The 72,089-nt window shown below is 47.3% G+C and overlaps 1 protein-coding gene across 6 annotated transcripts; it reads right to left on the bottom strand.

Annotated features, from left to right (window-relative positions):
- Window positions 1–3,020: 3,020 nt before the first annotated feature.
- BASP1 (brain abundant membrane attached signal protein 1) lies at window positions 3,021–60,084 on the bottom strand. Of its 6 annotated transcripts, none has more exons than XM_072757208.1 (2): window positions 59,451–60,084; window positions 3,021–4,703 (listed from the first exon to the last, which is right to left on the bottom strand). In XM_072757208.1, exons 1-2 carry the CDS (start codon window positions 59,759–59,761, stop codon window positions 3,995–3,997), a joined length of 1,020 nt encoding a protein of 339 aa, XP_072613309.1. In that variant the 5' UTR covers window positions 59,762–60,084; the 3' UTR covers window positions 3,021–3,994. The 6 variants fall into 6 exon arrangements, with proteins under 6 accessions (XP_072613309.1, XP_072613312.1, XP_072613313.1 ...); XM_072757211.1 differs by lacking the exon at window positions 59,451–60,084 and adding an exon at window positions 59,087–59,238; XM_072757212.1 differs by lacking the exon at window positions 59,451–60,084 and adding an exon at window positions 59,078–59,238.
- Window positions 60,085–72,089: the final 12,005 nt, after the last annotated feature.

Below are 72,089 nucleotides of genomic sequence, written 5' to 3' on the forward strand. Positions count from 1 at the left end.
GAATGAAGATTAATCTCATCAATTTTGAGGCAAGAAGCTGATCACCAAAACAGTAAGTTTTATCAACAGTAGGTTGTTCCCCATAAATGAAACTTGACTGAAATGGGCTGTGTTCTCGCTGTAAAGGAACAACCTCAGATGGGTGTCCCCAAGCCACCCCTTGATAGAGGACATTAAGTGATATGTTGTGTGCATGTTCCAATGAAGACAGCATGTGTCAATGTCCCGTGATGATTCACATAATGAGAATTAAGGATTCTGGACGCCTTGTGAAAACAGACTGTACGTAGCTGCTGGCACTTACCAGTTTGCCCAACTCAGGCAGCTGAAGAACGTCTAGATCTTGTCAGCACCAGAACTGACCACCAATTCCCTACCATACACAAGGCCTTGGGTCTTGACCCCACAGAAAGACTCTCCACGATTGGTGAATCGTGTTCCCGGATTGTGGCCAGGGGTGCCCTCCGCCTCAATGGACAGGGTAAAGATGGTCTTCTGCTAGCTTGAGGCCAGGCAGGGCCGCCCTGGTATGTGGTGCACCCTAGCTCTTGGGATTTGGGTCCATTTCCATCATGCAGAGGCAGGACCTTCAAGGTAGAAGGACCAAGCTGGCAACCTCGGACAAATTCATCTTCATTCCTGCTTCCTCCTTACAGGACACACATTAGGACCCCACCAAGCATTAGACCCTGGAGCCCTCTGTTCCTCATAGATGTTGTGCCCATGTGAGTTGGTGGGCCAGGTGGGTGGTGCGTCCCGACAGTGCTGACTTGCCTGTTAAGTACAGCCTGTGTATTGTACACTCTTCAGTTTAGATCGTCCACGAGGAGGGTACAATCTGGGTTACTCCAAAATTAACGTGGATTGCCCAGTTGTTCCCTTCCTGACTGAGTCAATTACTCCCACACATATGACCTTTTCTGCTGAATATACGATTTCAGACTACATCTCAAATTTCCTTAAGTATGGTAAAATTGAATGTCATGAATCACGGGGAGGTTAAAAGTCTGATTTAAGTATTTTGGTGACCACATTTATGTCTTTAATTACTTGAACACAATTCGAATAGAGTTAGAAAAGAGAAAGAAAATGCATACTTGGCTCAGATTTTAATTCTCCTCTATGTTACCCAACACATCTAAGTGTAAATCAACTGAGAAAAAAAGTCTCTTTTGTTTCACGTATCCCTAACCAGTGATTTAAAGTAATAAATGCTAATCCAGGAGGCTGATTTGATTTTTTTTTTTTTTAGATTGTACTTTTTAAGTAATCTCTATACCCAACGTGGGACTTGAACTCACGACCCTGAGATCAAGAGTCGCATGCTCCACTGACTGAGCCAGCCAGGCACCCTGCATTTGATTGTAGTAACCACCAAAAAACCTGCCCCAATTTTTCATTAAAATAAGAGGAAAGAAGTCTGTGAATATGTAACATACTGCTTCCACCAATCACATTTATCTGTAAGAAATGCACAGCATTTACTATTAGCAGCCATATAAATGTGCTCCACACTTCACTGCAGCTGCTCTCTCCCCACCAGCACCACCAACCGAACCCCAAGCTATTTTACCAATGGCAGGACACATGGTGAACAACCTGGACATTCCTCTGCCATTTTCTGTACCCAAAACAGCTGCTTGGTGGTTAAGGTAATAACATATTTCAGGTATGCTGGGCTTTCAAGCATGAAGGTTCAAACTCATTTCACTATAGAAACAAGAACCAAAAGTACCAGAAGGCGATGATAGACGTGAATTGAACCCAACAGGTATAATATTTGCCCAGTATTCAGTTTCACCATTTCTTCTTCCAGCGTTACCCCCTGGCAACATCTCAGGCGTGGTTTATGCTGCAGACCTCTCAGAGGTTGACTGGAGACAAGTTCTTCCACCCGTAGGAACAGGACCAGGCTCATGTGCATCTCCTGTATCACTAAGGTCTCTTTGGAAATTAATTCCAGGATACTAACCCTTCACCAGTCCTACAGAAGATTTTCCTTAGAGTGTGCAACTATACTTATTACTGATTAAATTACCTCCCAATCCCACTCCCCCACAAAAGTTGTCGTTTACCTGATTCGATCATGAGAAACCTTTTTGTGGCCAGGGTTACGTTCATTTTCAAGAGTTTTTACATTTGAGATTTAGTTTCCAGAATCCAATCGGAAAAGATCCAGAGTATTATCACCAAGAGACCCAAGAGACTAAGCGTCACTGCTTATCCCGGCTCTCCAAGCTCTCCCTCCTCCACAGAATATATGGAAATCTGAGCAAGCTCTGGGGGAGAAACCGAGGAAGAGAGTGCCAAGTGCCATCACATTTGTCGCTGCATATCTATCTATCCTACAAAACTGTCACCAGGCAGGTACACAGACTATACTAAGTATTTCCCAAGGAAAAGGGGTCTCTCCTTAGAGATCATAGAGGCTTCACCCTCTTGTAGGTAAAGCAGAGAGGCCTGGAGGTTAAGTGACTTCCAAGTCATACAAGTCATTAGTGGCAAAAGCAGGACAGGAATCCGGCCGCCATGAGTCCAGGTCCATACTTGCTCTCACATGCTGTCCTGACGGCCTCCTCATAGCCCTTGGGTCCCCTTTCCAGGCTTTGAACGAAGAGGATAAATAAATGGATAAAATAACATGATCATCACTGGTCTCACAACGTACATACATGGGACGTTTCTCCTAATTCTCTTTCCCAGCTTTCAAGGTCAGCTGCACTTACTGTCTCTTGTTTTATTCAAAATATTTGTTCCAAGTAAATCAATCCCCCCTGTTTTTGGAGGGCGCATATCTGTAGCCATTGTCAGTTTTCAATTTAGCCTCTCCAAGATAATTTATCAACACTGATCCACCAGCTAATTGTTTAAACAGATAACGTTCCCAGAAGTGTGAGCATACTGCTCTAGACACCTAACCAAATACTACCAAGAAAGTGTCTAATAGGGCGCTCTGTTGTCTCCGGAGGAGATCACCCAGGAGGAAGGAGCGGTAAAAGAAAACCAAGAGTCTTCATCACTTCTTTTTTAATTGTTTAACTTTATTACTGTTGCACCATTTATACAATTACATATAATTTCAATGCATCCATTGTACATTTTTTTTGTTTTTTTTTTATTTTTATTTTTTTCCATTTTCCAATGAGTGGTGTGTTGGTGTCTGTGACACAGAATGGAAGAGAAACCGGAACTGCAATGAACGCAGACTTTTTTTTTTTTTTTCATCTCCACTGACCAATAAACAGAACTACAGGTGCACCCAACCACGGACATGCATTAACTCGTCATGAGAAATCTAGGGAGGCTAAGTAGGATGAGAGAATGTTTGTTACTCCCAAAAATACCTGGGGAGGAAGAATGGAGTGTTGGCATCGAGATACATGTGGACAGGCTTAGTGGGCTGTCTGAAAGTTGGCATTCATCCACAACATTAAAAAAATATCAAAATAAGAAAAGCTGTAAATTAACAAGAAAACACAGAAAATACTGCTTTCATAAAGATCTGATTGCCTTGGCAGAGGCCCTGCGGGCAGAATCAAACGCATCACTCCCAAACCCCTCGCAGAAGACAAGATACTCGGATCTTAGCGGCGGAGCGCATGTGACAGCAGTTCAGGTACAAAAGATGTACTGTACTTTCAGACATTGAGCTTTAAAATCCAGGACTGATTGGTAAAGTTGACTGAAGGTATATTAGATATTTCCCCCACAAAAATACTATTTGGATTCTCCCCACCCCCTCCCTCCCTCGATGGGACAACATCCTTCTTTTTTTTTGTTGTTTTGTTTTTTTGTGTGTGTGTGTGGTGTTTTTTTTGTTTTGTTTTTTGTTTTTTTTTTTTTTGCTTTCGTGTTTTTCCTCCTTGGGCAATACATATCATTACTTCCGATGTGAAACGAGTTAGTAGAGGAGAGAGAGACAGAGGGGAGAGACACAGGGGGGGACACAGGCGGCGGCCCGGCCGGCCGTCGAGTCAGTCGGCCGGCCGTCGAGTCAGTCGGCCAGCGCGACGGCTTGCTCGGCGTGGCCGGCAGGGGGCGCGTCGTCCGCAGGGGCGCCGGGGGCGGCGGCCGAGCTCTGGGCCTGGGCCGCGGCCGAGCTCTGGGCCTGGGCCGCCGTGGCCGCCGGGCTCTCCTTGCTGGACGGGGCCGCCTCGGCGCTGCTGCTGCCGCCGCTGCTGGGTTTTGAGTCTGAAGCCGGGGCCCCGTCGCTTTTCGTCTCCTGCGCGCCGGGAGCTGCGGGAGCCTCAGTCTTTGCGGGTTCCCCGGGCTCCTGGCCCTGCTCCCCCGCCGCGGCCGCGGCCTGGGTCGCCGGCTCGGGCTCCGCGGCCTGGGGGGCGTCGCCGGCCGCCGGCTCGGCCTCGGCCTTCTGGGGGGGCTCGGCCTTGCCGTCGGCCGCCCCCTCCGCCTCCGTGGGCTCGGGCTCCGCCTTCGGGGCGTCTTCCTTGGCCGCCGCCGTGTCTTTGTCGCCTTCCTTGTCTTCGGGCTTGGCGGCCGCGTCGGGCCCGTCCTTGTCGGCCTTCTCCTCCTTGCCCTCCTTCACCTCGGCGCTCTCGGCGGCCGCCTGGGGCTCGCTCTCCTTCGGGGTTCCCTCCTCTTCGGTCCCCGCCCCTTCGGCCTTCTTGTCCTTGTCCTTGGCCTTCTCATCGTTCACGTTGTACCCCTTCTTCTTCTTGCTCAGCTTACCTCCCATCTTGGAGTCTCTGTAACACAGCACAACACGACAGGGCACAAGGAGGGGTTACTCGTGGCTGGGGGGGCGGGAAGGTCTTGTCCCTGCCCCACCTGCCCCCACCGCCCCAGCCCCATGCGGGGGGGAAGGTCGTGCCTCCTGACCCCCACTGCCCTCACCTGCCCTCACCGCCCCGGGCTCACGCAGGGGGAAAGTCATGCTCCCTGCCCCCCACGGGGGGAAGGTCGTGCCCCCTGCCCCCCACCTGCCCCCGCTGCCCCAAGCTCCATGCAGGGGGGAGGTCGTGCCGCTGCTCCCTACCTGCCCCCACCTGCCCCCGCGGCCCCAAGCCCCACGAGGAGGGAAGGTCATGCCCCTGCCCTCCACCTGCCCCTACCACCCCGAGCCCCAAGCGGGACTGAGCCTGATGCCAAAGCTCAACCACTGGGCCTCCCAGGCGCCCCCAAAGGCTGAAATCCTGAGCCCCAAGGTGATGGCCTTAGGAGGTGATGAGGCCATGAATGGGGCGCCCCCACCCCCACAGAGGACACAGAAGGGACCCCCTTCCCCAGAGGTCCCCAGACCCAGCGAGCGCAGGCATCAGAGCGCCCACGACGGTCCCCCGGCGCCACATGTGCCTGCACCTTCCCCTGGGGCTTCCCAGCCTGCAGAACTGGGAGAAATAAACTCTGATTTACATGCCACTTGGTCTGTGGTAGTTTGTTTTAGCAGCCAGCATGGACCACGACACTGTCTCTGAGTAGGAAAAGTGAAAGAGGCCACGGTTCACCAATAAAGACTCCAGAATGCTCTCGAAGCCTACACTTTAATATGGTTACCAGGAAAAAAATAAAATAAAATAAAATAAAGTTCTCGTTACCTGTATTTTGCTACAATCAAAAATTCTTAAAAAAAAAAAAAAGAGCAAATTATAGAAAGTAAATAGCTCAGTGATCCAGTGTCTCCTTGCAGCAAGTTGAGGAAATAATCAACCGCGATCAGAGAATCCGTGATTAAACACTAAGCTTGTCAATGGTAAACAGAGGTGGAGCAGTGTTTGTTTCTCATGTGCCTCCTGACCAATAGCCTGGGGACTGGGTGTTGAGCACCCGTGCACAAAATGGCAGATGCAGCCATTTCACATGGTGGTGGAGCTGGGAAAAGGCTTCATCGTCTTAACATACTTTCCAGGGAAAGGGCAGAGCCGTAGTGAAGCACAAATCTCAAATTTCTAGAAAATAATCTCACACTACAAACTCCTTTGAAACTCCCTTACTCGTATATATGCCCACATAAGCACAAGTATCTTCAAAGACCAAAGGCAAGTAGTATTGGGCCTATTTCCTGATTAAGCAGGACCAGATAAAGGAAAACTATCGCTCAAGAAATGAAAAGCACAGATAGTGTCTCCAGTTACATTTAGCTTGTTGTGTCAGACTTGTATTCATTGCTTTCTGAGATTTTTTTGGCTTAAAATAAAGACTTCTGTAGTATATAAAAATGTCCTCCGTGATCAATTACCTGATTAGAATTCAAACTAATTCAATGGTCATTAACAGACTTTCTACTCCAGGTAAAGTCCTCAACTCGTTGGAGGCCTTTGATTCTGGCATTAGAAACTACAACTGTATTTGAATCCTTAATTTTTCTCCTCTGATATGAAAACGAATCCCAATAATCCAAAAGTCCAGGAGAGAGCCAGCCTTGTCCCTGGCCCTAGTGGGGGTTAGAATGTACAGGTGACAGGTGACCTGGTTCTGTCTCAGGTGAAGGACTCTGGGCTGAATGATAAAGTTCTCATTGACCAGTCACTTTTTTCTTTTCTTCTCTTTTCTTTCTTTCTTGTTTTTTTTTTTTTTTTTTTTTTTTTTTTTTTTTAATGTCATTCATTTAGAACAGAAAATTTTATTCCTTACAGTTCTTTGAACCATGATTCAGGACAGTTAAATAATCTACATTTATCTTATTTAAAAGCTGGGTGTTGAGTAGGAGAACACTATTCTTCAGTCAAAATTTGTCTCTATCTGCTCATTTCCACCCTATATGTGAATTTCCTGTCTGGAAGGTCTTTCATGTTGGAGGAAGAAAAAAGCAGTAAGTTGAAAGATGACCGAAATAATTTCCTAGTCTGAAGGAAGGCCTTTATTATGTTAGGAAAGAATTTCTCTTACACATCTCTTTTTAAAAACGAATGGCTTTGGTCACAACCCACTTCAGACATCCAATGGGCTCTATTTGACTTAATTTTTGGCTATTTTTCCCTCAGAAGTGGGGGGCAAATATATACGGTGGTAGAAATACAATTAAATATACTTTAATCACATAAGCAATCACAAAGCAGCAAATGAAAATATAAAGACAGAAGTTGGACCAGTGTTCTCAATTGTAGTCTATGACTCTGAGTTCTTAAGCAGCCAGTGTGCAGGACTTTCAGCTCTGATATTTCGAGATGTATTTTGGTACAATAGGTTAGAGCTAAGAAACAGAACACCTGACAGCTCTGCTTTTTCTATGTATTCTCCAATTCTATAACAGAAACCCATACACCAACTTAGAAATTACAGAATAGAAGACAGAGTACAAATGCGGTGTGCCTTCTGAACAGAACATAGGAGTGCCTCTTTCTGACACACACAGCATGAAATTCTATATAGCCATCCCCAGAGGCTTAAAATCATGTTGGTTTACAAACCTAAAATCTGTGTTACTAAAATTGGTTTTCTGAAACACAGGGCCACTTTCTATTCTTTCAGCCCAGCTGCGATTCATTTCTGGGTAGGAAATGCATGCACATCATCAGGTTGTACGTAAGAAAGTCTCCATCCCTATTTGTTTTTCAAACACCAAGTTAATAAACACCCTTACTTTTTGCTAACTTTCTTGTGTTCGTTACACTGGGGTACCAGAGGAAGAAGGCTAATAGAATCCACCAGAACCCTGGAAAAGCAGGGTAGTCTGGTTGTTTCCTAAGACAATGTGGATGAAAGCCTTGCATATGCGCAGGGGCAAATTAACTGTAATTTAAAAATCTATTAATGGTTTCCTCAGGAAACCATTAGGTGTCAAGCAAAACCCTAATCCTAAACTAATCCTAAACACATTACTCAATGATCTTATTTAATCTTCTCAATGATACTTACCATTAGGGAGTAAATAGACCATTAGCATCCTCCTTTTACCCATATGGAAATTCTAACTAGCTCATGGGGCAGTACTATAAGCAAAAGGTCAAATCCAACAGAATTAAGGCGAAAAGGCACCATCCAGGAGATCAAAGGGAACATCATAAACAAGCTGGTAACTGGACAGAGCTGTCTCAGGAATGTGACCCACCCTGGGTCACAAGGTTGATGCAGATATGGGGTGACTCAGAACTCAAGATGTCATCAAGATAATGATGAAATTCAGAACTTCAGGTATTCCCTGCCCCTAATCTTTTCAAGTTCCCATTTGTCAGTGAAGCTTTGTATCAGGATCCTTAACAAATAAGGAGAACGCTGGGCATGTATTTTAATTATTTCTCTCATATCAGCTACTTCTAATTTTCAAAGAAATTAGTTAATGTAGAAAGTTTTAAGTTGAAACATCTAAGCTTAAAAAAAAGTTAAAAAAAAAACAGCAACAAATAATCACTTCACTTAAAGCTAAGTCTGAGCTACAGTGAAGGCTAAGACCACCTTTGCATTTCCCCACATCTGGGACACTCACTTGTCATTAAAAACTGAGACCCACGCCGACGCATTAAGCTAAGCTCCATGTGCTGATGCAATAATCAAACACTGCTGTCGATCTCTTGGCTTAAATATGTCAAAGGGAAGCAAACTCCAGAGTTGTCCTTTAACATTACAATCTGAGGTCACAAGGGCCAAAACTATAGATTTATGGCTTCATGTTGGCATAGAAAGTAACAGTCAACAACACAGAGAGCACTCGGCTGTGTTTAATCTGAAAATTCTGGACAAGAATTATTTCATGGAGTGTTTGCATGTTGCGTCACGGTTGACTCCTAAGATGTTGCCATGAATCCCACCTCCCCAGCTCACCTGCCCGGAATCCTTGGGCAAGTGGCTTAACCTCATCGTCCTTCCATTTCCTGTATGGTTAAAAAAAAAAAAAAAAAAAAAAGCCAACCTTAGGAGAATTTAATGTGAGGCATCAGGCCAACATCTGACATTTCATGGGTCTGCAATAAATGTTAATTCCTTTCCCCATCATTTAATTTTCCAATTCTGAGGTAGTTCTGGGCTTGTAAACCCCAAGGGAATAGCAGAACATGGGCTTCAAACACACAAGCTCTGCAATCAGGCCTCAGAAGCCCTGTAATTAAAAGAATATTTAAAAAATATTTTGAGATGTCATCTTAAAGATTTGAGATCTCTCAAGTCATCTCAAGAAGATTTTTGGTATGCGTGTTTCAAGCTGGCTCCTGCTGACCAGGTGTGTGTGCAAGAGAAGCTTGCTTGACAGTTAGCTCTTGTCACCAGACTGTCACCATGCTCTAATAGTTAGAGGGTCTATTTCTTTGATCCGAATGTTTTATGTACAGAAGACTCTTTTTAAAACATTAAGGGTCTATTATAGCAAGAAATCATTTTCCATTTCAGTCATCAGGATGACGACAGACCCAAAATCTGCAGTTAAAATTCATTTACTGTCTATTATATATGTGAAAGGCCAAAAACTTGGGTCTATGCCTTATCTTAGCTAAACATCCATTTCTTACGAAGGGAGGTAACACCGTCAAATGCCGCAGCCCCCTGGCTTGTTTTCAACTTTCTGCAGAGGAATCTTTTCTCCTATAAAGTGCCAATACTCTAATCCTATGAAGGTCCTAACATAGTGTTTGAAATCTCCCACAGCTGTCCTGTGACTTATTCCCCCAATCTTACAAAACCAAACCTCTCTCTAGTTGGACACAAATAACCCAGAAGAATTAAAGTCCTGCTTTTCGGTGATGAGAGGAGAGAAAGGATGACTCTAGCGCTGTTCGTGGGCCAAAGCAACCTGGAACAGGAAGAGGGAAGCCAGAAGGGAGGCCATGAAAGGTCAGAGGAGGGACCGTGGTGGTGGTGCACTCTCTACACCTGTCAGGGATCTCAGGGGCGGCCTCCACACCCACCACCTCCTGACACTGACCTCACAGCCCTCCCACTACACACTCAGTGTCTCTGTTTATTGGCAGCTAATGACTTTTCCTAATAAATAATAGTGTGTATTCATGAACTTTCATGAAAACTCCAAGGGTGTGTTTCTCTAACACCTTCAGAGGGGGAAAGGCACATAAAAGAGCTACTCCCTAGTGAGGCAGGCAAGGTAAGGTGATGGGTTTGGGCCTCAAACGAGTACATGAAGGAAAGTAATAAATGGCCTAAAAATAAGGTTATGAATTCTTTCTCCAAAACAAATACTCTGTTGAATCTTGAAGCTGACAAGTATTTTTTTTCTTGTAAAACAAAATCCTGTTTATATGTTCAATTAGGAAGTTGGATACTATACATCTAACCATTAAAAAAAGAAAATAATGTGATCCTATAGATCTTGAAACCTAAAAAAAAAAAAAAAAAAAAAAAAAGACGAACTCTTAAGAGCTTAAATTTTACATTAGAAAATTTCTCTGGGGGATTAAGGGCAAGAAATTTGAAAGGCTGTAATCAACATACTCTAACAGAGACGCCTCCCCTACAAAGTTCTCCCAATTCTTTTTTACTTTCCACTCTAGGAAGCCTATCAGGGCACATGGAAAATGCTTCTTAGCCATTGAAAATCATCTAAGTCATATTTATTTTGTACGCACAGCCCCCAGTTACACGGGGTCAAAATCACCTCTGTACAAGCCGAATTCCCTCTAGAATTTCATTAAACAACAATTCTCGCAAGCTCTAATATGATCAGCTCATCCAGAACTTTCCTGATCGGCACTGAAAAATCTTCTTACCTTAAAACAAACCAATCTATCATCAGCACAGCCTCTAGAATTAAAATTTAGTCTCTCATTTTGGGAAAATAAAGGCAGAAAGGCAGAGGACAAAATGTCATCTAGAAAAAAGCTAAATAAATTATGAATTTCTTTAAGATGTGTCAAAAACAAAGCACCTAGCACTCAGTATGAAGTTTGCTAAAAATGGCAAGCGTGCTGAGTGCTGGTCCCCAGCTGTCAATAATTTGCTTACCACTGAGCAAATCACCTTCCCTTCTTGGTCTCAAATTTCCTATTCAGTAAAATGAAGATATTTAAAGTTCATTCTCCGGGGCGGGGGCAGGCTGTGTGTGTGTGTGTGTGTGTGTGTATGAATGCTTGTGACGTAACAAAATGCTATGTGTGAAAAATGTGTATGGTCACCATCATGGTCTGAATGTTTGTGTCCTCCCAAAATTTCTAAATTGAAAACTAATCCTCAAGCTGATGGTATGGGGAGGCGGGGCCACTGGAGGTGCTTAGGTCATGAGGGTGGAGCCTTCATGAATGGGTCTGATGCCCTTATGAAAGGGACCCCACAGATCTCCCTCACCCCTTCCATAATGGTAAGGATGCAGCAAAAAGTCGGCATTTTGCAACCCCAGAAAGGGCCTTTGCCAGAACCTGACCATGCTACTCCCTGATCTTGGACTCCTTGCCTCCAGAACTGTGAGAAACAAATCTCTGTTGTTTGAAGCCACCCAGTCCACGGTACTCTCTTAGAGCAGCTGGAACAGACTAAGACAATCAATGCAGTTCTATATTCCTGCTAATGATCATCACAAAAACTTACCCCATCTTGCACCCTGATGATTACACTGACAATCAGTTGGTTTACTGCAGCAATTGGATTTCTTTGTACATCTAATGTATGATAAATATACCATAATTTCGACAAACATGAAGCTGGCTAAAAATTAGAAATAAAAATTTATAAAACATCTAAAGATCAAGAAATATTTTTGGATGTTTTCAATTACACTTATTTTTTTTTATTTTTTAAAAGATTGTATCTATTTATTCATGAGAGACACAGAGAGAGAGAGAGGCAGAGACACAGGCAGAGGGAGAAGCAGGCTCCCTTTGGGGAGCCCAATGTGGGATCCCAGGACCCGAGGGTCACACCCTGAGGCAAAGGCAGATGCTCAACCACTGAGCCACCCAGGCGTCCCTACACTTATTTTTTTTTTTTTAAGATTTATTTATTTTAGAAAGAGAGAGAGACAGGGAGGTGCATGGAGTGGGGAGAGAGAGAGAGGGAATCTCTAGCAGACTCCCCATTGACCAAGGAGTGCAATATGGGGCTCAATCCCATGACACGGAGATCATGACCTCAGCTGAAATCAAAAGTCAGATGCTTCACCAACTGAGCCACCCAGGCCCCCCTTCAATTATATTTAGGAAACATTTTCAGAGTATATCAGCTCCGTAGGTAATGAGTGGGACTGGACCTGAACCCTGAAAACATGTCAGATGCAGACATAACTGTCAGAAAAATTACATTTCTTTGGCTTTGCTCATGCAGAACTATTCTGTGGTGTTGTGTTTATAGAAGATGCTCAGTTGTTTCCCTTGACCTACTTTTGATGGGTCATCTACCAACCATTGGTGGTCCTGCTTGCCAAGATCTGCCCTATGCCAAACTCTAAGAAGGAGCATTTTCTAAAAACAATCAAAGGCTAGCCATCTTCCTTTTTATGCAATGCTAAAAATATTTTTAAACTATGTTTTCAATAGAATTTAAGTCCATCTACAGAGGACCCTTCAGAAGTCCCTCAAGCTACCATGACATTCCGTTTAGTGCTGTGTAGAAATATTGAGAAAAACCACAAAGGAAGAGTTCTTAGGTCCAATTTGATAGAACGATTTATCCACCTAACACTCAAAAAAAAAAAAAAAAAAGCGACTTAAATGCCTCATCCAGAATTAGCGGAGGGCACCAACGGTGTTTGCAAAGCCTTCAAGGAACACCGCCTAGTGTAAATGGGGGACCTGCCTTCTTTCTAAAGCAAGATTATACTGTTTCATGGGACACTAACACGAAGCACTTAGTCATGTGTGGCCTCCTGACAAAGTCTATTTTGTCTGCCAGAAACCAGCTTCCACCCACTTGCTACGGGTGAGAAAAATTATCTAAGCAGTGATTAGATTCACTTCTTCTTCAGTAAGTGCTAAAATTCTCAAGCTCCTAACCACAAACTCCTTCAAACCCAAGAGCTGGCAATCGGCATTTGAGATTCACAGGACAATTTTGCTTCTACCTAGAAGTTGATCTTCTCATGGGGGAAAAAAATAGTATCTTGAATTTTATGGGAAAAGGTGGCTTAAATTCCTGAGACAGAATAAATATGGATTGCCCAGTACCATAAAAATGGTCTAAATTTTGCCAAAGTTGAAGGTTTTCACAGAGGACTCCTTCTCTTTTCCTTCTTTGGAGGAATCCGAAGAGCTTAACACATAAGCACTATTGTCACCCATCAATTTTACCGTCTACTTGGGTAGGACACTTTTGTTTGTTTTGTCTTTAGCTGAGCACAGAAATATGGAATATTTCTTCCAAGGGGGAAAAAAAAAAGAATCCAACTTGTTCATAAAGGTCCGTATCTTTTTATATTCTATGTTCAGAACTTCATTAAACAGGTTTACCTGAGACATCTCTCATGAATAACTTTTTTTTTTTTAAATCAAGGTAGAATTCATTTCTACAGTTATTGTCACAGGGAAGCTACACAAAACAAAACTAGGACGTATCACCATTTTTACAAAGCTATCAGAAAGCAACATTCTATTTTTTTTTAACCTATTTACATTTGAGAGAGAGTGAGAGAGAGAGAGCATGTGGAGAGGAGAGGCAGAGGGAGAAGCAGATGCCTCGCTGAGCAGGGAGCCCGATGCGGGGCTCGATCCCAGGACCCCGGGATTGTCACTTGGGTTGAAGGCAGATGCTCAACCGACTGAGCCACCCAGGTGCCCCAGAAAGCCACACTTTAGAAGATTTTATTTGGAGTCTGTACGTTGGGAAAGAGTCCAGGCTACTGATAGGTTTTAAATGCCAACTTTGCTTTGGTAACATCAGCGTGAGGTCATGGTGACTTTACGCACTGTAAGGGCAAAGATTCATCGGCTTCACATCAACAAGAAAGTAAGCACGCGACTGAATGAGACAGGCGGCACAGGACATTTCTCATTTTGAATAAAGTCTCTCTCCACCTCTCGTGCATGGATCCTTCTGGAAATCTACTCCTCCCTCAGACCCAATCGTTTTCTGCCATTTTTAACTTATGACAGTGGAAGCCCAAGATTCCCTCCTGCAAGCTTCTCCAGCAGGACCCGTCCAGGGCACAGAAGAATGAGTCTCTCTCACACTCTGGGAGTCACACCTTGACTCCCCTGTGCACCAAAGCTAAGGCAGTGGCATTCTGGAATAGGAAGCCCGTCCAATAGGTGCTCCGTCTCCCCCCTTCCCCGTGCTCAGAAAGGAGCCCAGGCTGGCAGATGCCAGTTGCTGTGGCGTGGGGGAGCTCCTTGATGCTCAGTAGCCTCCACAGACAGAAGACAGCTCTCCCCCTTTCAGAGCGGGGACTCTCAAGCCCTAAGGCTGCTACGAGTGAAAACACCTCGACGGCCTTCAACTTCAGTGGAGAAAACTGCCAGTGTTTTCAAAGGTAGGAAGGCAGAGGCCTGCTTACCTGGAGAGCACCTATGGCTACTTTAGCCATTATGGACTTGTTCCTCTGGCTTGGCAGTGAAATGTGGGGCTTCTGGGAGCACTATCATTCACACTTGCCTTTCCTGAGTCCCCAAAATACAGTACTTACTGTACAGTGTGGTTGGGGTGCAGGTGAAAGAGAAAAGGAGAAACGTCGGATCAAGAGGACGTCTGAGTAGAAGAAACAGCGGCATCGTCATGACTAACTTTAAGATTTCAATCCTCTGAGGCAGGTCTCAGGAGCATGCCCACCAGCCACCCTGGAGAGTCCCTCTGGAGAACTGGGTCATCCTAATGGCTTGCTTGCCATTTTTTGTTTTTTTCCTTTCTTTTTCCAGGACACTCCTCTCACCTCCATCATCCTACTGCCGTCAAAACAGACTTGGGTGATAAGAAATGGAGAGAAGGAGGATTTGAGGAATGTGCGTGTCTTTGGGGGAGCACCGGGGAAGGAGTCTGCTTCTGCTGATTACCTGTGCCACCTGACAACCTCCTCTCTCCCAGGCTGTGCTTTCTTCCTCTATGTAGCAGGGAAGATTTCCTATTTTGCTAGATTTTTAAAAGTTTCTTAAATTGAAAAATATGTTTCTTGCCTCGTACTTCCCAGATGATTTTTTTAATGGTAGTTGAAGCACACTGGTACATTAGCTTCAGGGCTGCGACACAGTTGAGTCAACAAGCCTGTACGTTATGCTGTGCTCACCAATGTAGCTGCCACCTGTCAGCACCCAACGCTGCTGACACCACGGATTGTATTCCCTACGCTGTACCTTTCATCCCTGAGACTCCCTCAACCCGGAACTGGAAGCCAGGGTCTCCCAATCTCCTCTTCAGTTGTTTTTACCCAATCCCTGGGCCCCTCCAAGTAGCTCTCAAGAACCCATCTGTGTCTTGGTGGCAAGCAAAATTATTGGTAGTTCAATGTTAATATCTATCTTTGCCCATGTACCGAATTTTAGATGTGCTGATGTGCAGAGAATTACCACTTGTGATGGCTGATTCTTTATTTCAGTAGCACCGTGCTGGTTCTATCCATTAGCGTTGCCAGAGTCTTTGGAACAAAAATGCAAGCCCCAGTTACAGCACTGCCCACTTCAGCAAATGCAACCTTGCATAACGACATAGTTTCCAGGCGTTAACTACCTCACAACCATGCACTGTACCCTTTCACCAATCACTACATACTCCACAACATCACCCAGTTCCATTTCTCATTAGGATATTAGCACATTTTTGTTACTTGGTCAGTGAACAACACAATTCTGTGACAATGAAAATGACTGGTATACTTAACTGGCATATAAAACCAAACCAGAAAAAAATGACTAATACAGAATTCCTCCCATATGATCCAAAAGTTACTATATTTACAACCTCACACGCTATTCCTATTTATGCCTTCTTTCTCTGTGCTAATAATATCTAGGCACCTTCCTATATAGGCCAGTTTGAATCATCCAAAGGTCCCATCCATTGTCAAGTTTTGATTTTGAAAATGCCAATCTGGATGAACTAACCATTTTACCTAGAACCAGGGCAAGGGAGTTTTTAAGGATGATAGCGAACAGATTACACAGAATGAAGACGATGACTCCACATATATAGCAACACAACATGAACATGCCACAGCGTGCGTCAGAGCCTGGAGTGTTATTCCTGGTTTGATTGCTGCTTCATGGTGTGATCAGTGCAAGACGCAGTCTCTTTGTGATTTTGGTTCCATTCTATAATCAGAAGAAAATCTATCTGCTTCACAAGGATGCTGAGAATGAATCAATGTTTCCTGAAAAAGTTAAATGTACAGCCGGAGCATAAGAACTGTATCCTTGAACAAGCGATTGTGAATTCAGGGCTGCAAAGCTTCAACAGGTTTATAAACAAAGAGATCCATTATTGATTTTTTAATGTAATCTATAAAGTCAGAACTGACTCATGAATTGCATCTGCAAACAAACTCTTCACCAGACCAACTGGGTTTATAATGACTCTGGTCACAAAAACATCCAAGCCAAAGCAAACGATAGGATAAGACTGGGAGTGGAATTGGCCTTTTAAGAAAGAATCTACAAAGAATGAAGAAACACAACAAATTCAAAAGCTATATTCAGGAGATCCCTGGGTGGCTCAGCGGTTTAGCGCGGGCCTTGGCCCAGGGTGTGATCCTGGGGGTCCCAGGATGGAGTCCCACATCAGGCTCCCTGCAGGGAGCCCGCTTCTCCCTCTGCCTGTGTCTCTGCCTCTCTCTGTGTCTCTCATGAATAAATAAATAAAATCTTTAAAAACAAAAAAACCCAAAAGCTATATTCAATAAGAACAGAGGAAAGAATGCAGTTAAGTCCAACAATTTCTGATATCAACAAACGACTGCTCCTTTTCTTTTAAATAGTTATAACTTTTATTCTAAAAGAGAAACAAAATGAAATGAAGATCCTATTGCCTACACGTGTTTTTGGGATTCCTACCAGAGTGCACTTAGTCGCAGTGATTTGCTGTGAGGTTTTATCAATGCCTGGTGATGATTTCCATTGTTGGAATTACTGTTCTCAGTGTCTGGTTGAGTCAAAGCTTCTCTAGTCAGCAACTGTAAGATCACTACCACAGAGGGGATGGGAATGTCCCTTGGGGAGAGGGAACTGTAGCAAGAATTGTCAACCTATGTCTAAGTTTCTAAAACATTTAAGAGAGTTTATCCCTTTGTCATAATAAAAAGCACTGTGAAAGTATACTATGAAAATGTGCAAGAAATACTTGGAAAAAAGGACACACTCATACTTCTACAACCCAATTTTCCCAAAGAGTTGATTAAGAAGAACTAGATCTATAAAATCAGAGAGGTCTTTGATACAAATGAAAATGAACCACAAGTGACTTCTCTGTTATTCTCTTTCATGAAGTACAGAAGCATCCTCAAGTTATCTTTGGGGATCTCTCAGTAAAAACCCAACAGACAGGGGCACCTGGCTGGCTCAGTCGGTGGAGCACGCAACCCTTGATCTCAGGGTTGTGAGTTCTAGCCCCACACAGAGATTGCTTAAACATAAAATCTTAAAAAAAAAAAAAAAAAAAAAAAACATGCAGAGTGACCTCAAGAACTTCAAGTGTTCAGAAATTATTCTAGGAAAACAGACCTATCTTAATGGGAAGACAACTTTTTTTGAAGTGGGTACAAGTATAACAAGCCATGAACAAGACAAGTGAGCAAAACGCATCCAGTAGCCTGACAGGGGAGAAGACATACAGAGACAATTAAAATGAGAGTAAGTGTCCTTAGCGAAAAATCATAGTTTTCCCCCAAAGAGATTATCTTTAGTTGGAGTCAGGGCATCAGGAAAGTTTCATAGAAAAGACGGGATCGGAGATGGTAGAAATACGGAAAGTACTTACATCGTTCTCAGTCTGCTTAGGACTCTTACCACTTAACTTTTAGGCGTATGAAACTCATGACCTGCCTCATCAATCCTACAAGGAAGGAACTGTTACTACCTTCACTTTACCCCCAGGACACGAAGGCGTGTTGCAGGTATATTCACCTAGGATGCTCATGCAACTACTAGCCTGGAGATGGCATGGGGCCCACGCATGCTGGCTCTTACACGAGGCCCCAGCCACCACGATCCACTGCCTTGAAAGACGGCGACGCTATATGTAGACGAAAATGGGAAAGTAGAAAGTCTGTACGTGAAAAACAGGAAGATCTAGTTCAGATTGCAAGAAAACCCTCGAGATTTAGGAGCTAGGGGAGGATGTATTTACCGGGAGGGAGGGATAATGGAATATAAATCTATAAAAGTTGTCTATTAGGATGTTGGTGTTTAGGTGGCAGGAGTGGAAAATGAGCTCTTAAAGGAGCTGGGAAAGAAGAAAAGTGTGTGTCTCAGAAAGTTGCTTTCTGAGCAAGGGAGGGCCTTAGGAGGCAGCGTGGAGGTTGTGCATGCTGCTGCAAAGAGGTCAGGAGAGATTAGGACAGAAATTGTGCAATCTGGTCTGGTGAGGAGTTGTCAGCTACTGACCCTGGAGTGACTCAGGTAGAAGAGTGAGGACAGTGTCCCTTAGAGAGGGCTCGGAGTGCAAAAGGAGCCAGAGCATATGCACAACGGTCAGCGTTAAAGATCATTGCTAAAGCAACAGCAAAAGTCAAGACAAGAATTTGCAACGCTGTCAAGACACAGTTGGGAAGAGCTGCAAATACGGATGGGGGATGGGAAGAGACCAGGAATAAAGAAAGGGACTAAAGGAGAAACAAGGAGGAGACATCACTGATGGTTCAAGGTTCTGGAACACTCAGGACGGAAGTCGAAGTCGAGCTTGGCCAAGTTTACTTACCATACGGATGGGGAGGGAGGGGAAGGAGCGAGGGCAAGTCTAAGTCAGGGGCGTGCCCAGACCCCGCACCCACATCACTTTCTTCCAGGTCAGTATGGTCAACTCGGATTTATTCCGGAACAAAGACTCACTACGATCTCGGTAAGACCTCTCTGTAGTGAATGTTAAATCATGAGCGTATGAAACACTTGCTTATCTTTTACTAGTTTAGGTCCCTATCTACCTACGTCATTTATTATTTTATCACTTAGCTTCTTTCATGTCACAACACTTAGGATTTCTCCAGGGCAAGGAGGAAAAAGACATTTCATCAACTAAGATGCTAAGGGTGACCGCTGACCACTGACCCCGGCGAGGTCTTACTGTGGAACAACTTGATGTGCAAAAGTAAAGCAAATAGGTTCCCTGCATTATTAAAGGGAAGCCAGTTGGTCTCTAGATACTTATGTTCCATGTAAGTATAAGGAGGATGCCAATTCTTAAGAACTACTTTTCTCCACTTACTCTTTCCTGATCCTGCAATCTGGTCTAGAGCCTTCAGGAGGCCGCCCATCTGTGGCTATTGGCCAGCAGCACCGTTGCTTAGCTCCGGCGTATTCTGGTGTACCGGGTGGGCAGTTGTAGCAGTAAAACCAATCTCGCCTTCCTTGAGCATTGACCTAAAGAGTTTCTTCAGGTTTATTTAACACGTATCTGAAAACCCCCGAACAAAGATTTCATGCTGGGTTGCTAATTCACGATCATTTCTCGATAAAGATTGCAGACCCAGCACACGCTGAAATATGCAATTTTCAAAGTATGAACTTCTCAAATGGAAGCACCATGAGTGTAAATCCCGTCATATAAACTCAGCTGTCACTTAACAGTAGAAAGAGGTACGCACAATTATAACTGACACGACCGTTCCATTAAATGAGACATGGCCAAGGTCCAGGTATCACCCGGGATGGCAAATCCTACGGCACTAGGACTCATGGCATAATTAAAGAGGAGGATGCACAAGTCACTGCAATAATACCGACAAGATGTTCTTGAAGTTTTTATATACGTAATGTAGAAACCAGTTTTTCAAAGTTTACCTCCCACCGATTGTCCGTTCACCCATCAAACCAAATCGATGACGGTGCTAACGCTACGACAGCGGACAGTTAAGCTTGTCTTTGACTATAAAGCTGACTGAACGCAGAGGGTCTTTTTCTCCCCTCCCGTTTAAAGCATCCTGCCACATGCAGCCACACCATCAGAACACGTGTTACTTATTCTGGTCAATAGTCACACTATCGGAGTCTACTGTGCATCTATGTCGTTATCTGTGTGCACATAACGAGCGGCCCTTTACATGCAGCGTCCTGACATCCGACTGCATAGGGATCACCCGTCGGCTTAATCAGTCAGAGCCAGTACGTGAACCACAACCAGCTCAGGAAATGCAAGCTAAGATCACTCCAGAACCACTCCTCCCATCCACAGACCCGGGAGACTGGCATGTCCTATCACGGTAACTAATTTCAGACTCTCGAGACAGAATTAAATAAAGCACAGGGCTGGGGGAGGACTTCTAGAAGTGGAGATATTTCTGCTGCTTCTTGCTGAACTACACAGACCTTCCTGGGCCTGCAGCCACAACCGACTGCTCGGGGCTGCCCGCTGGACAAAGACAGACGGACGGACGGATGGACGGATGGACGGCCAAGGCGCGGGCAGCAGGTCCACCTCCGCGGGGAGGAACTGCAGCTTGTTGCCAGTTTCTCCATCTCTGATCACGAAGGGCTGCTTCACACGCTTTATGACCATTTAAAATTGCCCCATATTGACATTTTAACATACCTTGTGGTTCTAGCATCGGTACTGAATGCAGTATCTCCAGCCCCGAAGCAATTTCATATTTTAATCATTTTTGATGAAAACCATCCTAAAATATTGTATACATGCCCTTGATTTTTTAAACAAGGAATCTGCTTTTGGTCTTGGTGTTAGGCCTACCAGAAAGCAAATAAAGGTTTAGGAAACCTCTGCTGAATTAAGAAAGAACGGCTGTTTTCAAGAGGCCCCTGCAGTGTCGAGTTTTAAACACAGCGTGACATGTAACGTACTGGTAACGCACCCCGGTCCCCCCTTTTAGGAACGGCCACCTGGCTCTTGAAATTTCTCAACACGCCCTGAGCAGTGTCCCTGGGTCTTTTATCTCCAGACCTTTTATGGGTCCTAAAAAAAAACAACCACAAACCCTATTTTTCCACCAGCGGACCCTATGAGAGCTGAAGGCGGTGGCTCGGGGGCCACGCACGGAGCAGTGCGGCCCGGGATGCGCAGCGCCACCGAGGCAGGGCAAGCTTCTGCAGCATCCGTGAAAAGCGAAACGTGAGAGTCCCGAAGACCGGGGTGGCTCCTGGCGGCCTGAGGGCTGGGAGCAAGCTGGAAGTCAGCTCGCTGCATCCAACCGGGGGGGCGTCCCCCAGCTACCGGCCCAGCTCAGGGCCCAGTCGGCTCTGCCTCCCGGTGGCCCACCCCTGAGCACCACTGGCCACTTTCCGTCCTGACACCTGCTACCGCCTACCCCGGGGCCCTCACCCCCTGCCACCCCACCCCACCCCCGGCCTCGGGGCAGCCACACAAGGAGCAGCACGGGCAGCTGCACGGGAGCGGGGCGCACACCCTGGCATGGGGATTCCCTGCTGCAAAAGCCCCGGGCCCACAGCTCGGCCGGGGGCACCGCACTAGGCCAACGGTGGCTCTGGGGACCCCCTGCCCACCCCCCCGGGCCTCGGGTGCCTGCTGGGCCCACAGCCCCCCCAGGCCATGCTGCCTGCAGGAGCACCACCGTGACCCCCTGGCATCGGGCCCCCCTTCCTCCGGAGCCTTGGTGGCTCCCCCGGGCCTCGGCCGCTCGCTCTCACCCGGGCAACAGGAGTGGGGGCGTCAGAGGCCTGGAGCGGCTCCGCGGGGAGACCACAGGCGGCCGGGCACTCGGCAGGCCATCTGCAGCCACCTTCCCCTGCCCGGTTAGAGAGAAGGCCCGGGCCCGGGGCTGAGCCCCCAACCCAGCCACGGCCCCCACCTGCCCTAGCAACACGCGCCGGCCTCAGCGAGGACTTCAGCGAGGCCCTCCCGAGCGGCCCCAGCAGCCGCTGTCCCCTCCCCAGGCCAGGCGCCCTACCCGAGGCCAGCCTCCCCCCCCTCCCGCACCCCCAGGCCAAGCGCCCTCCCTCCCTACCCGAGGCCAGCCTCCCCCCCAAGGCCAGCCTCCCCCCTCCCCCCCACCCCCGAGGCCAGGCGCCCTCCCTCCCTACCCGAGGCCAGCCTCCCCCCTCCCCCCCCCCCAGGCCAGGCGCCCTCCCTCCCTACCCGAGGCCAGCCTCCCCCCCCAGGCCAGCCTCCCCTACCCGAGGCCAGCCTCCCCCCTCCACCCAGGGCCTCCTCGGCCACCCTCCTTCCTAAGAACACCCTCCATTTTGCAGGATTCCTTGGAGCTCCCCTCCCCTTGCCAGATGGGGCGCTGCCTCCCTCAGGCATCAGTCCACGAGGCCAATTAGCCAATTAGAGCTTTAAATGTACCCGGTTAAACTTCTGTGCCTGAAACCATTTCTCGGCCCGTTAACGTGTCATGGGTGGGAACTTCGAATTTCAAGATGAAGTAAACTGAGGTAGAACAGATCACCCACCGCATTCAAAACAGGCCAACGAATGGAAGTTGATTCAATTACCGTCAAAATAATCATTTTCCTTAACATTTCAATCCTAGATTAAAGCCTGCAATACTCATTATATAATCTGTAGATTTTTTTTTTTAAGAGCAAGTAAATGTTACTAAATGTGCAAAACCTTACAATGATAAGAACAGATGCCTCCTGGTGAGAAAAGATGAATGCCAACTAGGAACACCAAATGGCTAAGTGAGCCCAGTATATACGGGGAAAATGTTCCAGAAAAAAAAAAAAAATCAAAATGTCTTGAAATGTGCTTTAAAGAAACTTTGGGAAAGAGAGAGAGTTTTCCAAACTCTATTTCCATCTTACTTGCTTTAGGTAAGACTGGGAGGCTGTGGCAAAGGGCCACGCACAATACTCGGTTTTGCCCATTTCACCTGTTTTGGAGTTCAAGGATAGTTTTAAAATGGAAATATCAATAAACCCTTTTCCTAGAAATATTTTATTTTCCATCTACAGCTATAAAGTAATATATTCAAACACAAAGTAAAAGAACTACCACATATCCTCCCTTAATCTCAGCATAAAACGCAGGCAAGAAGTCAGCCATTTCTCTATTTTTCCCTATAGGCTTAGAAAAAGCAAGTCAAAAAAATTGATTGCCCAAGTCCACGAGCAGTTTTCTTGGAATCAGGGAGCAACTCGCTGCGTTCCAAGCCACACCAAGATCACGTTGCTACCGGCCCGCTGACCAAATGCTAAATACCTTCCCAACGTGTGAACTGAATACCAAGCACCTACACTAGGCCTCAGGACAGTCCCTCTCGGGCTGTTCAGGCCACAACAGAACTCACCCCAATCACTCTCCTTGGAACTAACATCAGTAACTGCATGATTTTGTGACCCTGAATCTTAAACAGTACGCGTTCAACTTGGGTTTGAATCTCACTATGGCCGATGTGGAGAAAAGGTAAAAGAAATATAGAAAAAATGAGGCTCAGGTCATGATCCCAGGGTCCTGGGAGGGAGCCCCACATCGGGGCCCCTACTCAGCACAGTCAGCTTCTCCCTCTGCCTCTGCCCCTTCCCCTACTTGTGCACACCCTCCCTCCCTCTCTCTCAAATAAATAAATAAGATCTTTAAAGAAAAAAATAAACTTCCTGACAATTTACAGCTCCTTGGTCTGAAGGGGCTCATGACTATGACAGTCCTGGAACCCTTGCCTCCAAATTCTTGGGAGACTTCTGCTATTCCTACATCCTTCTCAACTTGTAAGTATATAATGAGTCACATCTTACAACCCTGGTGCAGCTCTTTCTGTCCACAGGTCCTGTCCCCGGCTTTAATAAAATCACCTTTTTTGGCACCAAAGACATCTGAAGAATTCTCTCTTGACAGTTTGCTCCCAGACCCCAACATTTCACATCAAGAGCCACTACTAGCCCCTATGGTAAGCCATTTTTTTAATTCCCCAAGGCTTGGTTATTTCTTTTGTGATGTAAGTGACTATATCACTGCATCCCTTAGGTCTATATCTGTAGTCTCTGTACAAATGTGCAATAATCGTGTGCGTATTGGATCAGATTGTATGGACCATTCAAACCCACTTCACACATTTCTTCCGGGACCACCACAAACATCCAGGAACTGTCCTAGGCTGACTCCAGGTCCGGAGGTCTTGCAGGTCTCCACCACAGCAACACCACACCTCTTAACATGGTCAAAGGTAACAAGCAAGTAAACGCTGGCCTGGAGGCTTGGGTTCCGACAGCGTGGCTTAAGCAATGTTAACAAGTGCACTAAAATAAACAGTCAATTATTTTGCCAGAGTTAGAGCAGAAAATGTATAGGGGGTGGCCCAAATCTTGTCTAATGAGGCTTTCTGGGCTCTCCTAAGGATGCCTTCCAAATTTTTTATGCACTAAGATGTGGAACAAGGTGAAAGTTGCTAACGTGAGGTGCGCTAAAGGCAAGGGTGGGAAGTCGAGCTGGGACCAGACACCTAAAGATTTCACTCAATCAGGCACAAATTCCTTCCGATGAACAGGCAAAGGATGTCATCCTACGCACTCAACCCATGTCTCCTACGTGGGCGTCTGCAGTTCCGCGTCCATGAACCTGCTCTGGCCTGGAGAACGTTGCTAAGTGGAATACCCCAGTGATGGTGTGCGTCTTAGGCAGTCCTGAAGTTCTGACAGACGTGTCTGAGGAGAGGTGCACTGCCCTAGTAGGAAAGTCAAAGGCAAACATATGTCCATTTAAAACAGACGGCAGAGGTGAGAGAGAAGACGTATCTCACATGACAAAACCCACCTGACTTACACAAGCTGCCAAAACTCGGCCTCAGCAAAGGTTCTGAGAGTTCTACTGCTCCTTCCTGCCACCCACCTTGCATTCCCACAGCTTCCTACCCTGTGACACCATCCAGAGCAGTGGGTTACAAATTGCAACATTTCCTGATTGACACTAGACATCAGTGTGGGGTAAGAGATTTCAAAACACCACGCAGCCTTCGCCTGGCCTAGTACCACAGATTCTGCAGGACTCTTAGATGTAAGGAGACTATACAAGAAAAGCTTGGGAGGTAATGCTAAACTATGACTCACGAGTCTGTTTTAATGGAGAAAATCCTAGCAAACTTATTATAGTATTAAGTGGGCAGATTATTTTACTATGTCAGGAACATGGAACCTAAAATAGATTAAGCTGAATCAAAGGAAAAGAGAGAATCTTCGTTAGGACAGCACCCCCCCCCCCCCCCCCGCTGACTAGACACCTCCCCTCACATCTCTGCACCTACGACCTTTTTCTATAAAACAAACAGACTCAGCTACTTCACCTCTAAAATTTGAGACATCTAAGATATTGATACAATATATAGAAAATTCGCAGGTCCAGGACTAACTAGCTACATGTTTGGAACAATGGTTCCTCATAAGTAAATATATAAATAAAAGATGAGAATAAACTATCATGTAAAATAAAAATCAAAGCCATGTCGTTAGCCAGCTGGAAGACTGAAAAGACGCAGAGTGTGAATTAAAAGGACCTAAGACCACACATAAAAAGAGGGATCACCCATTAAAATAAAAATCAGTTGTCAGAACATTATTCAGTGTCAATGAAACGGGCTGGCCAATCCGGCATATATGAAATAAAGGCACCCAGCACAGATGGTGCTCTAGGATTTCGTCTCTCCACTTTATACTGGACCCCTTACCTAATTTAAGCCTAAAATGTCTTAGGAATCAGTACAAGCATGACGTATGAAAAAACTTCATTATTCTAGATCACATGACTCACACTGTGACAACCCAAATGGGGGATTTGCAACTCTTCATCAAATTAAAATCTGAGAAATACATGTAGTTCTTCAAAACGGTCACTGAGTTCTTGACTATCTACAGGAGGTTCATTGCAAATTGGGCGTTTTTATTGAATTATTTCATTTTACTTATTCACACAGATCTATTCCACTTGTAACGTAGCTCTGAAAGTAGATGAGGCTAAATGGTCTTTTGATTTAGGATTAGCAGAACTTGACGGTCATGCATGATTATCACAGACTCTTATGATCCCCCACACCCAGTCTTACAGTCCCTCCAGGCACTTGGACCTTTTACACAAGGAGAAAATAGTTTATGTCCTATAAGTCATGCAGAAGCCGAAGGTCACGCAGACACACAGCACTCAAAGGCTGTGAGAGTACAGGTACTAAAGGTGCCATCCTCATGGGCGCCTGGGTGGCTCCATCGCTTAAGTGTCCAAACCTTGATTTTGGCTCAGGTCATGACCTCAGGGTCTGGGATCAAGGCCCCAGTTGTGCTCCATCCTCAGTGTGGAGTCTGCTTGAGATTCTCTCTCTCCCCCTCTCCCTCTGCCCCTCCCTAGCTCTCACTCTCAAAATAAAATCTGGAAAAAAAAAAAAAAAGATGCCATCCTGTGTTACTGTAATGCATGCAGCCTAACTGGGAGGGAAAGGCACGTTTAAAGGAACATAAAAGGTGAACTCTAATTATTTTAGCAAAAATTTTCTCTATGACAAATAAATGAGAACTTAAAACTAAAAAAAAAAAAAAAAAAAAAGAACCTGCTTAGGAGTCTTTACAAATTAATTATGCTCATTTGTCATAATCAGCACTTTTTTGCATACAAAATGCTAATGTCCTCTTACAGTTTGTTCTTTTATGAGAAAAAGCGATTTCCCGTAAGACTCCAGTCTAGTCCAAATTAAAAACTCTAGACTATGGTATAAATTAAAGATCTGCAATTTGGACACGTTGTAAAACTACCAACATGTGAATTCCACGTTGCAATGCTTTTCTAACATAGCCCTGCACACCTGCGGGATACAAATAAAAAATACCAGATGAGCTAATGTAGAAGTTTTTTCTGTTCTCTGAAGCCTCCTGAATGCACTGGAGTCTTCTTACCGCTGGGGAATAAAACGCAGGGGACACCTGGGGGGCTCAGCGTTGAGCATGTGCCTTGGGCCCAGAGTGTGATCCTGAAGACCTGGGATCGAGTCCCACATTGGGCTCCCTGCAGGGAGCCTGCTTCTCCCTCTGCCTATGTCTCTGCCTCTCTCTGTGTGTCTCTCGTTAATAAATAAATGAAATCTTAAAAAATAAATAAATAAACAAACAAATAAAAAATAAAATGCATGAGAACCTGCCAATAGTCTGCGTATCCAACTCTCCTCTTTCCAGCCTGTAACACTAGGGGCTGGAGTGCAAACTGATGGTGATCAGAACAACTCAAAAGTCTCAGTCTGGTGATCATGGGGTTGACTTGGAAAATACATTATTTTGAGACATTTGGAAGGACGCTGGTTAGCTCAGAATTCTATCAAGACTACATAGGACAAAATAGGAGAGAACAAAACAGGGACTCTGATTTCCTACTTTGCATCTCTTCTCCCCCAGCTACTGTCATTACACTTAGAAAAGATCATTAGAGAGATACAGTTGATTTTGAAAACAACACTAGCTAAATACTTTTCTGACTTCCGGAAATCAAAAAGAGTAACTCACTACATCCACAATTCTGTCAAATGATTTTACTTGCAGAATTAAACATAGAAATTCTGGCATTTATTGTTCTTCCAGAACAGGAGTTGGCAAAACTGGGTCACCTGCTTGTTTTTGAAAATAGAGTTTAATTAGAACACAGCCCATCTATTTGCACCACAGCTGCTATCTGTCGCACGGCTGACAGAGCCCAAAACATTTACCGTCTGGTCCTTGGAGGAAAAGTTTGCGGATCCCTTCCCTGTCTAGTCTTAGAGGAACACACCAACCTGGCATAATGCCTACTATCAGATGAAGGTGTGATTCAAGTCTAAGAGATGCCACAGAGATCAATCAGGCACTTTTTGGCTTGCAATAATATTATCAGAAAAGAAGATGGGTCACATGGAAATGTCTGAAGATTGGGAAACAAGATAGTCTTTGTCGTCGTTGTCGTCTTCTTCTTCGTTTTCTTTTTTAATTGTCATCGCTTACTCTGTGTGTTCTGACCACTTGAGGGCAAAGAGCCTCAGGTTGTGGTGTTAACACAGTATTTACCAAGTCAAAAACTCCTGACAGGTCACTGAACCTCTCAGGAAACTGAAGCACAAAACCAATAAACCAATAACGGAACCAATAAACACGCTAGGCTTCCAAGCCACAGTCCTATCCCCCTCTGCTGCATGGCAAAGAGTGCGTTGCCTAACCACGAAAGCCTGTTGTTCATATGCATGAGATGGTGATAATAATATCTCAGGGTGAGAGAAGATTTACTGAGAAGACCTATTAATGACTTAATGAGACAACAAAGACTTCAACTGCTTCTTGCACTGACAGTATGGGCTTGTGGTGCCCTTCCGATTACATCACACCTAGCCTTCTCTGAAGTTAAAATGCTCATCTTTGTGATGCTTCCATAATATCAAACAATAGTCCAATGGTGAAAGAGAAGCTAAAAAAACCCACAGCTACTGGGGAGCCTGAGTGGCTCAGTTGGTTAATCGTCCAATTTTGGGCCAGGGTCATGAGATTGAGCCCCAAGCTAGGCTCTGTGTTGGCTGTGGAGTCTGCTTAAGACCCTCTCTTGCCCTCTCCCTCCACCCCTCCCTGCTCCTCTAAAAAAATTATATTAAATTTTAAAAAACAACAACAAAAAGAGAAAACACAGCTATGGCTTCCCTCTAATTTTCCAAAGACCTGTCTTTCTCATTTTCAAGCCTCAACCTAAGCTTCTCTCTTCTGCTCATGACTTCCTTCTAAGGTTCACAGAGGCATCACCCTTGGTCCTTATCAATTCAACTCTTGCTTTTCCTGGGAGACTCACCCACTGGCACAGTCCCGAGAGCCTTCTGGGATGCTGAGGGTTCCTCTGTCTTGTGTCCACAGCTTACCCACTATTACTTCCTGGACTACAGACTCAGGTAAGCTGTGCTATTCCACGAACCCAACCCTGACATCCCTTGGGTACCTCAAACTCAAGATTCCTCCAGGTGAACTCATCATCACCTTTTCCACCTACCTGAACCTACTCCTTTTCCCATGTTCCCATCCAAGACACTAGAACCACCCCTACCCCATCCCCTGCCACCCAGGCAGATGTATAGACGTTTTGTGGACCAACGTACACCACTGCGACCAACACCAATCTGGTATCCAACTCCACTACTACTAAGTGCTGGCAGACAAAATACGGCCTCAAGTGTTCTGGGTATTTCTGAAAAAAGAGGGCTTGGCATCCCAACAGCCATTCTGAACCATGAGGGTAGAAATCACATGGAGAAGGAAAGCTGAATCACGGGATCCTGGCACCTTGGAAACCCCATGGAACCACCGCATCAGCCCTGGAGTCCATCTTTGGAATTTTATGTAAAAGAGAATCAAACTTCGCTCTCATTTAAGCCATTGTAATTTAAAATGTTCTGCTCTATCTGTGCAAAAGAACCCAATTCTACCAGAGTGAAATTTCTCAAAACCACTCTTCAAGCAGCAAAAAATTCAGGTGAAAATATCTCAACACATGTGGTGATAAAATTATTCATGGGACTCCCCTCCCCACCATGACCATCTCTCAAACACATACATTTCCCAACAACTGGTGGTCAGAGTATGGTAGCACCTGAAAATACCGAGTCTGTTCAATGAATTCACCACAAAAAAATATTACTGATGCCATGAAAAATAAATAGTAACAAAAATTAGGTTGATTTTTAAGCACGTCCTGTGAAGCCAATGCAGCTAATGTCACAAAAGAGATACATGCATCAAAGAAGACATTTTCTATAAAACACAGTTTTTGTAAAGAGCTAAGTGATATTTTAGAGTCAATGAAACAAACACCAAATTGGCATGGGTGTCTGTTAGTATGGAGACCAAAGAGCACACGCAAGTCTTAGCAATCAGTCAAAGTAAACAGAATCCTCAAAACACATGCAAATGAGAAGGCTTAGGGATGGTCAAAAAAAAAAAAAAAAAGACATAAAGAAAGAAAAAAGAAATCAGATTGTGGGTTTAAGAAAAATTAACAAAATAGGAAGGTACAAAGCAGGCAAAGACAGAGAAATGTTAGTTACAAGAAAAAAGTCATTTATATAGAAAACATGAGAGTCTACATTGAAGGCATAGACTCAAGAAGAGACTGTGTCACAGGTGATTTTAAGTAGGATTTTTAAAAGGAGGGGGGCTGCTGGGTGGCTCAGCAGTTGAGCGGCTGCCTTTGGCTCAGGGCTCAGGGTGTGATCTGGGGTCCTGGGATCAAGTCCCGCATAGGGCTCCCTGCAGGGGGTAAACAAACAAAATCTTTATCAAAAAAAAAAAGAAAAAGAAAAAGAAAGAAAGAAAAGATGATGGGAACTGCCTCACCCTGATTGAAGAGGATTGAAAAAGGTCTCTGGAGCTAGTAACTGAGTCTGGCTTTTCAAATTCCATGTCTGTAAAGCACAGCTATGGAGCCTGTTGCTAGCCGCCCTCCCCAGCCCAGACGACCACGCCCCAGACCCTGGACTTTGCCACCCAAGGGGATGAAACTCTGACTTGCGGCCACATGCACACATCCAACAAGAGAGGAGTGCGTATCCGAAATACCTTTGGATTTTCTTCTGGCTGAAAAAACAAGGCTTTGTGAGACTGACCCTGCAGTTCAGGTCAGGTCCCCCCACCAAGAGGTGAGGCAAGGCGAGGCCTGCGAGGGGACATTTTCTGATCGGCAGGCCCTGCAGCCATGGGCCAAGGGAGTCAGCTCTCAAGGGCCCAGTAAAGTCCAAAAGTTGGAGATCTCCAAGAAAGAAAATAGAGCCTCCAAAATAGGAAGAAAAAAAAAAAAAAAAAGCTCCAGACTTTAAGGAGTCAGCACTTCTGTGCTGTTACAGACTGGATGCTTTTGAGGCCCCACCAAATTCTCATAAGGAAACCTCATCCCCAGTGTGATGGTGCCTGCAGGGAGGGCCTCCAGGAGGCAGGTGTAAGGTCCCCAGGGTGAAGCCTTGATGAATGGGACCAGTGCTCTTCTCACGCGGGCCCCAAGGAGCACCTGGCCCCCTCTACCACCACATGGGACAAGGGCAAGGACACTGACACTGTCTTCCATCAACCATGAAGAGGGCTCTTATCAGACACCGAACCTGTTGGTGCCTTGATCCGAGACTCCCCAGCCTCAAAGCTGAGGGAAATTAATGCTCGTGCTTAAGCCACTTGCTCCCGGGGCTGTTGTTAGAGCTGCCCGAATGGGCTCGGACAGATGTTCCACCGAGCTCCTCCAAGTCAGCACATGTAGATTTATCCTTAATGTAAGATATATTTAATTTCAAGTGTGAGCATTTTCAAGTCTAATATGATGTGGTATTAGCACTCCATCATTAAGAGATGCTAGAACTTGTGGAGAGGTGGTACGTGACTAGAACAAGGTAGCCAAGCAGCAACAATATGTAAAAGCACTTTGTTATTGTTTTTAAAATATGTTACTTATTTATTCTTGAGAGACACAGAGGGAGAGGCAGAGACAGAAGCAGAAGGAGAAGCAGGCTCCCTGCAGGGAGCTGGATGCAGGATTCGATCCCACGACCCAGGGATCACACCCTGAGCCAAAGGTGGATGCTCAACCACTGAGCCCCCCCACCCCAAGCCCCTATAAAAGCACTTTAAAAGTTATTTAAAAAGCACAATTGCAGTGTGGCCTGTATTTTTATCAAGATGTTAGGGCATCACCCAGTGTCCTCTTGTTTAATGGGGGCACCTGTTAACGTGCTTGTTTCAGGACGCTGCGCCATCCTCCGGGCTGAAAGCAACTCACGTCCTACAAGTGCAACAAACACACTGTCTCCTCGCTTCTGGGTTTGAAAGAACACCTCGGCGACGGAACCTGGTCAATGCCCCAACTTGGCTACCTTGATGCTCAAGTGTACACACCGTAGAGCCCACGCTGCACCGTCCTTACCCCACTGAGCGCACAGTGTCCTTACCTTGCTGAGCGCACACCGTCCTTACCCCACAGAGTGCACAGCGTCTTTACCCCACTGAACGTGCACCGTCCTTACCCTGCTGAGCGCGCACCATCCTTATTCCAAGGAGCGCACAGCGTCCTTAACCCGGGGAGGGCACACCGTCCTTAACCCGGGGAGCGCGCACCATCCTTACCCCACAGAGCGCACAGCATCCTTACCCCACTGAGTGCGCACCATCCTTACCCCACTGAGTGCACACCATCCTTACCCCACAAAGCGCACAGCATCCTTACCCCGCAGAGCTCGCACCGTCCTTACCCCACAAGGTGCACAGCATCCTTACCATGAGTGTGCACCGTCCTTACCCCGAGGAGCGCACACTGTCCTTAACCTGGTGAGCGCCACCGTCCTTACTCCGAGGAGCACACAGCATCCTTACCCTGTGGAGCCCGCAGGGTCCTTACCCTGCTGAGCACGCACCATCCTTACCCCGCGGAGTGCACAGCATCCTTACCCCGAGAAACACACTGGGTCCTTACCCCGCAGAGCACGCACCATCCTTAACTGGGGAGCGCACACCATCCTTAACCCACAGAGCACCACCATCCTTACCCCACGGAGCACGCACCATCCTAAACTGGGGAGCGCACACCGTCCTTAACCCACAGAGCGCCACCATCCTTACCCCACGGAGCACGCACCATCCTTAACCGGGGAGCACACACCGTCCTTACCCCAGGGATCGCACGTCACACTGTCCTTAGCACTGTCCTTACCGTAACAATCACTAAGCAGCACCATTTCCCAGACTTATGTCCAACCCAAGCTGGACTTAAGTTTAAATAATCCTACTGAAGTGGCAGCAGAGCCTGGTCCCAAGAGAGGCTGCTCTGATGGGCACACCTCTCAGTCACCTTCTCCAGGGAACAAACCCTGGGCAGGAACCTGGTCTTGCCATCCCCACAGTTCCCAAACAGTGGCTGAAGGTTCAGTGTGAGCCAGAGAGGCCGCTGCACAGCTGAAGGGAGGATTCTAACACTGTGACTATGGGCAACCATCTACAATATATTTACTGGAATTTTTTTTTATACACACACATATTTTTTTGGTCAGCTCTACACCCCATGGAGCGCTTGAACTCATGACCACACGATCAAGAGTCACATGCTTTCCCGACTGAGCCCACCAGGCGCCAGGTGGCCCACACTATCAGTACTGACTCGAGTCAAACCACCTGTTCACTACCCCAGGTCTGGAATATCCCTCATCAGCTTGAACTGAGACAATCTTAAGTAACTGAGAACAAGACAAAGGAAGACTCATGACCCTGGGGCACTGGCCAGTCCCTGGCCAAGATAGCTCAACGGTGGCCCAGTTGCAGAGACTCACAGTTTCCCTGTTCACTAATGCCTTTCCCCCAGGAAACAGTGAGGCACTGTTAAAGAGACCACAAAAATGCTAAATATGTTCCAAATCCTCTGCAGTGCACTTATCCCCTGATTCTCATAACACAAAGTCTTACCGATTCTTTTAAGTTGAATCTGGGACATGGGACGTGCCAGGATGGATTTAGACTGCCATTCTCACGTGCTTAATTCTGGCCACTGTCTTACACTGAAAGAGGTGCACTTTCTTAAAATTAACCAAGGAGTGACTCCGTCAAAGACCAGCTTACGTGCTGGGCCAGGAACTTCAGAGACCACATCAAAGGCGGCTCCCAGCCCAGCGCACCTTTTGAAGGAGGATTCCAGATAAGAGTTGGAACTTGCAGAGCAGAGTCTACGGACACACACCCATTGGACAACTGGTATTCGACTATGTCTTCACAGTTGGATGAAGACACAGTAACATTTAGGGTTTTCATTCCCTGGCACCAAAAGAAAACATCACCATGACCTGGCTGTGTGTGTATGCAGTTGGGATCCACATCCTTTCGAGCGTCTGCAGGGCTGTGGATCCAAAGCCTGTTGGATCAACGTCCAGACCTTGAACCCAAGTATAAGAATCTGACACTCAAATATTGAAACGACATTTATAGGGTAAGGCAAGATGACAGACAGCAGTGGGGGTGCCTCTCCTCCACGGTTACTGCCAGAGCTCAGATTCCCAAAGACCCGGTTAAGGGTGTGGGGAGTAAAAACACAATTTGGGAAAAGGTCTTTCATGGAGGGGTCTGTAAAGCAAATTGTGAAAACAGGCAATTCACTGAGGCTCCTCTTTCCAATTCCTCTAAGTTGCAAATACCCCACACAGTACCATTCCTCTAAAATACGTCCTATTCAGCAGAATTCGAATTTATTAACAACAGTTGAAATAATAACCAGAACCCCACTCTAAATCTAAAAATCGCCTTCCAAGTCCACTAGTTGGCATGGAGAGTAGCCACCTGGCATGAGTGTTACCCCCACTGTCCACGTGACAACACTCGCATCCGAGGGTCGTGGATTTGGGAATCTCGGTGCTGCTCTGTTAGAATGCACACTTTGACGAAATACCAGTCCCACTGGCTCCCCTCATCGCCATCTATGGCAGCTCAGTTTTTAATATAGTTTCCAGGGTTGATGTGGCCATGGCGATCTAGAATGTCTACCCTTCCCAGAGGTGTTTTACCAGAAGGGTTCCATTCTTGTCAGTACAGTTGAGACTGTTCTCTGAAGACGCTAAGCCCGTCTTCAATGCTGGGACAAGCTATGATGATTATTTCTGGCTAAAAGACCTCTTCCAAATGCTTTTTAAAGAAAGATGTAATTATTTATTTGAGAGAGAAAGAGAGAGCATGCTTGGGACGAGGTGCAGAGGAAGAGGGAGAGAGAATCTCAAGCAAACTCCCCACTGAGCGTGGAGCCCGATGCAGGGCTGGATCCCAGGGCCCTGAGGTCATGACCTGAGCCAAAATCAAGAGTCAGATGCTTAACCAACAGAGCCACCCAGGGGCCCCGTCCTCCAAATACTTTTGAGTACGATGGGCTCTACTCTGAAGCCCTCTCCAAGAATTATAGAAAAACTCTAGAAAATGTCTTTCCCATTCTACAGTCTTCTTGACATTTTTTTCTTTCTCTGTCCGCACGTGTCACTGGTACTATTGAACTTATCGGTAATTCACTAAATTGCCCAGTTTTATATTTCGACTCTGCAAAAGTGAACACAAGCTCAAGCATCACACACACACCCTTCTGAATCCTGATGCTTCCAAATAATCCATCCTGACGCCAGCTGAGTTATCTCACACAATGAATTTATTCCCTATGATCTCAATTTCTCCTCTTTCTCCTTTTCTTTTCTTCCCTCCCTTACCCCTTTCTGTATTTGTATCTTTTCTCATCCCAGCAAGTTTCCTCTGTATTTTTCTAACAGTAAGAGAGATACTCTGCCCCGGGGCGCGGGGGGGGGGAGGGGGCAGGGGGCGGGGAACAACTTTGTAACTTTTTAGGCAGAGCCTAATAATTTCTAAAAGCCTATAAATCATACAATTTATTTATCATTAATCTCAGAATTTTATACATTAAATCGCTGTGGTGAGAATGTTTACAAAAAAAATGGAATTACTCATAGAGGTAAAGTGGTACTTGCAGATTTGTATAGATTTATTCACAAAGTATCACGTTTGGCATTTAATTTAGCATTTACACAATGTCTATTAACAAATAGAATGTATTAGTGAAACCAAATAGTGTTAATGGAATAGCTCCACTGAGGCAAAAATAGCATCAACAAGGATAATAAAATACACTCCGTCTTCAAAATGAGGGAACAAAAAATAATTCGTAAAAAAAAAAAAGACATTTTAATTTTAAAATAATTTTAATATTAATAATTTAAAATGTCAAACGTGAACACAGTTTAATGCAATTTATTTGATAGCCACTACGGGGGGCGATGTCTTATTTCCACACTGACATTTAACTACCTCTTTAAAAATTGTAATTATGGTATCGTCAATGCACGTCAGTGCAAATATATATCCCATGACATACTCCTATCAAGTCCTACTTAAGTTCAAATACCCCTTAGGGTCAGACAGTATGGACAATCGTAGTGTGTGTGCGGGGAACCCGGAGTCCCCCTTTACCATGAGTTCTCTCCTCCCTAAAATGCAGGTTTATGAGGCGACTCCCAGGATGCAAGGTCAAACCCCAGACCGCAGGAGTTACCAAGCACCACACAGGTCCCCTGATACTTGCAGGTAACACAGTCCTAAGCCAGCATGTGTTTTCCTGATACTGGGTGACACTCTTACAATTTATTCATGCTTAAGTTTCACTACAATTTTTACCTGTACACACAAAGCAAAGCAAACAGCAGCGACAACTGTCGCTTTAACAGTTTAACTTCAGACTGAAGTTAAAGCAGATCACTCATGAGCATAAATCCAATTATACTGGCATGAATTAAATTACTTGTTAAACACACACACACACACTGCTGGGCCAACCTTTCATCTTACTACTCCGTCCTCCAGACCCTGGGAAGGTGTAATGTACATCTGCTTATCAAGAAGGTATCTATGGGAAATATTTAACATGTAGATTCCCATAGAATAGAACCTTATCCTCTATTTAGGTTTGAGAACCTAAAATATCAGTTAGAAATCTCGAACTTGGGATGCCTGGGTGGCTTAGTGGTGGAGCGTCTGCCTTCGGCTCGGGCTGTGACCCCGGGGTCCTGAGACCGAGTCCCGCATCGGGGTCCCTGCAGGGAGCCTGCTTCTCCCTCTGCCTGTGTCTCTGCCTCTCTCTCTCTCTCATGAATAAATAAAAATATTTAAAAAAACAAAGAAAAGAAACCTCAAACTCTGTTTTTCAGTTAACAGTATAAGCAAATATTGGCAAAGCATTAAATTTACCTGATTGTACATCGTACCCAGCACATACTACGCTGGAGAAACTGTGCCTGATGAACATTCTGGCAAGAGCTCTACTGTGGGTAGAGGATAAATATTCATTGAAGACATACGAAGTATGGGATGCTGGAAATTGAGCCCTACATGGAACAGCTGGGGCTGGTAGCACACAGCTGACATTACAGGCTCACAGGGGAGATGGTTAAGAGTCATGCACAAATAAGACAAGTTCACCAACAATAAGATCTCACAATAAGACACTGTCCATGAATCAGCAAGACAAATTCATGGACAAAAGATTTACAACGTGTCATAAGTGCTCTAAGGAAACAGAGATGTAGAGATGAGATGGGAAAGAATAACAGTAACCACCACTCCATCTTCCCGTGTGCCCCCCCGCCTGGCTAATCCATACAATAACTGGAATTAGACCTCTTTCATGTGAATTAGACACAAAAGTAACTGGAGTTGAGGAGGGTGGAGGAACTGGCTCCAGCCAACGTAGACACATACAAGGTGTGAAGTGAGGACCCAGGTCCAGGTGGATCTATCACGACACCCCTTCATAACGTAGGCAAAGGGGCCGGGGCAGGGGGTGTCTGGGACACCAGTGGCCCTCAGGAGCCCTCAGACACAGCGGTGGCCATGTGCCCTGGCTCTGCTCGAGTTCTGGGGCAGATCTACGAGAGCTTCAGGATCTTCAGGATCTAGTTCACTTCCAGCAAATGCAGCCCATGGACAGTACTTATGTAACGAAGCTGAATAAAAGTTACCCAAATTGGAGGCAACAGGTAACTTTTCCTATTGACTGGGAATGCTTCTGGGAACTTACTAGCCTGGAATGTGGACCAAGAAGGGGCAAAGTCACAGGCCACAAATCTCTTACTTCTTTCTCTGTGTCAAAATTTCATCATTTGTACAATGGGATAACAACAACGCCCCCCTCATCGGGTTGCTCCACCTTAGAATGTCAGTCCCTGGAAAGCTGGGAGCACTGCCTGCGTGGCACCTGGTTAAGCCTGGTTCAGGAACCAAAAGGTTTTATTTGGTTGTGTCATAATTAAAAGAGATTATATAAAATGTTGTAAAATATCATTTAAAAAATGAACTCTCTGCGGAGTTTTGTCTTCCCTGTAATGATGGTTTTATGCTGTCAGCTTAGAGCCGAAATCACATCAAGCCAGGCTTTTTATTCAGGAGTCTTTGAAATTACATCTCTATTAACAGTTCCAACTACAGGACTACAGACTGAAAGAGGAAATGCAAACATCATCACATGGTGAGAATGACACTTCCAAAGGCTTCACCGCCACCATGGTAGTTAGTAGTAAAAAGGATTCTCAATAAGTACGTATTCACAGATTTGGAGGGAATCCAAACTAGAAGAGTTTTGCCTCACTAATTGAAGCCTGGATTTTCAACCGTAAGGGGACGATAGGAGACGCAAATATGCCATGCATATCTGAAATCCCAGCTGGGCCCTCATGAGAATCAGCCTTGCTTTGCAAGGCCTTGGAAGGGAGATGAATGAAGCTGTAATTTGGATTGAGCGCCTGGGCCACCTAAACACATCCTGGGGACACTGAGGCCTCCATCCCAGGATGAGTGTGAGGTCAACAATGATCACCAAATCTACGGCCTTCTGCTACAGGTACCAACACTGACCTGTTTATTCGGATCCTGAATCTGGAGGCTTCAAAAATGGTTTATCAAGAAAAAACAAAGGGAGCGAGAAGACTTCATATATGCCATATCTTCTTCCAGAAGGAGCTAAATATGCCATGTGTACTATTTAGTCGTGTGTCGATGGGTTATCCAGGTACGAAGGAGGTATGTGGCTTTATCTGTCAACTCATTGATATATTCTATTGGATGAAGCTACCCCATGGCTTCTTATATGGGTAAAATGAGGAAGAACGAAGCCAATCCTCCTTTCCTAGGCATTTATCAGAACTAGACACTCCTCATTTGAGTGGAAAGATACTCAAAAATTTACCGAAGTTGAACAGAAAGCAGATGATTAACAGTTTATACTCAAACAGAAATTTCCATGTATTCTTTGAAAAGTCATTGTCACACCAATATTTAAATGCAATTCATAATGAGTCATGTTTAAATAGCAATATCATTTATGTCACACTTCAGATATTTACCAGAAATTATGAACAGTTCCCGGCACTAGGAGATAGGATGACAAGCTGGAGATGATGTGAGGCAGGTAGAGTGACGGGGGGGGGGGGGGGGGGGGGGGGCGATAAAGAGGAAAAGGTGAACCAAGTCTGATGGGAAAGGGCCATGGTCACCCTCAGGCATGTTCAGTTGAGACCACGTGGGGGCCAGGCAAGCATTTCTCCTTGTTTTCATGGATTCCACAGAAACCCCTGACCACAGAGCATCAAATGCTCAACACGGAATATTAAAGGTTTCTGCACACCGTTCTGAAGCTTGACATTCATCTCCATTAACACTTAACTACACGTTTCATCAAATAAACATCAAATTATTCCCAAGATAAACATTGGTAGGTGTTACTTGAAAGGGAGAGACGGGAGGCTCAAGCTTCTTCAGTGTCTTTGAAGTTTAATTTTGGTTTCAATAAAAACCCAGAAAGGCAGCTATGTCAATTGAGTTGGTTGAAAACAGTGACCACTTTCCTGTGTAAGAAGGCTGAAATGGTGAGAACCGAATGGATCTGTTAAGATTTTAAGAAGAAGGAAAAGTCCAGTGCTGTTCTTTAAAAAAAAAAAAAAAGCAACTTCAATACAGAGAAAACAGAAAGGCACCTAGATAATAGACAAAAAATATTTCAAGTCAAAAACCAAATATAGTAGCAGTCGAAGTGCCAAGCTGAAAAGACACTGATTCCCCCCAAGAAAGCATTCACATAACTACGCAGCCTCTTCACGCACACACTGTGTTGTGCTCCGGGTTGGGGACACAGGTGCTCTGACTTGAGAACACAACATCAGGGAACATCCAGCCAGTTAGGGGATGGAAGCCCCATTGAAATACCTCATTCCCACGCACGGGTCCACACCTGAAAGGCCTGCAAGTTCAACCACAGACTTGAGTGGTTGTCCTTCCCCAGAATGAAAGCTCTCCAGGTCACTAGAGCAAAGGACTGCAGCCTGTGCTTCAACCCAGGGCAGCATTCCTGGTGAGCTCAGAGGAAGGTTCTTCATGTCCCTAATCAGATAGTCCTATCAGTCCTTGTTTCAACACTTTCGTGAAGAATCCTTGGGTGTTTACTGCAGTGTGGGCTGGAAGATTCCATGAACAAGCTTTCAAGTTCTACAGAAAAATTCCAGAGCTTTTGAAAATTTCAGGGGAATTACACAGCAACACACCAGCTTTTTTGATACACAGAATTGGGACTTATTTATATCAAGACTGCCTGTTAAAAAAATTTTTTTAAATATGGATCTAATTAAACATGTGCATGAACCACATCTAAACTACTCAACCTTTAAATATCAGAATCTCTGAGGACTTATAAATCTTTAATTCTTAGTATTAAAATATTTGGGTTTTTTGTTTTTGTTTAACAATGACACGAAAACTAAACCCGTAAGACATACTTGCAGAATATACTCAGCAGCCATTTAACTATTTAGGCCAAAACATCAACACAAAGACAATTTCCTATTTACCAGCCGGGAAATTAGTTCTCTGAATGATTTGCCCAAGATCACCACCGATGTACTCACTGGTTTAACACCTGTAATGAGAAGTCATTTTTGCTTTGAGAGGTAGAATAATAGAATAATCTCAAGGACTAATACACCGATTCACATCGAGGAATTACTCCGGCCACCTACTGCCTGACGTTCTAGGGAACCCACAGTTCAGCCGACAGGGTTCCCATGAGAAATGACCATCTGCCAGTCAGCCAGGACGGATGGCAGGTAATACAAATCTGACCAGAAGCGGAAGGCTGGAGGAACGAGAAGACATTGGCAACCACCCTTGCCCTAAGCTTGCTGAGATTAAAAAGAAAAAAAAAAAAAATCATGTTCAAGAGTCTCAGTTTTTTCTGTAAACTATTTGCAACCTCGGAGTCCAGAGAATCCAGCACTTTTGGGCCAGAGGGACTAGATATGGAAGAAAATAGAATTCCCATAACGAAGCACTGAGGAAAAATCATGTTATCTACGTTAGCGCTGCAAACTGACCCAATTCAGAAGAGGCTCTGGAATTAACATTTTCCAGAGCAGATTTTATCAGAATAAAACGTTTTCTTTGCCCAGAGATACCGCTTCTTTTCATCATATGTCATGTGTTAATTTCGGAGTCATTTCCATGCGCCCCCAATTCGTGTTCCTAGTGATTACACTTCTCTCCGGAATGAAGGACAAATGCCACTTACACTTTAGATTCAAGAAGTTAGCCTCCCTAGAATAAAGATTTGAAGGGTCCTGCAAACCACTGTGAGATTTTCTTAGAATCTTGAAGACAGAAGAAACAGCAACTCTTCCGTCATTCTCTCCAGCCGAGGACCCTGTCAGGGAGCCAAGCTGCCAGGAGGGAGCACCTGCTGCGGACATCTCCCCAAGAGGTCCTCAGGCACCGTGTAGTAGAGACGCGACATATATTCTCACTGTGTTTTCATTACTAACTAGTTTTGGAAGGCCCTTCCTTCCACTTCTCATCCCTAAAGTGCTTTGTTTCTGATGGAAATGTAAGCCGTATCAATGGCTTTTCTATCTGATAATTAAGACCTTTAAATGAAACAAAATCAGTCCTGAATATCTCAAAAGTGATAGTCACAGGAAACTCTAAATAGTTGCCAACTGAACTTGGAATATCTCACGTGGCTTAGTCAAGTGAAGAGGCGGGTCATCTGACCTACAGTAGAACAGAGAAAAGACAGAAGCAACGACTGATCCAATCCAGGTGGTTAATTTGATGGCTACCTTCGGCCGATGCCTCTCCCACATATCGAGAGGCCAACACTTGTCTCATTGTAACTACTGGTGCGCTTGTTTGCTGTCACCGACTGGAAGCTCCTTAAAGGAAGGCAACCACCAGTCTTTGCATCTCCCAGCTCATTCAATAAACAAACATTAATTCTGCACGGTTTAATGTGGTTTGTATTTCCCCACGTTGCATTAAACAACAGAAAGATCCCACGTTGGCTGCTCATTTGAACTACTTTTAAAAAGCTTAGTCTTAAAAAAAAAAAAAGCTTAGTCTTGACTCAGATCTTTACATAAAGGATACAATCACAAAAGCCGTATTTCTATCTTTTCACTATATGATGCGTGGTTGTTTTTTGTTTTTTTTTTTTACTTACAGCTGCAAGTGTGTGAGTGTACCTCATGTGCACCCACCCCAATAACAATAACATATGGAGCAGAAATAGAATAATCTTCAAAACTGAAGAGGGACAAAAAAAAAAAAAAAAAAACTGAAGAGGGTGAGGTGAAGCACGTGCTCATAACGGCTGAAGATGGAGGCCCAGGTGAACGTTCCTAGAATTCGAAGACGACTGAATCTAGACCTCTACAGCAATATTGCGTGGGCTTCCTTAATGCAAGTCACATCAGAGGGTTTAAGGAAAAATAAAGGATGGAAAATATCATCCAGTAAACTGCTTGGAAATACACATCAAAAGGCATATCTGTCATCCAGTTTGTGTCATAAATTCCTGCTCAACCATCGATACCATGTCATTCCAGCTAATTACATATTCCAAGTACCTAACCTACAACGAGGCCAAGGCTTCCAAACAGAATATGAAGTTAGGGAGACTAAATGGTGCCTCCTAAGAATAAAAAAGTTAACTGTAAAGTGGTATCACTGCCCTTTCTATTCTACTACTCAATTTAAACCAACCTGGGTTGACCCTATGGATCAGACAACCTACAGCTGCCCTCTCTCTCCCTTTTCCTGATGGCCAACTTCTTTGATGGACACGGAAGTGCCCTTCTGTAGCCTGGAATGAGGGGCATTAGGGGAAGGAGGTCCCGGCAGCAGAGAATGCCACTGGCCAATCCATAAACTGAATTCATTTAAAATGAGACCACTTAAAGACGAAGTACTGATTTAACAATCAGTATAAGTAGCAAGTGTTTTGGGTATGAATCATGTGCATGGTCTCAGACCCCAACTCAGCTCACAAATGTAGCATTAAGGATCCCAATCATCTCAACTATAACTACACTTGAGTGTGTAAAAAAGAAACCTGTTATAACAAAAATTTTGCAAATAAAATACCACTATCTAGAATGAGTGAATGGTGATGGTCAGATACAGGTGTACTGAAACCCTGTATTATTATTTCTTAAATACAGGTTGATCCAGAAATCCATTTTGTATCAACGTAAAGAACTAGAAGCTTTTTTTTTTTTTTTTTACTTCATAAGAATTCCATCACTAAGACTTGGCTTTAGGAAACCAGACACAGATCTATGAGAGATCTCAGAGGTGACACTGAAAGTATTTATTGCTCTAATCGCCTTGGTTCAAACTAAAGCACAATGCTCAGGGAGGAGATGATGACAGTTGAATGCTGGCCATCACGAAGTGTATGAAAACAAGGAGGAGAGGAATCACAAATGATGTGCCCCCCGCCCCCTAAAGGAAACACTATGGCCTTTGCTAAAGGTTCATTATCAGCTGATGCCTGGACTTGAAGGCAAAGCAAATAACAACATTCCAAAATAGGCCTAATTTGTACAGAATGATGCCAAATGGCCAAATGGAACATGCTCTTCTGTGCATTCAGCCCCTTCTGCAACCAACAGGTTCTGAGCTAGAAACTGACACCCAAAGATGAAGGAAGCTAGCTAGCTCCAGGCCTGGAGGAATGCACAAGCTGGAATAAGTGGTTACAGCACAGAACCTGGGCCAAATTTATTTTTACTTTGTTATAACCAACAAAATGTGTAAAGATTTAAAGCCACATGGCATCTGGGGGCCTACCACGCCCAACCTCACAAAGGCTCTTATGAAAAATGCATGGGTGAAGTCGTTCGATAATGATTGATCCAGTCTGAACCCATGATATCTGGTAACTTGGAGGAAAGGGTGAGGACTAAACCTAAACCAGCCCCAGCCTCCATTCGCTGTGGTTTATTTCTGAAAAGATTCCATAGTGTAACAGTGCTTGTTCCCCACAAATAATACAGTTTCACTCTTCCTTGGAGACTCTACCTAGGGAGGAAGATTAGATGCATAAGCCATTAGTACTAATTATTGGTAATGTCTCAGGGCTTTAGGACAATTACTACTAAAGTTACTGCCTGGAAACAGAATAATCACACTAATTGGAGTTCATCCCATATTCATCTTCATAGTAAGCACAACCCTGAGGTGAAATTTGGTGTCCATAAATGGAAGCCATTTCAGCTGCCAAAAGTGATTTTCCAAAGATGCAGGCCCCCCATGAATAGAATGAACAACAGACCACCTTGCACCCTGTGAAGCGTGGCGAGCGTGGTATGCACCACAACCGTCCTACAAGAACACTGAGAAGGGGCAAAAAACCAATACATTTCCGCCTTCTATCCTTCTCATCCAGAGGAGTGGAGACAGCAAATAATCACATCCGCTTTGATAAATGCAAGAACAAAAATGCCAAGTGCTACACAAGGTGAGGACAGGCAGGAAAGGCATCTCTGAGAAAGTGGCATTTAACTGAAGGGTTCTTGGCCAGAGGGAGAAAGAATATTCCAGGCAGAGGGAACGGTAGGCAAGAGCCTGCATGCAGCAGCCTTGAGAGAACGAGGATGGACGAGAGAGAAGGATGAGGGAGTTTGAAGAGGAAACTAGAAGATACATGTGCAGGAATTTACAGATTGGCAAGGATTTTTATATTTTATTCTAAGTGGACCAGAAAGTCATGATATAAAGTGTTAGGTAGAGGGATGTAGCAGGGTATTAGGGCAGTAATCAAGGAGAGGAATAGAAGCCTTAGAAGCTTCTGTGAGGTTCATGGCTTAGAGCAGAGGGTACTGAACATACAGAGAGACAATGACAAGGGAGGCTTACGGGAGCTGGGTCACCAGGAAGAGTCCAGTTTTGGAGAATCAGAGGAAAAAGGATTGACCAAGAATAAGCATGAAATGAGGACCATGGACATCAGCTTGAAAATAGACGTTGCGTAAATTAAAGAGCTAAAATTAAAAATCCTATTACTTGCAGCGCATTTTATGCAGAAAGTAATTGACCACGCACAAGCTTTTATAAAAGACACTAAATAGTACCAACTTTCAATTATTTCAGGGTCCGTGGTTTATCTGGTGTAGTAAAATTGAATTGTTATATTCAATTTCGTGGTGGATTAATGAGGTAATATTTTTATTGCCGTAGTTAACACAACATGACGTGACCTGAAATTTGAAATACAAGGAGGCAATGGATGAGTCACTCCAGAGGACATCCTCCAACCCTGCAAATTGCTTTTTCAGAAAGTCTCTCAAAAGTGTTAAGCACAGGCATATGCCCACATCTACATTTGTTGAGAATGCCCCTCAAAAAATCCCATAAGCATCAGTACTTGTTTCGTTATTTGGAAAGACCCAAAATTTATTAGCCTTGATTTCTGACGTCATCAAGACTTGACACAATTCCTCACACTTCTCACCGTCCACTCCCTAGTGTCCCAACTGCATGCTAAGTAAACCTTTCATCAAAACTCTGCTTCTCACACACTTGCCTTTGCTAAAACCCGTCTTCCAACACCTCCAGCCATGGAAACCTGCTCCACGGTGAGACTGCACGTGGTGAATCCCTACCAGGAAGCCGTGATGCTACAGGAGGATTTTAAATCAGCCTACACATCTTTTCCACTCTTTCCTTTACAATAAGTTCTCTCTGCCATTGTCACAATTGGTAGGACATTTTTTAAAAAATTTTTAAAGATTTTATTCATTTATTCCTGAGAGACACAGAGACACAGGCAGAGGGAGAAGCAGGCTCCATGCAGGGAGCCCAATGTGGGACTCGATCCCAGGACCCAGGGGTCACGCCCTGAGCCGAAGGCAGATGCTCAACCACTGAGCCACCCAGGGGCCCTTGGTAAGACATTTTTAAAGAGGGCTTACCTCCAAATAACTCCATTTTCATTTACTCAAACTAGCTAGTTCTTTACACTGTACTAAGTAAATCTTTCTCTCATGTCCTTTGTTCGCGCTCTTGTACTCTTTGGGTATGTGCATGTCCTTGTGCTTGGGAAAGCCTGTGGGCAGGGGCAGAGAATCTTAACAGGATGCCAGAGTACAACCCAGGTTTCACCACACACTACTACTTGCCGGTTGGTGGCAACTGCCCAGGGCATGGTGTCAAGAATTCCAAGGCCTCTTGCAGGTACCAACGTCCACCATGACCACAAGGGAGCAAACAGTACCTGCCTACACCCTTTGCCATCCCCAGTCCAATGAAGCCACAAAAACATGACTTTGAACCTTACACCAGTCTTGACATTTTCTAATGACATGAATCTTGGGGGGAAATTAACTTCCCTGCATCTCATGTCACATGGAGGCACTTGGGTTTGTCCCGCATGGATTGGTGAGGACCAAACCAGGGGATCAAGCACCATCGATTCTCTCCACCCTCTTCTGAGGGGCAGGGGCGAGTGAAGCAGCTTTTCACACGGGACTTTGGAATGTTCCTCACCATAGACCACCTTTCCTAGTATGAATGAGCATGAGTTGTTACAGGTTGAGCTGTGTTCCCACAAAATTCATACGTTGAAGCCCTAACCTCCTAACAGTATCTCAAAATGTGACTCTATTTGGAGACCGGGCCTCCAAGAGGGTGATTCAGGTAACACGAGGCCATGAGGAGGGGGACCTTAATCCAGCAGGACTGGTGTGTTTATAGAAATCAGGAAGAGACACCAGGGGTGGGTGTGTGCACCAGATGCAAGAGGTCCCAGCAAGAAGGCAGCCACCGCAAGCCAAGGAGAGAGACAGAAGAAACCAAGCGTGCCAACACCTTGATCTTGCACCTCTAGGCCCGTACATGATGAGAAAATCAATTTCTGTTGTCTCAGCCATGCAGACGGTGGTGTAGTGGGAGCCCCAGGAGACCAAGACAGGAACGCCCCGTCCCTCCCTCCTCACACTCAGACACCCGGACAAAGGAGCAGCGGGCATACTAACAACGGGTCACTGAGGGCTGACCCAGAACAATGCGGTTCTGCTTGCTTTTTCTACTTACCAGAAATCCTGCCCACACAAGGGGAATCCAGACATGCCCAGAACAGAAAGGAATGGTGTTCCCCTCTCTCCGGCCAGAAACCCAGCTGCAAAATTACCGAACAAGAACCTCCAAGCACGGCCCGTTCCAATCCTTTTCAGAAGTGTTCCACAAACCTCCGTTTAACCAGTGACGCCGCCGCTCACAGGTGCCCCCTCCCCCCGGCCCCCTGAGGACCAGACCGCTTAATTAGGCAGGGCGATGGTTCAATACGTTCTCAGAATCAGGTTTAAATGGGAATGCCAATTAAACCGCACACTCACCACCGTGCATTTTAATCCTCTAAAACAGTTGTGTAAGCAGTGAGATGATTTCTCTGCCCGGCAAACTATGCAAACAATTGCCAACACGCCAGGGCCTGCTGGGTTGGTCGTGCTCTGCGCTGCTGCTACTAACAACTGTCTCAATGCCCCAAGGGTCTGGGTTGCCTTGGCTTGGGCTCTGCAGAACCCTGCCCCCACTCCCCATGTTACACCCTCTTCCAATAGGAATCCGGCCCAACGCAAAACTGGCTTCAGTTTTTTTTTTTTTCACTCCTCTTAGAAACAGCAGTGACATTTTTCGCAATATTACATCATCCTGGACTTCCTTGCCTTTTATCGGAGATTCTTGGCTACCTCACTATAGAAAGGAGTGACAAAAGGTCCTCCTTTGGTCCTATGCCCAGCCAATGGGCATCGATTCAGAAGTGAGAACTGCAAGCAGTGGCTCTTGGCTTGAAGAAGAGCAGTTAAAGGGGGAACGGGAGTACACCTGTCCCGGGGGGCCAACTGCTCCCTGTAGGCAGCACCTGCTAACGTCATGGTGCTTGCTGCTGGAAGCAAGGCCTCGGTCAAAGACTGTGTTACCATGGGCAGCACTCAAGTTCAAAGTGCGACAGAGTGGCCTTCTGTAAGCAGGACAGGCTAATTAACACTGTTGTTTCGGTGGTGGTGGTGGTGGGAGGGGGTGATGTGAAGCCGATGGACATTTAGAGTTACTTTCACAAAAATTCATGTTTTGGGGCCCCTGGGGGGCTCAGTGGTTGAGCGTCTGCCTTCAGCTCAGGTCGTGACCGCGGGGTCCTGGGATTGAGTCCCACATCAGGCTCCCCGCAGGGAGCCTCCTTCTCCCTCTTTCTGTGTCTCTCATAAATAATAAATAAATAAATAAATAAATAAATAAATCTTTTTTTTTTTAATTCACTTTTTGTTACACTCTCTGCTTCAGAGTTGGTTGAATGTTGAACCTAAGATCTTAGAAACATTACGAGAGCTCCTTTCCCACCGCGTTTATTCCATTCCCTATTCCAAGTACCATGGAAGTTGGAATACTTCACTCTTACCTTAGTGAAGTCCTGTGTAATAGAACTCCGCTGTGTTAAAGTCACTTCTGTGACTTGTGCATTGTGGCCAGTCGGGGTCTCCTGGGATGGCCACCCACCCAAGAGGCTCCAGGACAGATGAAATAAAGCTAAACTCTCTGGATAGTGGGAACAATCCCAGTCAGACCAGAAAGGAAGGAGGGAAACGGAGTGAGCTATTAATGTTTTTATTTCTTACACCAGCGAGACCTTCCGTGAGACTTCTCAGTCATCAGCCAACCACTGGATTGGATGAGGGACAAAAGTAAGTTGCAGACGGTGGTCGCGTGAAGAAAACACATACCTGAGAAACCATTATTCATCTTGCGTTAACAACCTTGTAGAGAACGTTGCTACAAACACCTGTTACCACGTGTCTGAGAGCCAAGCCCTGGAAATTCTAGAACCAGGTTTCCCAAGTCCAGTTGGGTGAGCCCTGGGAATTCGAGACTAGAGGTCTCGACAAAAGATCACCAGGGCTACTGAGGAAACCTGACCTGTCAACAGGGCGGTATTCACTGAGGCTGGGAGATCCTGAGAAGCCCCAGGAGCCAGGGTCACCAGCAACTGTTGAGATTCTTTCATGAGTCACTTGGAGAAGATTCCAGACCACCTTCTCTAATCATATGAATGTCTGTAGCGAATGCCGACGTGGTCACGTACCCGCACCCTACCTTCCTGATGCGATGCAGGATGAAGGAGGGCAGAAAGTCACCTCTCATCTTCCCACCTCTACACCACTGATTTCTCTAGATTTTCCTTTCTCCCAATCGCGGCTCAAAGATGCCCGAGGCAAATACAGACGCCCCTACTCTGCATCCAAACAGCTGAGGACATCTGTAAAGGCCAGAGGCAAACATCCCTCCAGCCCCTACTGTTTTCAAGACAAGCTCAGAGAAGCTAGGACAGTACTCCACAGGCCCAGGAAGACCTTTCTTCTATATATTCTTGAGAAATAGGGACGTTCTGGAGCACCTAGTGGCTCAGTGGTTGAGCATCTGCCTTTGGCCCGAGGCATGACCCTGGAGTCCCGGGATCGGGTCCCACGTAGGGTCCCTGCATGGAGCCTGCTTCTCCCTCTGCCTGTGTCTCTGCCTCTCTCTCTGTGTCTCTCAGGAATAAATAAAATTCAAAAAAAAAAAAAAAAAAGGAAATAGGGATGTTCTTACGGTTACTAGATGGTTGCTCTTATTGTCTCTTTTGATACAATGTTTCCCAACTAGACCCTGTTACTACATAACTTGGCGGGTGTATTAGTCTAGTCCGGAGGGTGTGTGTCGACAGGTAAATGAGGTGGCTCCGTGCAAAATCGGTTTGCCAAGCCGTCCAAGAAACTTGTAATTTAGAAAGCTCAACCAGGACAGGCTGTGCTCTCGTGTCTGTTTCTTCATAAACTTGAAAAAGAAGTTTCCATTTAGATTTATTTTAGGAATATATTTCTGACCCACAAAGCGGTAATAATTAAAAGCATTTATAAAAACTGTGAAGTCACACGGATTGCAGGTTTCCCTGGAAAGAACGTACGTTCGTTGATGCTTGCTCTCCCCTTACTGGAACGTCTAGATGGATCCTGATCCTTGTAAATATGACGTTAAAACCGTATCTCATCAACAGTGAACTTACCGCAGTGTCTACTCACTGTTAAATATGAAATTAAAACTGAATCTCACCCAAAGTAAACTTACCACCGTTTCTCCAAGTGTGAATGCCCACAAACAACTCACAGTGCTCAAATAAGTTCCAAATACCCGATTACTAAGCTCTCCAGTGTGTTTTAACAACGTAAGGCCTTAAGGGCCGTATTTTAACGGCGACTTCAGGAACCTGCAGCTCTCTTAAATCCTCTAACTCGGCCCCAGTGCTATCCGTGGCAATTCTGAAGAAAAAAGATTCAACCTCGGGCTTTACGCAGCTCTCAAACCACCGAGCCAGAGAACCTCAGCAATCCACGGAAGAGCTGGTGTCCACCCTCCCCCACGACACCCTGGATCTTCCAAGGGCCTCCCTGAGCATTTCCTAGGGCACAGCGCTGGGCTATGCACCACTTCACAGCCCCCAAACCAGCCTAAAGCCAACTGGCTTTCTTTTCCAATGTGTCCCCTCACTCCGTAGCACCTGCACCCCCCCCCCCACCCCCCAGCCAGCACCACTGTTCATTTGAGGAAGCAAGCAAAGATGTGACCCCAAAATTTACTCTTATAAGCAAAGTTACTTTAATGCGTGCCATAAATGCTTTGGCATGTGAAGGAAGTCACGTCCTATAATGCAAGAGGGGCGAGGTAAGTTGAAGGGGAAAGAAGGCATGGAGTAAAGCCATAGCAGGTACCAACCACAGGTAAGGGGCACCAGTGGTCCCCATCAATGGCAGAAGAGATTCGTTGTGCAGAGGAGGGGGGGGGAAGGGGGCAGGGAGAGGCATACAGGATCAGGACTGGATTTTCAAAAAATGGTACCAGGGTCAAAGAATGGTAAGAATTTAAGTTACAGACATTGGGTAAGAGTTTGACTCAATTCCACAGAAGGGAGGGGCAGCGGCAGGGAGGCTTTATTGGGAAATAACCTGGTTTTCCACTGGGCCACTAACCAGCTCATGAGACTTTGAGTAAGCCACCAACTTTTCTAAGGTCCTTTTGAGTTCCAAAAATAATTGTTTAGGTCACGAGCTTTCAAACATTCTGGGAGGATGACACAAGTATTTACAAAAGATTGAGGCTGGAGTTAGGGGGGTATTTGAAAGCAGTCACCGATTTTCTGCAAATGAATCCTACATGGAGGCAGAATGAAAATGGGTTCACAAAGATAGGACTCAGTTTGCTTCTCGTCGGGCAACCCTAAGTGCATAGCAGGAAGGAGGTCAAGTAGCATCCCTGGTTAGTAACTGGGCGAATTACAGGTAAGGCATCTGGGTGTGTATCTCCCCTTGCGAGGTGTATCGAGGAAAGCAAAGGGGCCAACCAAGGCCATATCCATCTAAGAGTCCTTATTCGGAGCGGCCACCACCACCACCATCATCACCATCCAAGAAAAGGATGACTTAAGGACACTAGGCCAAGTTCACTATGACAAGAAGCACTTCTAATCTGCAGGTCACTTAACGTATGTACTGACTCAATATTTATTCTGCATTGAATCCCTTCTACAGTAAGTAATTTTTCTTGAAGAACTTAGGATCCTCTCTCTCTCTAAATGAATATCAAAGATGCTAATCTATTAGAAGGTCACCCATTATATTCCAGATAAAATGGCCAAGGCTCATGGAAAACACAGTGTCGCACCAGAGAGCAGAACAGGGCCATCGATATGGATGTGAATTCTATGACTTTCTATTAGCTCTACAATCTTATGGTCATTACTGAGCCCTCCATTCTTCACTTACGCCTGGGTAAGATGCATTTTACAATTTGTTTGAGGGGATAAAATTCAATTAGAGCATAGGATATACAAGGAAATATCAACAAATGTCCAGTCTCATCCTTTCACTTCTCCAGATTAAGCAACAACAAAAAATACCCAAACTTTCATAGAGGAAAACATTGAAAAGATACAACATCCCTATCCGAAACGTTTCCTATGGTGAATACCTGACAGTTAAAGTAAAATACAATTTCCCTCCTACATCTGTAAGATTCAACAACCTGTTTAAAAAACCATTAGAAAATGATTTAACTCGGCTGGCTCAGTCGGTTAAGCGCCTGCCTTTGGGTCAGGTCATGACTGGGGTCCTGGGATGGAGCCCTAGGTGGGGCTCGCTGCCCAGGGGGAGTCTGCTTCTCCCTCTCCCTCCGCCCCTCCCCCAGCTTGGGTGCACGTGCGCGCGCACTCTCTCTCTCTCTCACATAAATAAATAAATAAAACCTTAAAAAAAAGAAAGAAAGAAAAGAAAATGATTTAAGCAAAATGGAAATGACTTTGCCTTCACCTAAGAGCAAAACTCAGTGTCCAGAAGGTCAAATACAAATCACTTGGGCAGATCCCTGATTTAAATACCTGAAAGGTTCAAACTGATTCCAGGATCCATCAAACCCAAATATCTGAAAGTCCAAAGAACTTCCTTTTTGCTTTTAAGAAGCCAGGGTGACCAAGGTCTCCATGGGGATAATTAATTCCAAGCATTCTGTCAACAGGTGACGACCTCTACATTCCTGAATAATAAAAGTTCAACTCCTGGCATAGGCTGGTGGGGATGTGCGCAAGCAAGTGTATACCACGTGTGTCCTCGGAATTTCAAATATCAAGAGTGGTTTCTATCAATCTTAGTGCTAATGACTTACTAGTAAGACACTCCTTTCAAATGCAAACGAATGCATCTGGATCCAGGACACCACAGAAGCTGAGGAGGCTCAGGAATCTGAATGAATTCTGTCTGTTCCCCAGGTCATACAGTCTTACCCAGATCTCAACATTATCAAAACAGTAAGCCTTTCTCAGAAGGTCTCTCAAGTGGCAAGGACTTTCTTTTTTTCTTTTTCTTTCTTTTTTTTTTCTTTTTTTTTTTTTAAATATCAGTTCCATATGGAGGCTAGGGTTGTACTAATCAACCCACTCTGGCCTTCTGAAACGAGTACACGTGCCCTGGCAACCTATTCAAGGTACCATGGCTACACCTGGAGGGTCTTCCTAAACCTCGTACTTCTACGTTCAACCAACTTCCATCCAAGGCCCCACGGCCCCGGCCTGTTTTGCGAGGACGGCCTCTGGCCTCTGAAAGGAGCACGTGAATGGCTACAGACGGAGGGGAAGGCGGGTTCTCTCACCATTTTATGGTGAATGTGCTTTACAGAGACATACAGAATACGTGAGGCAGTGTCCTGGTGTTTGACGACTGCACTTAATCCTTGCGGAGACTCAGCAGTAACCTGCATCTCGTGGACGAGGACGGAGGCACAGAGACGCTAAGCAATCTGCCGAGAAAGCCACACAGCAGAGACCCGATTCTTAACCCAGTGACGGGCCCCAAGTCCAAGTCCACCACACCCCGCCCTCCGTATCATGCTCTTCTAGGCATCATACTCCCTACACAATGTACAAGCGACGGCTGGAATGTGTATTTAAAAGTTTAAGCAACAAACTGATGAAACCCAGTTCTTTCTAAAATGAAGAAAAAAATCATCGATTCAAAAGCAAAGTTCATAAAATGTTTAAGTGATAAGGAGGAAATATGGTGTGACTGCATTGCCTTCCCCACGAAACGCCCTTTTTCTATATCTTGAAATGTTTCCTTACGCCCCAGGCCCCTGGTGTGCATGCAGATGGTTTCTATTTCTAAGCCTCCAAAGCTTTCAGGAATTTATTCCTAGACTTTGAAACCTGCTCGCTTGCAACCTCCCCTCACCGATGGCCTTGGCTAGTCCAAAAACTCTCTGCTTTCCCTGTTTTTGTTTGAAAAAAAAAAAAAAAAAAAAGATCTACTGCCTTTGGAAAGCCTGATTTTTTAAAGTTATTTAAATCCTCGGGTTGCAGAAACAGGAAAATGCACGACAGGACTCCTCTGCCTCCACGTCACCCCATTTCTGACGTCCAGAGGGAGGAGAATGCTGTTGGATCAGCGTCGCTAAGGCCCGTGTCTCCTCAAGATCACAATTTGCCTACATGCTGCTAACAACTGGATTCTACACGCTCATCTTTTGCTCTCGTGAGGTTCAGCGGACACTTAACCTCGGTGTCTGTCTAGAGAAACAGTGGCGGACGCAAGCGCCTGTAACCGAGACCCTTCCTTGGCAGGCTGGCAGCGTCGGGGCTTCAGGCCTACCCCTGTATTTTCTCAAAAGAATGTCAATGCCACTTGAGTTACGTAAGCGGCCCTGGGAAGTTCAATGAGGGGCTACCCTGGCTTCGTCCAATCCACTTTTGGGCAAATTCCCACAGTGTCTCATTAAATGTCAAATACGCACATGTATGAGGACACTAGTTAGCAATCATGATAGCTGAGCATCTCTGGAGGCGAACTGCCCCGTTTCTAAGCCTGAAACCCCGAGGCCGTGATTAATCGGCTTGGGCCACAACTGCAGCAGCACAGGAGTGAGTGAGGGCGTCAAGCACGCGGACCTGCGGAGGTGCAGCGGCGGGTCAGGAGGCCTCGGAGAGCCCGTCATTGTGCTTCTGCGCTGTTTAGCCGTAGGGGTGGTCCTTAGTATCGTGAGAAAATGAACAATTATTACCCCAATCCTACCGCTGAAGTAGTGAGACTCACGGAGGCCTCCAGTAGTCTGCCCACCGGGGCGGAGCCAGAGTCTAGGGATTTTTCAAACCCAGTCACTTTGCACTGTGCCTCGGGTGCCTCCCCCAGACACACACAGTATTTTCTCTTCGCAAACAATTCCGGGCTATTCACAACCTCAAAGCCAAGGGTGGTCGAGGAGACCTGATGAATGCTAGATGCTGCTCCCATTTCCCTGAGAACTTAGCTCGTCTACATCTCAGAGTGTCCTCAGTAGCCCCCCCCCCCCACTTCCCCTTCACCAGCTAAAATGATCGCGAAGACGCTGACCCCTGGCACAGAAGGGGTCAAACGGGCAGGTCCAACCACATGCAACATAAAGGCCTAAGCAAATCGGGGCATTTCTTTCAACAGAATCAGACACCAAAAGCGATTGCTTCCGACACAGGGGAGTTGACAGGCCTTCTTGGGATGTTTTTCAAAACAGGATTTTAACAAGAGATTAGAAAAATAAGACAGAACAATTTTGTAAGTCCTTTATTTGGTGAGCATCGTTCATTACAGCTTTTAAAGTTCAGGAGTGCCTCAACGGGAGTTTGTAAACCCGTAAATGAACATCTTAATCCGAGACGTTCAGAGCAGCCCATTCGTTTTACACCACTAGAAACTGGAAAGGAGCTTCTTAGGACCCTAGCTAGACGCCCCCATCTACGTACATATATTTAGAAAGAACAAAATTCATTACTCTCCAAAGACCAACACGAAGCACCATTAAGTAATATTCTACACAACTAATTTAGTTTCATTATCATCAGTAAGATTTCATCTTTTATTGCATGTGTACGTATAAGTACGTGTGTGTCTGTGTGTGTATATGTGTGTGTGTAAGCACGTGTGTATAGACATGGCACCTTAAAAAACAGTTTTGGATTTTGCAAGTCTTTACAAAACTACTGTGTATAACACCCAGACATCCATTTTACAGTGACTAAAACTCCCCCAAATGTCAGTTTTTCATACTCTGCTTATCTTGGCCATGAAGCGAAAATGGTTTCTAAAGTGTTCTTGAATGTAAATCTGTTTCAGAAACCACAAAAACTAAAGAGACGGAACGCATCACACACATCTCACGCTATCCTGTGACGTGTTCTGGTAAATTCAGTAAGATTGTAGAGATGCGCCCAAGGATAGGCAGCTGAAGCCCTTAGAGCTCTTCCATTGGACATTCAAATTAGGGTGGTCCAGCAGGAGAGAAGGTTCTCTTCCGCACGCCATCATGAAAGCATGAGCACCAGTTAAGAGACAAAAATGCCACCGTCGATATGCTCCTTGTGGGTGCCTTTTGTCAAAAGGCCCATTAGCTCCCTTTCTCCACCTGCCAGGGACTGCCAAAAACCAAGCTGGATAAAAGAGTAAGGGAACTGATGATTTTTGCAAATTCGGTTTAAAAATTATCTTGCTTAAAAAAACTAAGACTTACTGAATTGGGGGCCTATTGGTATACATTTGCTATCAAAGCCCATCTACTCCAACTCACCTCTCCCTCAAAAGACATAGCCTCAAAGGAAAAAAGAAAAAGAAAAAAGCCTGCAGACAGCCCTCTACACCATAATAAGCGGCTCAATACTAAGGAATAGAGGGGGTGCCAGCAGCTACCCTCTCAAGTATAGGCCCGGCCGTATTAAACGTGATCAGTATCAATATCCTCTTATTAAAAGGAACAAAAGAGATGACTTCCATTTTCCTGCCACATGTTGTCCTACCAGGGTGTGCCGAGAATACTTAAACAGAAAATTTGTAATGGGCCATTGCAAAAATACGGCATTTAGCTCTTTTCTATCCATAAGTGGCCTTTTGGATGGCACAATAAAGTAGCCCCTAAAGTCAAAAAGAAATCCGAATGGCCATAACCTGGATGGCACATCATTTTGAAGAAAATCAACATCAAAGGTACGAGTATCATGGCTTCTGTTAGACATTGCCAAAAGAAAGAAAAGGGAAAAAAAAAAAAAAAAAAAAGGAAGCATCATGAATTCAGTCAAGCATCTTTGCCCCAGCAGCCCCGGTTGCCTTCTTCCTCCTCCCCTATCCGTGATTCCCTTCTCCATGGGGCTGGCCTTTTGGGATCCCTAGTGAAACAATGAGGCAGGAATCCGGAGAAGAACAGGCCGGGTTCGGATTCTGACAAGGAGACCACCTCCCCCTGCTCCGCTCCGTAGGCCATCTCGTTCCCACAGGCGCCAGAAATGTCTTAATTCCTCCCAAGTAGTGACACTAGGGGCGGAGAGCCGCTGTCAGTTTGGGGACCAGCGTCCCTTAATCAAAGGACCAGCAGCAAAAAAAAAAAAAAAAATCTGTCAAATGGTTAAGTGATGCCAGTGGAGGGGGCCTGCATCCCTGCGGTGCAATAGGCTGGGGGGGGGGGGGACAATGGGCCGTGCTGGGAAGGGAAATCAGTGTTGGGTCACGGACATAATCCGCAGTTGCAGTTCGCTCTCAGCACCAAGGATGATCTTATTTTCCATCACTAGGAATGCCAAGGGCGAGAGGCAACCTGGAAGGGGAAGAAGACCCCGTCCTCTGCGTCCGGGGGTTTCGTGCAACATTTGGGGCCGACGCCTTTGTTCCCCGGCGCGGAGGGAGCGGGGGTGGGTGATGGGGCGCCCGGCTGGGCTGGGCTGGGGCTGGGCTGGGGCTGGGGCTGGGCTGGGGCTGGGGCTGCCGGGGCCCTCCACACCCAGCTCTGCGGCGCATGCGCCGGGCCGAGACAAAGGAATAGGTAATCGCGGCCCCGGTTCATTCATTCGGCCCGCGGCGCCCGGCCCCGAGCCCCGGGGCGACCCCGGGAGGCCCCCGCCCCCCCCCCCCGCGCCGCCGGCCCCGCGGGAGCCCGAGGGGGTCCGCCCGCCCCAAGCTGGGCTTCGGGCTGCGCCGGGGGCGCCGCGCCCACCTCCGCGGGCGGTCGCGCGGGCGGCGCCGGTTCGAGGCCCGCCCGGGGCGGCGGCGTCTCCGGGGAGGAGGGCGCGCGGCGAGTCTCCCCGAGGGCCGCGGGCGCACCCACCCGGGGCCCGCAGTCCGCCCGCCTGTCGGCCGCGCCCCCCGCAGCCCCCCGCAGCCCCCCGCGGCGGCGCCCACGGGAGCCCCGAGCAAACCGCCCCTGGCCCGGGGGCCGCGCCCCGCTCTCCGCCCCGCGCCCCCTGCACCCCGCGCCCCTCCCCGGCCGGTGACAGCCGCTCCCGCGGCCCCGCGGCGCCCCGACAGGTCCCCGGCCCCGGCCCCCGGCGCGCCCGCCCCCCACCCCCACCCCTGCGCCCCGCGCCCCGCGCCCACGGGAGCCCGCGGAGGCCGCCGTCCAGGGAACAAAGGCCGGGGCCGGGCCGGGGCCGGGGCAGGGGCAGGGGCGGGGGGGCGGGGGGCGCGGGCCCGGCCGGGGCGCCCTCTTACCGGCTCGGGTGCGGTGCCCGGGAGCGGAGCCGCGAGCGCGCGGTGCGGGCGTGGCCGGCGGTGCCTGGCCGCGGGCGGAGGCTGAGTCCCGGCTCGACGGCCGAGCCCGCAGCGAGGAGCGAGTGGGAGCTGCCGCCGCCGCCGCCGCCGCCGCCGCTACTGCCGCCGCCGCCGCTACTGCCGCCGCAGCCCCTGCGCCGCGCGCCCGCGCTCCCCCTCCCCTTCCTGCCCAGCGCCCTCCCCCGGCGCCCGCCCGCCGCCCGCCCCCTCCCCCTCCCCCTCCCCCCTCCCCCTCCCGCTCCCGCCAGCCCCGCCCCTCCGCGCCGCCCCGGGCCCCGCCCGCCCCCCCCGCGCCCCGGCCCCGGCCCTCCGACCCCGGCCCCGGCCCCGGCCCCGGCCTGCGCGCCCCCCTCCGCGCCCCTCCCCCGCCCTGCGCCGCCGCCCCTCCCCCGCCGAGCCCAGCCCGGCGTCCGTGGGCGCCCCCTCCCCCTCCCCTCCCCCTCCCCTCCCCCTCCCTCTGCCTCTGCCGCTGCCGCTGCCTCGCCCTCTCCCTCCCTCTCTCCGTCTCCCCCTGGACTGGCCGCAGAGGCCCGCCCCGCCCGCCCCGGCTGCCCACGGCGCCCCCTGCACCTGCTGCCCGTCCCGCACCCCCGCACCCTCGCGCGCCGCGCCCGCCGGAGCCCCGGACACCGGGACACCCGGACACCGGGACACCGGGACAGGCAGACACCTGGACACCTGCACGCCTGGACACCGGGACACCTGGACACCGGAACACCCGGACACCTGCACGCCTGGACACCCGGACACCCTGACACCTGGATGCCCGGACACCTGGACACCCGGACACCTGGACACCCAGACACCTGGACACCGGAACACCCGTACACCTGGACACCTGCACGCCTGGACACCTGCACGCCTGGACACCCGGACACCCTGACACCTGGACGCCCGGACGCCTGGGCACCGGGACACCCGGACACCTGGACACCTGCACGCCTGGACACCCGGACACCCTGACACCCGGACGCCTGGACACCGGGACATCTGCACAGCTGGACACCGGGACACCCGGACACCCAGACACCCGGACGCCTGGACGCGGCGAGGCCGAGGACGACCCGGGCACCGCGCGGCCCGGGGCGAGGGCGGCGGCCCAGGTCCGCCCGCGTGGGGTGGGCGCCGCGCCCCGCGAGGATGCTGCGGGCGTTGGGCAGGCGGCGGCCGAGCAGAGGCAGCGGCGGGTCCTGCGCGGTGGCGCGCGGCGGCGGGTCCGGGGGTCCGGGGGTCCGGGCGCCCGGGGGGCGGGGGCGGGGGCGGGAGTCCACCCACCTGGCTCACCTGTCGGCGGGGAGCGGATGCGGGAGACGGCGCGGCGACGCTCACCCCGGCTGCTCGTCCTCAGACAAAAGCCCGCGTCACCTGCCCGCGGCCGCCGACCTCGGGGCCCCTCTGCGCGGCCCGCTGGCGCCCTCTGGCTGCGCCCGGACGGCCTGGGCGTACCGCGGCCCCGCGAAGCCCGCGGCGCCCTCCTCACCTGGGCGGGGCGGGGCGGGGCGGGGCGGCGCGTCCTCGCAGGCCCGGGACCGAGGCCTCGTCCTTAGGGGAGGATGCCACAGGCGGGTGTGTCCGCAGGCAACTGGGGGAGGTAAGTGCCTTTTCAATCAACAAGGGAAAAAAACAAAAAAACGAATTGGAACTTCACATGTAAATCAAGCAGGGCGCCAGGGTCCACCCAGGACTGTGCCCGCCAGGTGTGCGGGGGACCCCGAGGATGCTCGCGCAGGGCCAGGTGACCACAACAGACTGAACGCCTGCAAGCCGGAATGTTCGCCTTGTAACCGAAAGGCCGGAAGAGAAAAATGGTGATTTTTTTGTTTGTTTCCGGGTACCTTTTTTTCCTTTTCCCCCTTTCTTTTCTTTTCTTTGCCTTTTAAGTGAAATAGCAAAAAAAGTAAGTGCAGTACAAGGACAGGGAAGAGGATTACAACCGGGGGTGTCTCCCAAGCGTTTCATGTCTCTGAACAGTTATGCTCAGTGATGTCCTATGTCCCATATTCGTGCCTCCTTCGGGACCACCGTCCCCGAGGCTGTGTGCTGAGTTTCTCAGCCTCCTGTCTGGGGCGGGTAATTTTTTATTTTGGATGAGGGAGCGGGTAAGGGGTAGTGTCAGGGCTCTTGTGGATGTGGAGCATCACAGCCGACCTCTACCCACTAGTTGTCAGTAGTGAGTATGCACCTGCGCGCGCAGACACACACACACTCGCGGCACCATCACCACCCCCAGCAACACGACACCAGTTGTGACAACCCACAGTGCCTCCAGGCATTGCCAAACGACCCCCAGGAGACAAAAATCACTCCAGGTTGAGAACTGCTGGACCAAAATAAAATTTTCAACCATGTTGGGCAAGCCTCTAAGTGTTTACTTTATCAGATCAGATGAGCATTTGCAATTTCATTAAAGGCATTTAATGAAAGGCATCCAAGGCATCCACTGAATGTATCTGTTAGGGCCCCTGAGTAGTTGTTTCTTTAATATTCGGTTTTTAGCTCTGCGGTCTTTCAGCCGTGTAAGGCATCTGACAATTAGTGAGCGTCCGTTCCTATTGTGTTTTCATGAGAAGCCTCCGAATATTACCTTCTATTTTCCCTTTGTCCGATTTTTCCACAAAGAGACGACATAGGAAGGAATGTCTGTTCACCTCCAGTGCTCCTGGCGCAGTGTTCGTGAGGGCGGAAACCAGCCTTGCGAAGGTGTGACTGGAAAGCAGATCACAGGTTACCATAGAAATAGAGGTACAGGCTCACACCAAGGCGATAGTGTGGTCTCCCATCAGATTTCGCTGTCCCCTCAAGGATTTTTTTTTTTTTTAGGAATTTTCTTTAATGAAATCATGATGTAATGGGCTGATAGTGCCATTAATCTTGGGATTTGTCGACATGCATCAAACGGTGACCAAAATGTCACATCTCAATCCGTTATTACATAGAATCCAATATGGTGACGTTTGTAGTCTGAGTTTTACTCGTTCATCCAACATCTTACATTTTTCGTGTGTGTGCTCTTGAAAAAATTTTAAAAACAACTCACTCAGGGACTTCAGGAATAAGCATCTGAAGCTCTGGAATTGAGAAAATTGTTAACATTAACTACTGTGGATGCCACTGGCTGCTTCGATTATGAACTAATGGACTTGGACGCATATGGTAAAGTGCGATCTGTGACAAATTTCATTACCTGTCGACATTACACACACGAAAATAAAAGCTGCCTCACTCTCCAAATGGAATGAATATATTCTTAATAAACAAAGCTGCACTTCCTGGGTTGTAAAATGAATTCTATTGTCATTTTCAATTGCCTGCATAATTTGCTTCGGTGGAGCATAACGTGCATCACGAAAATACCCATCAGAAAGATAAATTATGCAGTGACCACTGATCTTTCCTTAAAATTTGCCAAAGAATTGCTTGCAAGATAATGGACACATTGTCACCGAAATTCCTAGTCAGTTTCCAAGAACCCCGGTGTCCGGCCTTCCAGATTGTTAGCGAGCGCGTCAAGTGAGGCGTGTACAACAGATTAGTGTGGAGGCCTCATCTCACCCCCAGCCCTCGCCCACCGCTCCCGTATCAGCCAGCCAGGCCCGGCGTCTGCCCCGCCTCCCCTTCCTTCTCTCCTAAATTGTGGAAAAAGGGCGTGAGATCCCACATCAACGATGCAGACCGACGTGAGTGAGACAGAGGCGCGGTGACCTAGCGCGGCCCGCGTGACCCCGGCCGCCGTGCCGGGCCTCTTCTGGCCAGCTCCTGTTCAAGGCCACCAAGGCCACCGTGGCACCCACACAGAGAATCCGGGAAACGCGGCTCTAGCCGGAAGCACCGGCGGGGCGAGCGGGTTGCTGTAGACGTGCACAAGGCCTGACCTGCAAACTGCAAGTTATAAAGGCCGGTGTGGTGTGACGTCTGAACGTGTGCAGCTTTTCTCCCCTAAAATGCATGTGTGACTTCCAACCAAAGGAGGATACGGACATCTGTGAATGTATTTCATGCCCCCCCCATCCCAACCTCACCGTTCACACGGCCCCGTGAAGGAACTGCCTTTGCAGGTGCCCTTCGGCTTCCAGGGAACGTTTGGCCCTACCCAGAGGCCTTCGGGGAGACGGTATGATGGGAAGGGGCCACTGGCACCTAACGGGTAAAACCGGCGCTGCCCAGTACCCTCCAGTACCCCCAGAGCCGCCCCGCAGCCAGCAATTATCCCGGCTAAAATGCCTGTAATGACAAGGTCGGGAAACCTTGGTTTAAAAGAGCATAAGTTGGAAAAGACTCGATGTGTCTTAAGAGCACATCCTGCAGGGAAGCTGCCTCTGGCTGTGGGTCGGGGTGTCTCGCAGGCAGTGGCTGTGGGAGGCGTGAATGGGGCACATCTTCCCCGAAGCGGGCCCTCCGGGCCCCCCGAGCCCGCCGCCGCCCACCTTGCAGCACCTTCACACAACCTGAGCGGTCCCTCCAGAGCAGGGCCCAGCTGCCTTCCCACCAGGGGTTTTGAATTCCAGTCTGGGTCGCTGCATGCTGAGCAAGGGGCAGAGCGGGGCCTCCAGGCCTCCAGGCCTCCCCGCTCCAGCCTCCCCTTTCCGTCCAGAGCAAACGCGTGCTTACTACCAGGCATCGGAGTCGAATCGGAAGGAGCAGGCGGGCCTTGGCACTACGCCGGAACAGTGTTGCCCGAGAGAAGAGGCGGGTGGAGAAAACCACCTCCTCCGTCACCCGAAGAGCTCCCTGTCCCTTTGCACACTGCAGTGTCTCCCCTACCCCCATCGCGTCAGTCCCCAGATACTTTTCTTCTATTAAGAAAATACATCAAACCAATGATAAAAGAGGTTTGCCTCCCTCCCTCCCTCCCGTACAAAGGCTTTTTCTAGATGGTGCCCGCCTGTTTCTCCAGAGCCAGAGCTGGGCGGCGTACTACAGCAGAGGCCTCTCGGGCTTCCCAACACAGGCCTTAATCCTTTGGCTGCCCCTCCCCCATAATCGCCTGTTAAAACCTTCAAAGAACAGGTTACTTTTAAATGGCATAAAGAATGTTGTAGAACAATTATTCACATGGCTCTGCTTTTGGATAAATGAGACGGAAGAGGTTCTAGTGTTAAATAGCAAGAGCCTGAGGTCTCGCCATGCCTTGTTCATGCCTTGTTCCTACCTGCCCCTGCTCTCAGATCAGCCCCTACTGGTAATTAAAGTATTTTTACTTCAACTCCAATGCAAGGAATGGTGCCCAAAATAAATTGCTAAGTGCAAAAAGCAAGTTGCCAAACAGAATGCAGAGGACGTACATTTCTGGGTATAAATTAATTAAAGGGTGCCGCTTGGCCTGCTTCTCCGGGGCAGATACTGTGCAAATGCCAGTATCTACCCAACTCTGCTCTCCGGAGAGACTCCCGAAGACCCCCAAATAGATTCCACGACCCTCTTGTGTCTCAAGCCCAGGAATCCACTGCTCAGACAAGGTCAACTCAGTGTCGGAAGGAAGGATTTCCAGGCCAGGGTACTTGACGCAAAGCATCATGGTCCCCCCCCGCCTCAAAACATCAGTGTTACAAAAGGAGTTGGGACAAAAAAGAAAAACGGTCTCGTTGGAATTACAATATCCATTTGGTCAAAATCAAACGCAAGGAAAGGTGTCAAAAACCTATTTCTTAAATACTAAAGCAGGTTGCGGACCCGTACGTGTGGGATTGTGGCTTTGTGCTGTACGTAGATACCCGGGAAAATTCTGTGGGGTTTTGGCCCAAACTGTTACCAGTGGCTCCCTTTTCAGAGGCGAGCGGAGGGTGGCTCGGCTGTCTAACACCATGTTAGAAAGTCCTGTGTGGAACGAGTATTTCTGCAGTGACCATTCATTATTTTGGGACTCAGAATATATAATTTTGTACGTTGCTCAGGAGACCCGTTCTGGGCCTAGAAATCACCACTTGGAGATTGCCTTCTCATCAGCTTTCCCGCTCTATGGTTGTTTTTGTTTTGTTTTGTTTTTGTTTTCTAAACACCATACTTCTGCTTCTTCACCTTTAAATTAACGGTTTGATTGAGACGAGGAACGTGGCCGTAGCCGGGCACTCCCCCTTGGGCTGCTGGGCCAGGTCTCGGGGGCCCCCACCCCATCTACCTCTAATGCAAAAAACACCCTCTCCCTAGCTTTTGAGGTGATTGCAGGAGCAGGATGTTAGCCCAGGGCTGGGTCCTCCTGTGCCACCCACGTGTGGACTTACTCTGGGCGCCCGTGGCCCCCTCGTAATCACGCCCGAAACTCGGGTTTCTGTATGTTTTCTTCGGAATGTCTTCCCCCGGGTGTCTGGACGGCTCCTGTGGCACGGCCACGGCAAGTCAGAGTCACTCAGGCCTGCTGTCTTCTACTCAAGGCCAATTATCTTCCTTTCGGCATTTTGCTCCCGATAATGCTGCTGTGACAACTTTCAACACACACTTCTCATCTCTTGAAATGTTTTCTTGGTTTAAGTTTCTAGAAAGTGGGATCCATCCAGCACTGCTGTGTCGATTTTTATGGTTTTGTCCTCCCGTAAAATTTTTTGTTAATATTTTAGTTATTTATTCATGAGAGACACAGAGAGATAAAGAGGCAGAGACCCAGGCAGAGGGAGAAGCAGGCTCCATGCAGGGAGCCTGAGGTGGGACTCGATCCCGGGACCCCAGGGTCACGCCCTGGGCCGAAGGCAGGTGCTCAACCGCTGAGCACCCCAGGCGTCCCCCTCTAGTAAGATTAAACAAAATCAGGGCAACCAAAAGAAACTCAGAATTCATTTCCCCAGGGATTCAACCCCAATATATATCACAGCTCTTCATAGGTGCAAAAAATGTTGTTAAGCCGCATGTATTTAACCAGGGACAGGAGGAGACTTTTTTTCTTTCCCCCAACGTTGATTCACTGCATGGGTTTCGTCTGATGTAAGTCTGTCTCTCATGCAAGGGTTAACATCAAAACTGTTCATAAAAGTCTTCTATTTATCCCGTTAGACACTTTTTAACGGGAAAGGTGACCGACCAGTTGCCTTGACATCTGCTGACCCGGCTAGAATCGGAGAAGGACAAGCAGCGCGTCCCAGTGGCCGTGCAGACAAGCTGGATCTTTAGACACGAACGGTTTCAAGTCCTAAGTGCCTCTGCTTCCGGCTTTGTGAGTTTGACCACAGATCTTCATCTCACTTAGTCTCAGTCTTTTCATCTGGAAAATGGAAATGTTTACAACTTCACTGGGTGGTTCTGAGGATTATACAAGAAAATGTATCTAAATCCCTCAGCCAGTTCATAAAACACACTCAGAAAAGTGTGTCCTGAAGAAGCTGATGTTAGGGGCACCTGGGGGGCTCAGGGGTGGAGCGTCTGCCTTCGACCCAGGGCGTGACCCCGGGGTCCCGGGATCGAGTCCCACGTCGGGCTCCCTGCAGGGAGCCTGCTTCTCCCTCTGCCTGGGTCTCTGCCTCTCTCTGTGTATCTCTCATGAATAAATAAATAAAATCTTTAAAAAAAAAAAAAAAAAGAGGAGTCAATGAGGGAGACTGGGAGGGCAGGAGTCACTGCAGCGAAAACCCAAAGCACACGGTGTGGTGCTGTGTTTGCACAAGAAACTTAGCTCTAAGCTTCCTGGCAGCCGAGGAAAGAAGGTCCAAGTATTATGGACTATTCAGTGTCATCTGATAAAGGAGATGTTTCCAATGCTTCCGAGGGACAAATGTTCCACGCAATCGACTTTCAGAGGAACGCATCCACGGAGCCCCTTATGTAAAGGACAGCGGATGACATAAAGGACAATTTCTCAATAATGGTTTTTGCTGGAGATCTAGAGATTTTCTCTTGAGGCCATCTATGACAGCACAGCGACCGCTGACTCGCAAACCATCACAGCACATTTCTGAAAATGGAACGTCTGGATTTTATGATTCATATTATAATTCTGAATTCTGGCCTTCCCCGGGTGGCTCCGGCAGGTAAGTGTCCTACTCTTGATCTCGGCTCAGGTCATGGTCTCTGGAGGGGGGGAGGGGAGGCGGAGACTGAGCCCCAAGTCGGACTCTGCGCTGGCTGTGGAGCCTGCGTGAGATGCTCTCTCTGCCTCTTCCCCTCCCTACCCCCACCTGCTCAAGTGCTCTCTCTCTCTCTCAAAAAAAAAATAATAATTCTGGAAAAATAATTATAAAATATTTTCCAATTAATTAATTTATTTTTAGGGAGAGAGAGAGAGAGACCATGTGGGGACAAGGGGCAGAGGTAGAGAGAGAGAGAATCCTGAGTGGGCTCCATCCCACAACCCTGAGATCATGACCTGAACCCAAATCAAGAGTTCGGTGTCTAACTGACCCAGCCACCCAGGTGCCCTGAACCACATTATGTTTACCTTCTCACAAAAACACTTATCACTGGGCCACCTGGATGGCAATGCACTCAGCGGGGAGTCTGCTTAGGATTCTCTTTCTCCCTCTCCCTCTGCCCCCTGCCCACATGCATTCTCTCTTTCTCTGTAAAATTTAAAAAAAAAAAATCAATTCAGTAATTAATAATGTGGTTCAGACCGGCTAGTTCGTGCTGCAGAGTACGGGGGGCTTCTCCACGTGGGGGGAGGGTGGAGGGAAGAGGCCGGAAGCCTCCCGTGGCTCCGGGCGGAACAGGCGCTGGGAGAGAAGAGCCACTGCAAGTGCACACCCGCCCTCCCCCGGCTCTGCCGCAGCTTCTCCCTTCCCCTCCTGGGGACCCCTGGGGATGGCCACGAGGGAGCTCGTCATTCCTCCCTTTGGCTTCTTCTGCAGTTTGGTGTGGACTCTAAACACTGCAGTGCAGCTATGAATCTCTCGGGTGTCGTGCTGTCGGGAACGTGATAAGGAATGTTTGTATCCTGAGGTTTCATCCTCCCTTTTTACACTTAGCGTGTATTTTGACTCGGCCAAAGGCTCTCCCCTCTCTGCCCGACGGGGTGCCATGGGAGTCGGGCAGTGGACACCCCACGTCTTGTCGGCAGCTGCTCGACGTCCGCTCTGGGGCCTGGAGGTGACCAAATGGAAGCTCCAGAGGCCAGAAGCACTGAGGAGGGAAGGGGCAACCTGGGGGATTTTTGAGAGCCGTGGTTCCCCCACCAACCAGCTGGATGGACTCAAGGAAAACACTGGGAGGAGATCCAGGCCTGAAGGGGTGGGCCTGCAGGGCTCCCCCCGGGGGGTGGGACATGCTGTGAACCGAGGGAGGGCAGACAAGCAGAGAGCACAGCCTTTCCCCGAGGCCTGAGAAAACAGGATTGGCCTCAGCCCCCGTAACTACCCATCTAAAAATTTTAAAACACGACCCCCTGCCTAAATCTCAATCTTATACTGTCTGTCTTATTCACTGACCATCTCAAAGGTACAGATACTTTCTAAAGAGAAACTAAGGACCAGATTCAAACACCAAGTCCCCGCCTCCGGGCAGGTACAGTAGGACGGAGGAGCTGACCATCCAGGGCACGAGGTCGCACACTCCTTTTCTGAAAGGGCCGAACAGTGACTCTTTCAGGTTCTGCAGCCCACGGGACTCCTGTTGCTCCTGCCAAAGCCCGCCCTGGTGGCAGGAAAGCAGCCACAGACAATGCGAAAACAAGTAGGCAAGGCTGCGTTCCAATAAAGCTTTATTTACAAAACCCGTTTGGACACAGGGGGTGCAGGTTGCCCATCCCTGCAAAATTCACCCGTAGACTAAAATAAAGTAAGTTTCACGCTTCCTCTCACAAATTCAGAATTCTCATTTTACGTGCCTTAAAAAAATTATTCTGGAGCAACAAATAAATGCAAGCAACAAAAAGGAGCTCTGAAAAAAAAAAAGGAGCTCTGCAATTTTTTTTTAATGTGCTTCATACAGAGTGTCGTGTGCATATTTTCTATTCTCAAATCATTTTCTTTTCACTATGCTAAACTCTACATTCTTCAAAGTCTCCAAATCCATTCAGATGTTTCTTTCGTCAACTCCAAACGTTTACGACTGACACACGAGGTGATGAAAATTTGCATTTAATCCTGATTTCCATTAAGAGGGGCTTACACTCACTTCTGAGGCTTATTGTATTTTAATCTCATTAACTTCACATTTATTGTCCCAGTAATTGAAATATAGCGTGACATATTTGCCAGTCTAGCCTGGAATTACCCCCTTGTCGGGAAGCAAAATGGGGGGAAAAAAAGCAAATGAAGTCAGCCATCCAGAAGAGAAGATACACGTTTAAATGCAAACAAAATATTAAGCATAATAAATGTCAGGCTTCCTGCAGGACATTTTCCTGAAAGGAATGTTTTTAAATATTATACAATAAAAAACTTTTGCTTCATGATATGGGATAGCAGACGGACTCCAGCTAAATAAAATAGGTGCAGACCCAGCTCCATTTATCTTAGATTCACCCCTAGAGATTGCAGTTTGCAATCTGAGTCAGAATTTAATTCTTACTCTGTAATTAAATGTTGAGAACTGTTCAAAGGTCCTAGTCTAGTTTAAATCAAAAATGCAACAACACGCTGAGATGCTGTCTTTTTAAAAATTCATTTATTTCTTATTATTAGAGAAGGAGAGAGGGGGGAGGAGCCAAGGGAGAGAGAGAACCTCAAGCAGAAAGAACCTGCTTCTGGCACAGAGTCCGACTCGGGGCTCCTTCCCATGACCCCAAGACCATGACCTGAGCTGAAATCAAGAGTTGGATGCTCCACTCACTGAGCCACCCAGACGCCCCTGAGGTCCTGTCTTTTTAAATCACTGTTCACACGTAGAGGTGGAAGGAACCGAGTTGCCCAAGAACGTACAGCCAATGCCATGCCCCCCAGCCCCCCCGGCGGACGTCACTAATAAATCGATATCAACTAATCATAGATTTGGGGCAGCTCTGGTGGCTCAGTGGTTTAGTCCCACCTTCAGCCCAGGGTGTGATCCTGGAGACCCGGGATCGAGTCCCACATCGGGCTCCCTGCATGGAGCCTGCCTCTCCCTCTGCCTGCGTCTCTGCCTCTCTCTCTCTCTCTGTGTGTGTGTCTCTCATGAATAAATAAATAAAATATTTTAAAAAATAATCATAGATTTGTTTCCCATGGCCAAAGCATCACAGATAGTGCCATACACAGATCCCACTGTCCATTAGACCTCACCCCAAGGTTGACCCGTAACTGTCGCTTCTGAGAGAGTTCGGTCCCCACTGTACAAATTGGAAAGCCCTGGGGTGAAAGAACCTTTCCGCGTGCTGAGCAGGCTTCTCTTCATCACAATCCCATTCTGCTTCCGTTTCGGGGGCCCCAGGTTCCCCGGACACCAGGGCAGGCTCGGCGTGCCTGCTCCCGCTGCACGAGTGCGTAGGCGAATTAAGCACATTCATCAAGCACCTGCTAAAGAAACCATCCCAGGGGCAGCCCCGGTGGCACAGGTGCCTCCGCAGCCCGGGGGGTGATCCTGGAGACCCGGGATCAAGTCCCGCATCGGGCTCCCTGCGTGGAGCCTGCTTCTCCCTCTGCCTGGGTCTCTGCCTCTCTCTCTCTCTCTCTCTCTCTCTCTCTCTGTCTCTCATTAAAAAATAAATAAAATTTTAAAAAAATAAATAAACCATCCTGAGTGCTGGGAACTCAGCCACCAGCAAGGCAGACGTGGTTCTCATGGCACAAGAGGTAAAAACAACGTTTAAGACACTTTGTGGCGGGGATCCCTGGGTGGCTCAGCGGTTTCGCGCCTGCCTTTGACCCAGGGAGTGATCCTGGAGTCCCAGGATCGAGTCCCGCCTTGGGCTTCCGGCATGGAGCCTACTTCTCCCTCTGCCTGTGTCTCTGCCCCTCTCTCTCTATGTTTATCATAAATAAATAAAAATAAAAAAATAAAAATAAATTAAGACACTTTGTTGTGATGGGAAGCAGAGGGAAAGCGCTTCAGCTGGAAAGAAAGTGGGACGAAGGGCAGGCTGGTTCCACTGGAAGCCACTGAGCGCGCATAGGTGCAAGGGCACAGCAGGGGGAGGCAGCCCTTGGGAAGGTGAGAAAGGAGGTCATGGGACACACCACCTCCCTGAGTCCTCAAGAAGACGAGAGCCCTTTGGACCCAGGGAATAGAAAAGGCAAGGGCTGGCCTCCTAGCGGCGGGGCTGGATAGCTCACAGGCGACACAGGGGACACGGGCCCAGTGCAGCGGGGTGCGAGGTTGACAAGCGTGCAAATGCCAGCTCAAGCACACGAGGCCTCCGGCTGTCCCCGTAAGCTCCAGGGCCGGGCTCCTGCCCATCGCGCTCGGGATGCCAGCTCCCCCGCAGCGGTGTCTGCTCCCCGCCCCCTTAGGGGCTCAAAACTATTTGCCAAAGGGGAACACAGCAGAGCGACCCGGGCCAAGTCTGATTTTCTAAATAACCACGGGGTGGCAGGCTCGTGCAAGAAAACAGTGTCACCTACTGGGCAAATTCTTAGCGCTAAATAAAGGCTAAAGCCAGAGAGGTGGTGACTTTTTTTTTTAATTTTATTTTTTATAAAGTTATTTTTTATTGGTGTTCAATTTGCCAACATATAGAATAACACCCAGGGCTCATCCCGTCAAGTGCCCCCCTCAGTGCCCGTCACCCAGTCACCCGCCGCCTGCCCTCCCCCCCTTCCACCACCCCTAGTTCTTTCCCAGGGTTAGGGTGGTGACTTTTTAATGAGCATTCTGATAAACTAGGAACCAACCATGGCACTGGGGTGCGCGTGTACTCACTTTACTTGTGACAGACAAGACTTGATGCAACCCCGAGAAAGGAAATAAAACGCAAAGACTGGCTAAGCCCCCCAGGAGTTTTCAGATACGCTTCTGGTGATGTGAGATCATTTCCTCTTAAAATTATTTCCCCAAAGTGAAAAATAGGCTTCTCTCTGAGACCCCCTAAGCTGTCTGAAATCTAAATCTTAGAAGCTGAGTTTTATTCGTACAAACGACATTAGGTTGGCCCATGTAAAGTAGCCTCGGTGTTATTCCTCACAGTAATATCTTACCGTTCTATTTTTCTTTCCCAACTGTACCCTGGAATAATATCACACAAGTGAAAATTAATTATTTTCCTTTAACGAAAGTGGGATGGGGCACCTGGGTGGCTCAGTAGGTGAAGCATCTGCCTTCAGCTCAGGTTGTGATCCTGGGGTCCTGGGATGGAGCCGGAAATCTGCTCCTCCCTCACCCTCTGCACTGCCCCCACCACCACTTGTGCTCTCTCGCGCTCTCTCTCTTTCATATAAATAAAATGTTTTTAAAAAGAAAAGTGGGACACAAGGGGGTTTGATTCTGACATTTCTGCATAATCAGGGCCTTGATACTGTGTTTTTGGTTGGGTTTGCTGGCTTTGTTTTGTCTATGGTAGACGGTATTATTCAAAATATTTGCCGCCCTCCCTGGTAAAGGAATGTACTTCCCCACCCACGTGTATCAGACTCTCTGCAAGACGTGAGGTGCCTCTCCATGACCTTGAATACAATCATCCTGACCCATTATGGCCAAGAGGGACCATGTGACTTACTTTGGCCACATTGAAGGGAGAAATGACATGTGTCGCTTCTGACCAAAAGTTTTAAGAACCAGCTCATGGCTCCCCATGTCTCCTGCCCGTTTACCCGAGACGACCTGTTTTCATCCAGATGCTGCTGCACCTCCTGGATCCTTGTCATGCAGCCTCATGATGGACACGCTGTGTGGGTGAGAAGTAGACATGTGTTATCATAGGCCCCTGAGATGGGGGCGGGGGTATTTTTTTACCGTGGACTTACATAGTCTAAGTGGACTGACAGGATATCTGTGTCACTGACAGCCTAAGTGAACAGATGCTGGTTGTAAGAATCAGTGAGCTAATAATACCTATAAAATACTTGGTCTCATGTATGGTCTATATTAAACAATGGAAAATATTAAGTTATTAATATCTTTGATCATCATTCATTCATTCATTTTACCTGCCCTATTCATGATAAAACACATCTAGGCTTCACCTAATTTGCATGATAAGATGCTGGCTTCATTGAGAAGCTTAAAATGAAATTTAGAGTCCAATAAAGAAGCTAAGATACCTTCTACATGTAAAGTGATGAAACGTATGGATGATTAAGTGCCATCCATGGGACACACATAGTCAAGAATATTTATTGAACCATTAGTGTTAATTTCCCTGACACCCCTGCTCTGTCTCTGCAGCCTCTATTATTCCAAAGGTACACATTTCTTTGACTGCTAAATACAACCAGCAAAAGAAATTACTTAATCTAAAATGTTCTGGTTTTTTTTAACGTTCTGATTTTTTAATTCAATTCCATTAAGTAACTTTGTG

This window comes from Vulpes vulpes, chromosome 4, assembly GCF_048418805.1.
Source record: "Vulpes vulpes isolate BD-2025 chromosome 4, VulVul3, whole genome shotgun sequence".
NCBI lineage: Eukaryota > Metazoa > Chordata > Mammalia > Carnivora > Canidae > Vulpes > Vulpes vulpes.

Bases quoted from the DNA above. Each gene is read 5' to 3' on its own strand.
- BASP1 (XM_072757208.1), bottom strand. From the start codon at position 59,761: ATGAAACGCTTGGGAGACACCCCCGGTTGTAATCCTCTTCCCTGTCCT. The intron at 4,704-59,450 runs GTGAAGTTCCAA...GCTGTGTTACAG, and splicing joins GCGCCCTGCTTGATTTACAT to AGACTCCAAGATGGGAGGTA.